This window comes from Microcebus murinus, chromosome 14 (genome assembly GCF_040939455.1).
Source record: "Microcebus murinus isolate Inina chromosome 14, M.murinus_Inina_mat1.0, whole genome shotgun sequence".
NCBI classification, from domain to species: Eukaryota; Metazoa; Chordata; class Mammalia; order Primates; family Cheirogaleidae; genus Microcebus; species Microcebus murinus.
In genome coordinates this window covers 63,262,409-63,334,497 of record NC_134117.1, presented here as the reverse complement: position 1 = coordinate 63,334,497, position 72,089 = coordinate 63,262,409, and the positions used below count along the sequence as shown (strand labels likewise).

At 37.6% G+C, this 72,089-nt stretch overlaps 1 protein-coding gene across 1 annotated transcript; it reads left to right on the top strand.

Annotated features, from left to right (window-relative positions):
• The first annotated feature begins 36,142 nt into the window (after positions 1-36,142).
• On the top strand, positions 36,143-37,027 carry LOC105871418 (small ribosomal subunit protein eS4, X isoform-like). The gene has a single exon (XM_012764717.2). The coding sequence runs from the start codon at positions 36,162-36,164 to the stop codon at positions 36,951-36,953; it is 792 nt and encodes a 263-aa protein (XP_012620171.1). The 5' UTR covers positions 36,143-36,161; the 3' UTR covers positions 36,954-37,027.
• Positions 37,028-72,089: the final 35,062 nt, after the last annotated feature.

Here is a 72,089-nt window from a genome sequence, read left to right as displayed (position 1 = left end):
GTAATATGACTAAAAGGGGTTAAGTTACTCAATCATAAATCACAGACCCATAGCTCTACTGAAGCAGCAAGTCTCAATTCATTTAAAACATATTCTTATATAAAACTTTTTAAAAAGTATTTTGTACACCAGATTCCCAAGAATGGAAAATATTGTTCTACTTGCCACACTGTTATAAACAGCAGATATTTCCTGCCTTCCTTCCTTCCTTCCTTCCTTCCTTCCTTCCTTCCTTCCTTCCTTCCTTCCTTCCTTCCTTCCTTTTTCTGTTTTTTTTAACAAATACAATAAAATAAAAAATTTTACTTCTTTTAAAAATTCAGATTTCTTTGCTAATTTTAACCTAATAATCTTTCTATGTATGTTTGCTAATTTTATTTCTTCTTTTGTCAATTAATTATAACTATCCTATTTATATTTCTTTCCATTTTCCATATTAATAATGACAAAGCATTATAAATTTGTATCCTAATTTCAAATGCACTTAGAATTTTTTCTTTCAAAAATCACTTAGAATTTTAGTAAATAGTCACTTCTAATAAATATTTAGAAATGTTTCCTTAAATAGATATTAGGCAACCAAACAGACCCTTGGTTCTCTGCCCAGGTCCCCTCCAAACCCTTTCGTCCCTTTCTGTGTGCCCCTCCTCTGCCTTCCCTGTGCTTTTGCTCTCAGTGCATTGTCACTCTTCCTTGGGGGACTACCCCGGTCAGTCAGAGCCTTCTTGATTGAACATGCAGAACACCTGAAATATCGGGGAGTTTACATTCCTACCAGAGGTGTCCTTAACCTTGACTGACCGGAGTGCAAGTATGAAAGCTCAGCTCCCCTTGTGCAGGGTTGGGGCAAACTCTAGGTCTGACTTACAATCCCACTTTCCCTATACAATTTGGCTGAAACCTTTTTATCTTGGGACATTTTACCCCAGATTACACGCTTGGTAGGGTCTTCCCTTTTCTGTTCTAGCTTCCCTCAGTCCCTAAATGGTTGTCCCTGGGTGTACACTTAAATCTTCTGGGCCATCTTGCCTGTCACTGTGAAGAAAAGAAGAAAAGAATGCTTTGGAAAATTGTGGAAAATGGAAAGAATTTAAGCTGCAAAGAACCTTTCCATTTTTCAGATATGAAAGCTAATGTAGTCCCAGAGAGCATATTGGGCTTTTCTCCAAGATTGCACAACTTGGACCAGTACTAATATTTTAATTTTTCCCTTGTAGGAGATCAAGGTAGCACATGATTCTGGAGCCATCCAGCTTGGAGTGAAGACCCCAGCCCAATTACTTCCAGCTTCATGACTGATGGCATTTATAGAAACTTCTCTGCTTCAACCACCTGGACTGTAAGATGGAGATAATTATGGTTTCTACTTTATGTGATTAATGCCAATATTAAATGAAATAATACATACTAAGGGATAAGAAGAGTTACTGACATGTTGTAATCATTACTGGAAAACAACTACTTAATTTAATATTCTTTATATCATGGGAACTTGAGCTAATTAGTTGATACTGTTATTGCTACTATATGTCATAAGCAATCCCATTCACTGGTTATCACAATTTACATTTCACAAAGTCTTTAAACATGCTTTCTTTTTTTCTCACAAAACCTTTATATTTCAGAAAAAGAAGTTAAGGCTTCAAATAGAATCATCTGAACACATTGCAACCTGGTGTAGTCATCTTTTCCCTGTATCTCAGCTATGAACGGTTAGAAGACACAAAGAACGTTAAGGACCAAGGTACAGAAGCACGTGACACCTCTCATGACAGATCCTACGACAGAATTATTGATGCAGCTTGGAACATCGATAATGCTAAGTACAGGTCACTAGGCCACCAAAGCCTAAGGGGTCGACAACTGTGGTTGTGCTCAGAGAATGTATTACAAGGTCTATGAGCTTCTATTGGAAAAGGGAAGAAAAGCTGGAATACTCTGACATCCAGTCAATTCTTTGTATGAGGGATAAAGAACACCATGTGCATTCCTGCATTTGTGAAGATGTCTATGAAGCCAAGCTTACTCAATTTTTAATGAGAATCAATGGATGCATCCCATATGCAAATTGAATATATGGTGGTACAACATCCATTACAGAAAAAAAGCATTGTCATAGGAACTAGGGAGTGGAAATAAGTACATTTCCCTCAGATACCCTGTCAAGCCAAATTGAGGTTGCTTTAACATTCAAAATCTGATTAAACTCCCAATAATAAGCCTGTTAAGACTACCTGATTGCCAGATCCCCATTGTGTGAAACTGCAGCAACTAAATGCTAAGAATAAATTTTAACTCAGCCAGAAACAATAACAAAAATGCCATTTTAAATGCTCAGGAAAACCTATTTCAAACAAATTCCCAAATAACAAGTTTGCTTGGAATCACAAGCTGTGTTGCATCATATAATTTTTCCTCCCCTTCTCTCTATTGTTTTGTTTTGTTTTCATGTTAAAAGACTTGGCTCATAAAGAATACTTAAAGATGGAACAAAATTTTACCAGAAGGCTTTACTACCAAATAATGACATGCCATTGAAAACTTTCATGTTAGCTGAGGAGATCTCCCTCACACACAGAGACACGCATAAAACCATACACACGCATACACATGCAATTACAGGGCTGCCACATTCTAAGGGAAAGATGATTTCCTGACTTCCTATTACTAAAAATTCACATGATGTAGGAATAATTCAGACCAAGATGGTAGTTGTATCTTTTTAGCAATTAAAATGCCCCTGCCATGTTGCAATTGGATAAATACAGCTTACAGTTCACTCAGTTTTTCAGGTTTGTAATTATGCAATTCTCAATGAATTTTTAATTATATTAGATTGATATTACCTCACGTTTTACGCATAAATTAAGATTTTATTACTGTTTTATATAGTATTGTTTCAAATGTGCATAAAATGCACTCATGCTTTTGTAGGTAAACATGGTCAGCAGCGTTAAACCACAGAAGGCAACACTTAGGAGGGACTCAAGGTTTTCTCTCTTGTCCTTGCTCTCTCTTCTCCTGTCACAAAAGAGAAGGAGATTTTTATAATTCAAAGATAATAAACTATATCCATGAATATATATAGATTAAAATAAAAAGGATAATAAGCTAGAGGTCAAGGATAAGGGGAAGAAAAGCATTAGCAATGACTACGACATTTCTAATTTGGCTAACTGAATGTATGGTGGGGCCATCCCCAAGCAAAAGGACACTGTAAGAGGACCACATTTGCAGAGAGATTCATGAATTTGGTTTGGGGCATATTGAGTTGAAAAGTCCTATGAAGCAAGGTAGTAGGTTGTTGGATATACAAGTTTGCAGCTCATGGCAAAGTAAAAGCATATATAAACCAAAATGTGCCAAATTAATGTTTTATTTGTGTTTGTTTATGTTCAGTATTATTGTTCTATTCCAAAATGTGTCTATTGAAAAAGGAATGAAAACACTGAAATGGGTATTCTACCTCTACAGATATCCAAAATCCATGTGAATATTTCTCTCAATATAAATCAAATATGACTTGACATGATAGGAAACAAATAGACTTCAAGGGGAAACAATACACCTTAAATTCTTCAGGTTTTGGAGGTTTCATGAGACAGACTATCTCCTGGGTGAAGATTATGTACAATACCTACAATTCATCCAAAGGCATTGCATTCATGTTACACTACAGAAAAAAGTCTGAGGCATAAAACAAGTTCTTATCAAATATACGCCGAGCCATATGGAAAACAAAAATAAAACCAAAGATTTTCCTCTGATCAAAAATGTTATTTTTATAGTTTAGATTCTGCCTATAGAAAATTTGAGAGATCTGAAGACTGCATTATACTTTGTAGTCATATGTTTTAGATAACTGAAATTATAGTTTAAATTATTTTATTTCTAAGCATTACTTTGCCAAAAGAGAAAGTTTCACTGTGTCAAAAATGTTCAACTTTTGCATAACAGTCAGTAGTGTTTTCCTAAAAGACATCTATTTAAATCAGTTACGTTCCATCTTAATCCTCTCTCTCCGTTTTGTTTACAACCCATATTAAAATCAAACCACTTCGTTTCTCATTGATGTGTGATGGCAACTCAGCCCTTCCTACCTGTGGTTCTTGTTCTAACATCAACTCTGTTCTCTGCCAAGTGATTTAGAAGCATAAGCCTAGAAATCCAGACTTAGATTATGACCATTTGCAAGCCTTAGTAACTCTGATACTGGGACCCAGTGCACTAAATCAAAGCACAGAAGTGCAAGTATTTGCCTGACTGGACAGGGAGTTTATAAATGCTACATAATCACAGTGCCAAAAGAGGAAGATAAATGATTCAGTGTAAGCCAAATGTTATGTTTTGGTTTGTCTTGAATATAAATGCGTGTTTGGGAGAGTCAGAGAGGTCTGTTGGAAATAACTCCCAACAAAGGAGTGAGCTTGAATCCCAGCTCTGTGTCACATTAAGTGTGAAGTTGTGGACAAAGAGATTGTGTGTCTGTGAACTTAAGATCCTCATTTGTAAAAGAGGATAATAATGCTTTTTCCACATTAAAGTTGGGAAGATCAAATATCATACCTCCCGTAGATAACTTATGCGCCCTTTGGAATGTTATATGAAGATAAAATGCCATGAAAACAATGGTTCCAAGAAAGAAAATGTCTGTGACATTTATATATTATAGGTAAGTCATCGTGGGGGTTTGGGGGAGAAATACGGTCACAACAACCAGTACAAAGTGAGCCCTCATTCACTCTTCTAGAACTGTAGCTTATAACCCTTTTAAATTCTTCCAGAGAGAGATGTCACATGCATTTAAACATGTGCCAAATTAAATGGACCTTCAGACCCAGGCACTATAGTGCTGCTGCCTTCCTTTGGATGAAGGTGCAGAGGATATCAACGTGGCTCCCTCTTTAGGGCAACCCAGTTGTATAGAAATTCTTGTCCTTCATTCGTAGAGTATTTGCATGGAAATTGCTCAGGGTCTTATACCATTAAGTTCTTAGTCTGACCCCTTCCCTTCAAAATTGGTTTATTTTCTTTGGATGAAATACAAGTATGTTGACTCTCTCATCCTTCCACTTCATTGAAAGGCACTCAGTCCATTTTCGAAATGGACAGCAGCCAGCTTTTGCTTCAATACTGGAGACCTGAAGTGAACAATGCTTAGTTCTCAAGCTTTGACACATACATAAGGAATTCATACCCATGCTGAAAATGGCAAATTATGACATCGCTTTTTTTTTTTTTTTTTTGAGACAGAGTCTCGCTTTGTTGCCCAGGCTAGAGTGAGTGCTGTGGCGTCATCCTAGCTCACAGCAACCTCAAACTCCTGGCTCAAGCAATCCTGCTTCCTCAGCCTCCCAAGTAGCTGGGACTACAGGTACGTGCCACCATGCCCAGCTAATTTTTTTTTCTGTATGTATTAGTTGGCCAATTAATTTCTTTCTATTTATAGTAGAGACGGGGTCTCACTCTTGCTCAGGCTGGTTTCGAACTCCTGACCTCAAGCGATCCGCCCTCCTCTGCCTCCCAGAGTGCTAGGATTACAGGCGTGAGCCACTGCACCCGGCCTGGAGGCTTTGTTCTTTTTTTTTCATCTTTGTAATCTAATGTGAATGTTTTCAGTGAACTGAATGAAATAAATCATGGCTAATTTTATGTTAAATTGGATTGGTTGAAAAAAGTGTGTTGAAGCTACACAGGGGAGTTCTGGTATCTGCCTTAGATTTTCAGCATTGCTAGACCATTGGCCTCTGGTTTTATTGTGGCATCAGCCATCACCACTTTCTGCAGATGGTTCATATTGGCTGTGCCTGAACTGGTACAACCTGGCCACTGAGGCCAGATTGAAAGTATTCCTTCATTCAGAAGCAGTAATTGGACATCCACTGCGTGGCAGGTGTTTAACTAGATGCTGGGATAAAACCAGTCAAAATCATAATGGAAATAATGCCAAATATTTAATGTGCATCTGTCAAAAACTCTTAATTACATTAAAATAAACTCAACAACACTCCTCCCTTTTCTCTCCTTCACAACTTCCTCTCACCCAAGGCTACTTGAGAGCCAATCTCTCATCCCCACCCCAAAGCTCTGCCCCATCCTTACTGTCCCACCATCGCTGCAGCCTACCTCTCTCCCCCAGCTCTCTCCCAACCCTCCCAGCTCCGTACCAGGCAGATCAACTTAGTCTCCTTCTTCTTTTTGCCCTTTCTCAAGCCCTGCCCTCCTGTGCTTATATGTTTGGCTATATCTCAAAGTTCTAAAATCCATTTTTGCAGGAAGCCACACACTTTAGAGGGTGGGGAAGGTGAAATGAAGCTGGCAAAAAAGAACATTGTCTTGAGGGGTGGGGAGGAGCATGAAGGGCCAGAGCCTTACAATTCCTTCCCTTCCTCCACCCTCTCTCCCTTCTTTCCTTTCTGCTATATATGATTTTCCATATTATAATATTCTCCTAGTCATTCTTTGTGTGCTGTCTCTGTCTCTGTCTCTGCCTCTCTCTCTCTCTCTCTCTCTCACACACACACACACACACACACACACACACACACATACTCCAAAATATAATGTGGCTCCTAAAAGTTACAATTACTTCTATTACTTCTATGACAGCATACCTCCTTACAGGAATGTAAACATACCTCCTTACAGGAGTGTAAATATTCTTAGGTGCCTTTGAAGATACCACCAAGTATAGCCTGTTTATGACCTTCTACACCTTCTAAATATCTTTTCTCAAAACTTGAAATTGGTAGATGGATGAGTTCCTGGAGAAGAAACATAACAGTATCAGCACCCTCACTGAGAATCTCTGTGTATTAACTTGCTGAAGGGTAGGTGCTTAGCAGATGACAACCCTCCCAGTTTCTGGCTGCCACTAGATGTCCCTCCTAGCCAATACTGAAATATGACCACACATTCCATCCTTCTGCGCCTGCCCGGCCCCACCACAGTGCTAGCAAATTAGAGGGGCTCTTTTCAACCTGGTAATGATTCCGCCTCTGGGTATATCTGTCTGGCTGTGACGAGGATTAAGGAAGCTGTTTATTCACACTAAATCAGACATGGCTTCTTGGTGGTGCTTCTTTGACAGACCTGTCCTAGCTGCCTTATCCCAGCTGTCCCCTGTCCTCATAGTGCCTCAGGTCTGAACTTCATTACTATTCCCTACTTTCTAGTCACCATATCTTCTTTTGTCTTGTTCCTGGCTTGATGTCATCAAAGGGGGACACTGTGGGGTTTTCCAGAGTAATCACACCGTCCCTTAGAGTTTATTGAATGCTGTGACAGACACACCCTGATGGGTCACACCCTGGTATAATCCTCTCCCCTTGTGTGCTGTGGGAACTGCGCCTTACCTCTAACCAATACCACAAGGCAAGGCTGATGGGATGTCACCTTCATGGCTGTGTTATAGTATGTGGCAAAGAGGAAATGATTTTTCAAATGTAATTAAAGCTCCTAATCTGTTGACTTTGAATGATTTATGGGAGATTATCCTGGGTGGGCCTGACCTAATCAGATGAGCCCTTTTAAAGAGGGTCCAGGCCTCCCATGAAGTTAGAGGCTCCAAGTAACAGAAACTCTCACTCTTTATTTCTCTCTCTTTCTCTCTCTCTCTCTGTCCCTCTCTTCTCTTTCTCTGTGTCTCTCTGTGTCTTTTTCTGTTTCCCCATTTCTCTCTCTCTTTTGCTCTCTCTCTGGCCTTAAAGAATCAAGTCACCATGAATTCTTCAGTTATAAGAACCTGAAATCTGACAACAATCTGGGTGAGTTTAGAAATAGATCTTTCCCTATTCAAAGCTCCCAGTGAGAATACAGTCTGGCCCACACCTTGACCTGAACCTAGTCAGATTCTGAGCTCAGGAACCCAGTTAACTTGTGCCCAAACTCCTTATCCACAGAAATCGTGATATAAGAAATATGGGCTGCTTTAAGCTACTACATTTGTGGTAATTTGTTATGTAGAAAATAACATAACTACTGATATTAAATGTACCCAAATATATTCAATTTAGCTGCTTATGAGTAACCAGGAGTCTTTATTCTGCACCCCATCCAGGTGTTGTGCTCCTACCATTTTCCTGTCTAAGAACATGCTTATCTTGATTGCTGTCACAAAGCTATTTTTTGTCATGAAGAGCCCACCACTATCATGCATCCATTTCAGTATTCTTCAAATAAATAGTGCTTATATGGTCCCTGGAATGGTTTCTATGTAATCAATTCCATCCCTTTATATCTGATCCTCTTTACGACCATCCCATGGATTACAGTCCCAGCGGCCCCTAACCTTTTTGGCACCGGGCACCAGTTTCATGGAAGGCAGTGTTTCCACGGACTGGGGCAGGGGGAGTGGTGTCCAAGGGGGCTGGCGAGTGATGAGGAGCAGCAGTAAATACCTCCTGCCGAGTGACCCAGGTCATAACAGGCTGCAGCTTAGTACCAGGGTTAGGGACTATAGGATTAGACAGCTTTTTGCAGTTTTTGGCAGTGTTTTATTTACCCCTACAATAAAACTGTTGGTTTTCTTCATAACTTTCAAGGTTGTCTATCCCAGTCATGTTCCAGGTTGTGGATAGCGCTTGGGTTTTCTTGTTCTGGGACCACCCATCTGGTTGTGTTCATCCCAAGATAGACAGCATGAGCTCAGGAGGGCAAGAGGACATGTGGTGTCTCTAAACATCTCCACTCAGAGCTGGCACAGGGTCACTTTTCCCCACATTCCATTTCTCAGAGCAAGTAATGGCCACACTGAAAGTAACCAGACACGGAAGTATATTCCATCCCACGCGTGTGGGGGCAGGGAAGAATATATGTGTTAATGAACCAATTCATTATACTCTGTGTCTGTGGCATCACAGTCGTGGTTCAGCTCTTGACCTACTATGTATCCTTGATGTCTTGACTTTAAGTTTACAAGTAACCTGTACAATCATCAGAGTCTGTTTAACTGATAGACTTCCTGATTTTAACCATGGAAGCAAAAACTAGTCTTACACAAATCAAGTGGGTGAGACCTTATCTTCTTCTTCTTCTTCTTTTTTTTTTTTTTGAAACAGAGTCTCACTTTGTTGCTCAGGCTAGAGTGAGTGCCATGGCATCAGCCTAGCTCACAGCAACCTCAAACTCCTGGGCTCAAGCAATCCTGCTGCCTCAGCCTCCCCGGTAGCTGGGACTACAGGCATGCGCCACCATGCCCGGCTAATTTTTTTATATATATATAGATTAGTTTGCCAATTAATTTCTTTCTATTTATAGTAGAGATGGGGTCTCGCTCTTGCTCAGGCTGGTTTCGAACTCCTGACCTCGAGCAATCCCGCCCCCCCCTCGCCTCCCAGAGTGCTAGGATTACAGGCGTGAGCCACTGCGCCCGGCCGACCTTATCTTCTTGATATCACCTTTTCTGTGTGACATCAGTAAGTATCTGTGGAAGTTAGGGGAAAAATAAAATAAATCACAAGTTCCAATTTCATATTTCATGTTTGGTAGGTATGGAGTTTTGCTTAAGTTAGAGACTATACATAGTTTCATGTTCCCTGTGAAAAAATTAATAATTGAATAGAGTCTTCTTCCAAACTACAAAGATCTTACTAGGATATATCATCTTCTCAAGAACTCTTCGACATTCTTATGTAATTCCTGATTTGATGGCCCCTTCCTCATTGGTTCCATTGTTGCAACAGCTTGGAAGGCAGGATGAAAATACACTTTTGACTCACATTTCTAGTGACGACTTTCCTCCTGACTGAATATAGGTGGGTGCTGGAGCTGAAATCCAAAATCCTGGATGGTAGCCCTCCAACATATTACCCCAGGAAACCAAAAAGATGATTCAGCCTCAGAATGATGTTATTTTGAAGAAACACAGTTTGTCATCCAGAAGTATTTAAAGAAACATCTAATTATTTACTTTGCTTCTTGAAGAACATCAGAGGGGTTTCCTATATTAACTTTGGTCACAGAAACTTTTATGAAACCATTTTCCCACTTACCTTCTTAACAATCCTCTTATGGTCTTGATCAATTCACTTTAACCTGCAGTATATATGCTCGCTCATCCTGCACTCTCATGTCCTGCCACCTCTTCTCTTACGTAGATTGGATTGTCTTCTGCCCTTGAGGAGGGGCAGAAATGGGGAGCAAATAGGGCTTCAGGTACATAATTCTTTTAGTTGATTTTGGAGTGGGGAAATCTGTGAACACACTCATGCTCACCAGTCTTAACTGGGCATTTCTCAAAATCTCAGAAAGCAATTTCTGGAAAAGAATGTAAAGTCATCCATTCAGATCTTCACCTTATATCTAAATGTGCTCTGCCACATATCAGATAAGAAAATTGATGTTTAAATACCACTAATGACATGGGACCATCTGTAGAGACATCTGGAATCAGACTGTTACATTATCTGGTCTTCTTTAAAGAAACTCTCAGCATAGGTTCAGAGCTGATATCATCTTAATGTAACTTCTACCCAACAGTCCTAAAAGTACCCCTAAAGAATATATTCCTAATTTCTCTTCTGTCTGATGGGCCAATAAATTTTGGAAGATGACTTATTTATATTATCAAACTGTATAAAGTACCATTTCAAATATTGTTACATAACATGAACTCAAATGTCCTCCTTATCCTGGCTGTCCAACACCAAGACAATATTTATTTGTAATTCCCATTGTTTACCCTAGACTCCAGTGGTTTGATAAGCAAAGTATAGAATATGACCCATTAAAGCTCCTTCCCTGTACACTATAGTCACATTAATTCAGTTTAAACTAACAGTATTTTGGGAGGGCAAATAGCATTGTGTTATAAGAACTCCAATTTGGAGTTAAACTATATGCATTCATAACCAGACTCAGCCACTTGCTAGCTATGTGCCTGGTTTCCTCATCAACAAATCTAGATGATGTTGACTTTATGAGGTTTTTGCAAGATTCCAATGAGATAATACATACAAAGAACATCTATAATGTCTGGCCATAATATAAGGGCTCAGATAATATTAATTGCTATCATTGTTACTCTGAAAACTCCCAGTTTTAGAACTCATAGTCAATTACATTTTCCAAGATCAAAAATTGCACTTAACATTTAAAAATACTGTTATGTCCTCTTTATCATTTCACTCATGGTTAATTCTACCTATTCAACTAACCCCATTACCAAAATAAATCAGACTATTCCTCTGCATGGTCCCTTGATAGCATAGGAATCTAATGAGACCTGGAAATTATCTTTGAATAATAGATGCTAAAACTTAATAAAATATCATAAAAAAGAGTAACAGCAATAGCAACACAATTTATTGCCTGTTTCCTATGTGCCAGCCATTGAGTTAAAACTTACGCAAACACATAAACATACCTCAAACACACCACATACACACATACACACACACTCACCTTATCTTGTTCCTGGTTTTCCCATCAGTAATTTAAGAATTATGATCATGACAGTGATAGTAATAGCAGCAGCTGCTACACTTCCTTAGTCACAGAGACATTAGTGGGATAAAGAGACAATGTCTGAATGTGTCCTTTCCAGGCTACCCCACACTTGCCAGCAGGATTTGCATTCATGATTGGGACTGTTTCATAGGCAATTTCTTTTCCATTGAAAAACCTTCCCACGAGAACATTCCAAATATCAGCACAGCTTCCCTTTGGCAAATACATCACAATTCTTAACGTTTTGATAGAATTTTAATACTAAAAAAAAAGTGCTTTCATAAACATTATCTCATTTAAGCCTCACAAAAACCCTACAGCAAAGAACTTTTAAAGAGCTTAGCAACACTTGTAGGAAAGCATGCAAAGTCACTCGTCGGGTGATGAAATTAAGGTCTTATGGATAAGAACTGAATTCATACCTGCATGATCTCTAGTGTCTTTCATCCCCACCCCACCCCCACCCCTCAAGGATGCCTTCTGAGAGACTTGGCCTGAGAGCGAAGGGGCCTAAATAGGAATCCTGGTTCCACCTCTCACTCTGTGTGGCCTTGGAAAAGCTGCTTGGCCCCTCTGAGTATCTGCGTCCTGTCTGGAAATGGTCAAAATAATCCCTCTCTAATAGCGTCGACGTTATACTAGTCACTGTGGATAAAAGCACTCTGCAGACTTGCAAGTGTTTAACAAAGGTTCATCACACAAACATGGCTTGCCAGTGTTATGTTTTACGGAAATTTCCAACTGACTTCCATACTATCAGAATGATAGCTTTTGGATGATCATTGATTTCCATAGTTTGAGTCGCCATTTCAAAGTGGGTGTCTGCTAAATAAAAACATACACTTTGTAGCCATCGGTAAATATTTAAGTATGAGAACTGACTTTATTTTTCAGTTTGGAAAGTATTTTCCAGCATCTCTTTACTCATCTTCATTTCTTCTTTATACTCTTGCAGCTGTAGAAAAGCCAATAGAATAATAGCATTGATTTTTATTTTCTTAGAAATAAATCTTTAATAAATATGTAAAGGTGCGTAATTGGGGTAGATGATTAGTGCTATTCTGTATTTTCTTGATGTTCTGTTCAAGCTTAATAAGGCATTTTATCCATTTAAGCTTCATTTTCATTTTGTAGACATGGGTATAAAAAATGTTAACATACAATAAGTGTAAAATATTTAAAAGTTATACACTGTTACAAGATATTTTATATTACAATTATTATTCTTATTTGACAGATTGCTTCCTGGTTTAATAGCTCTTGCTTGGGAACTTCAGACTTAAAACAGAAGTTGGCATGTATCTTCTATAAAATTCTTTGATTCATTTTTTCAAAGAGCTTTATACACCTGAAAAAGAAAATCTGAGCATCACCCGAGTGGCTCAGTAAACTTTGATTAAGTAGTTCACCTGGAGTATAGGATTTATAATGAATAAAGTAAAAACATTTTTAAAAATGCTTTATAATTTCAAAATGCTTTTATGACACATATACACAGACACAGAATATATATATATATATATACATATATTAGGAAAAAATGATAAAACATCATAGTGTGAGAATTGGTGGGTTATATGACTTAGATGGCAGTGTAATTTGTAAAGTGCCTAGGACTTAACCGTCGTGCATCTTTCTTCCTACATCACAATAAATGAGGCAAAACTTTCAATAACACTTACTGATCCACTAATCCCATTAAAGTTTTTAAGGCAGGATTTCAAGATCTATTGCAATAACAAGCATCAGTTATTAGCTAACCAGATATTGCTGAGTTAAAAAAATGTGTTTGCTATTCACCTCTCCAGGTCTTTTTCTTTAACAAATCAACTTATCTTCTTCCAGTATAATCCATTTCATGGAATTAGGCTGAATTAGTTTCAAGCAGATTACACTGTCAGTAGGAGAGTTAGCAGAAAGAAAGTTAGCATGCACACCAACATGTGCTTAAAACTGATTTCTTTAATAACCGATGCTGAAAACGTAATGGATTATCCAGCATAATAAGGTATGAAAACAATAGTTTTAAATAAATTCGAGTGAAAAAAAATGTCTTAAAAAGAGCTGTCTTTCGTTCTGTTGAAGTGCTGAACGCTCCTCTGATTTCATAACTATTTTCCCTGCAATTCTCGTATCATTTGGAGCTACCATCATGGCCATCTAATTTTTATTTAACCCTGAGCCTTCTGAATGGATAAGACTTCTTTCTGGCTGTTTCTGCATGCTCGGAATTCCATCCTTCTCCAACTCCTTTGCAATCTAGCTTCCACTCTTTTTCTCTCATTAAAATCAGCTAGCTCTTTACTTGGCCACAAAAGGCCCCTTTAAACCGGAAGACTATGATCTCTTTTCTATTCTCTTTCTCTTTGATCTATGCAGAATTCTAACTTATTTTCCATGTCTTCTTCCTTAGAATTGTCACTCAGCATCCTCAGCGCTGCACTCTCCTTAGACTCCTACTATCTTTTGATGTGCTCCTTCTAGGCTTCTGGGCTGGCCCCTGCTCCTCAAATATACACTGCCACTAACAGTCAATGTTTAATTTTCTGTTTATAAAAGTCTACATAGCCTTCCTTCAAGATTTCAGTCATCTATTAATTTTTTACCCCACTGAGCAGTCATTTATTACATTTCTAAATGATTCAAGAAATGTGTTATAGGCTATGGAATACAAAGATGAAAGTTGCCACAAAAGAGCTTCATTATCAAATTACCACCTGTCTAATTATATAGTTTTCAAATCTCAACATATTATCCTCACTTCTTGCCTGAGCACCAAAGTACTCATTAAATGTGCACCCCTGGGCACCACTGCTATAAATTCCCTCTCAAAATATGCCTAAAATTGAACTCATCCTCTTTCTTCCAATTTGGCTAAACTTTTGAACTTTCTATTGTCTCTACAATATAACACCATCCCTGTCACTCCAGTCCAATACATTGGGGTCATCTTTGACTGTTTCTTTTTACATTGCCAACAAACATGGTTAGCATGTCCCATTAGTTATTTCTGAATCACAACTGTGGGCATCTATTTCTTCCTTTCCGATATTAGCGCCACTCTTCTATTCAGATGACTTCACGTTAAGTGAGGGAAATATTACAGTATCCAGTTGCTATGCTCAAACTCTGCTCACGCCCCTCCCTGCCAACCTGTTTTATTATTTATTGCTAGAATCATCTAGATAAATAATAATTAGAATCATCTTCTTCAAATCCCAAATGATTCTCTACTGCTTAACTAATCATGTATTTTGGGGGCCCTCTGCAAGTTAGCCCCCATCTTCTTTCCGAGGCCCATCTCCAAAGTTTCCTTTACATAAACTTGAAACTCTTACTGGAAGCATTCTAGGTCCTACCAGTAAATTTCAAGTCTCAGGTCCTTTTCACATGCTAAGTACCGTATTTGGAATGTCACTTTCTCCTCTCTGCTTTATTTATCACACTATTCTTTCAAGATATTAGCTACTTGCCTTTTACCAACTAGTATATCATTTTTGCTAACTTGTATATCACTTGTTCCATTGCGTTCCAGCCCCTCTTTCCTTTAGTCGAAGTCATGCATTAATTATTAACCTCACCATTTATTTGACACTGCATTCATAGATCCTCAAACAGTTCTTCTATTTCAATCATTAAATGTGGGATGTAGAAAATCTGGAATATGTGATATTGTGATATATGGAATATGTGATATACTCTTCAATAGAGGGAATATAAAGTAATAGCCCAGCTGCCCAGAAATAAATACATCAACATTTTTAGGCATCGTCTTCAATTTTTCTATTCTGTTTAATTCCACTACTCTTTCAAACAATGTAAATATGAATCTATCTCTAATTGGGTTGTAAGACTCTCAAATGCTGGTCTGAGTTTTATTGCCTTTGTTCCCTTAGTGTCTGTTATGTAGAAGGACTTAATAACTGTTCATTAATATTGAGCATTGGAGGATAATTACATACATAGCCAAAATTAAAATTATATATTTATTTGTATATTGATCTATATTATGAAAGTTGGTAACAATAGTCCATATGTGTAGTAATGGCAGGAGTATTTCAGTTTCTTTCAATACTGCCCACCTAACACCTACCACAGTACCTGAAACAGTAGAAATGTGTTGAATAAATGAATAGATTAAAATCATGCTCCAGGGGGCATGACTATAGGGGACTTATATGGAAAACTCTTGTTTTTCTTCCATATATATAGAATTATATAGTTTTAAATAGATGCTTTCAGTTGATATACTATATAGTCAATATAATTTTTATGATAGTAAATAGTGTAACAGCCAACATTTTGGTTATGAGAAAAAGAGTAAAAAAGAAGCAGAATTTCTATTTTGGTACCTTAAACTTATAAAATATAACTCATCAAAGGAAGAAATGTATTTTTTTTTTTTTTTTTGAGACAGAGTCTCACTTTGTTGCCCAGGCTAGAGTGAGTGCCATGGCATCAGCCTAGCTCACAGAAACCTCAAACTCCTGGGCTCAAGCAATCCTCCTGCCTCAGCCTCCTGAGTAGCTGGGACTGCAGGCATGTGCCACAATGCCCAGCTAATTTTTTCTATGTATATATTACTTGGCCAATTAATTTCTTTCTATTTATAGTAGAGACGGGGTCTCGCTCTTGCTCAGGCTGGTTTCGAACTCCTGACCTCGAGCAATCTGCCTGCCTTGGCCTCCCAGAGTCCTAGGATTACAGGCATGAGCCACCACTGCCGGTTGGAAGAAATGTATTAATTAGGCATGGGGGGATATAACTGATTGCATATAATTCTTCAATAGATATATATCAATGGTATACAAATAAACTATAATTAAAAATGAATATTTATATGCCATTTAGTTCAAAACAGTAGGAATAATTATGAAATAGAAGAAATTAATATTTAGCAAATGCATAACCCAGCCCTTGTTTTAATAAGCCCTCCTGTGGTCCTTATTGTCTTGAGCTATGAAACTGTAATATCACCCAGATCTTCATCCAGATTATTCATCTCTTCCAAGAGAATGATCACAGCCCAGAACAAGGGCGATCACTGAGCTGCAGTCGAAGGTAAAACATTAAATGGGAAGACCAAGGGGTTAATGCTCTGTCTGCAGGTTTTATTTTCTCATGGTCATTTAATTCATGATTCATTGTGGTCAGCATCCCTTGGAATGTGTGTTTTTGGATTCTTTTGTTCCTCTTCACTGCTGGTGGAAGGGCACTGTACAAAGTGCTTAGCCTTTATTTTAAGCCTTAAGGCTTCCCACACTGGATAAAATGACACCTCTAGGTGCGCAGGAAGGTAACCTACAGTGTTAGAGTAAATTCTGGAGCTAAGGGCCAGCAGTTCCTCCCATTATCCCATTGGCCTGACACTGTCCACTCCACATGTGTGCCCTTCCAGTTATTCTGTGTCTTTGTACCCATCTATGGCCATGGTAGTGGGGCTGGGCTGTTTGAGGATTAATTCAGGTGTTCAAATTCCTGAGAACTCAACATTTCTCACTCTCCGCTAGAGAGAAGAATATCATGAGGCGCTGGTGGGATGCGAGCAGCGTGTGTAGGAAAACAGATGTCTGACTTCATCAGGCTTATTCGTGTGGGTGTCTGGGTGCATGTAATTGCACCTGTCAAAGAGGCTTGAAAACTGCTTATTATTTGATGCACACACCTCAGAACAGTGACGATCGGCAGAGAATATTTGCTTTCCCAGAATGATAGCAGCAGCAGCAGCAATAGCAGCAGCAATAACAGAAAACCAACCTTCCACAGCACCCAACTGTTGTTAAGCTGCTCCTAAATCCGTGCATCTCAAACACTGTGATTACGTGTTTGCATAAAAGTAATGTGAATTTTCGTCATGGCCACAATTTCTAGAACAATTATACATCCTGGATGCCCATAGGCAGAACAGGGCTGAGCCTTACCTTAATGCAACCCCTTCATTTTGCAGGAGGGAAAAAGCCAGATGTTTAAATTGGGAAAGAGATCAGACCAAACTTTCATAAGTAGTCAGTGAAATAACCAATGTTACATGCTATTTGTTCTTTCTGTAAGTTCAGTGATCTATCTCCTGTTAGGGACCAGAAAACAGTGAGAGGTAATGGAATGACAGGGGTAGAAAAACAAGAAGGAGGAAGCAGTTATAGAAAAGCGGTTAGGAGGAAATGGTTACAGAAAAATAACCAGGGGAAACAGTTATTTCAGTCTTAAAGAATGGGGTGATTAGACCATGGAGCACTGGCCACCAGAGAATGAAAACCACCATAAACGGTGACTTTCCCCATCACACATATACGAGAAAGGAATGACTGGAACATAACCTTTAAGTTATATCCATACCTGGAAAAATTCAGTCCCCAAAAACCATGACGTATAGTCATAAGTAATTATAACTAACAGTTACATCAACATAAACTACTAACATATAAAAGGAAAAATTCTCGAGTTAATTAGGGTCTTCTCCACTTGTGGAGACAAACTGGTTTCCCTTTAGGAAATGTCTTTGCTTTCCTCTCCCATACTACCTTTTTTTTTTTTTTTGAGACAGAGTCTCGCTTTGTTGCCCAGGCTAGAGTGAGTGCCGTGGCGTCAGCCTAGCTCACAGCAACCTCAAACTCCTGGGCTCAAGCAATCCTCCTGCCTCAGCCTCCCGAGTAGCTGGGACTACAAGCATGCACCACCATGCCTGGCTCATTTCTTCTATACATATTAGTTGGCCAATTAATTTCTTTTCTATTTATAGTAGAGACGGGTCTCGCTCTTGCTCAGGCTGGTTTCGAACTCCTGACCTCAAGCAATCCGCCCACATCGAGCTCCCAGAGTGCTAGGATTACAGGCGTGAGCCACCACGCCCAGCCCATACATACTACCTTTTAACAAAAGCTGCCTAAGTAGATATACTCTTTTTCTCACTTGCAGTGGCCCAAGGCTGGCAATTCCTGACTCCTCCAAGCTAGGAGCAAGAGCTGGGTGGGTAGGAATCCACCGTGACACTCCTACACAAAAGGCTATTTTCTCCTCTCAAATTACTCTAAACACCAGTGATATTTCTCATTTAAATGACACAGGAATTTAGGGACACAACAAAAATATCATGTCTTTTAAATGTTAATGTGGGTGTCACTATGTGTATATGTATATAACTTAACTATTATTATCTTTAGTTAGTGTTCAATTTTATGTCCTAAATGTAAATCAGATTCAACCATTTTCTATTGTGGCACAGGAAACAAACAAGTAAATTACCTCAGAAACAAAGGTATTTTGGTTTTCAGTATTTAAAATAAATCATCTCTCTCTCTCTCTCTCTCTCTCTCTCTCTCTCTCACACACACACACACACACACACACACACACACCAGGTTGTTGGTTGAAATTAATCCTCATTTTAATTTTCCAGGTCATTGAATATTTGTCCATACCCTCCTGCTCCTACCTCTTGATTAAAAACTTCTTCCTCTGGTAAAATATTATTTCAGTTTTCAGCATACATATGATTTGGATTTAGCCGAAGTTCAAGTGCAGAGGTCTGGTGCAACTTGAATATTGTTGGAATGTATTTGTAAAATTTTCAGCAAATTCTGTGATAAGAGAAGGTAAGACAGCCACTCCCCTTTGCTTTGGCTGCAGTAGGAGATAATTTTTCCCCAAATTGCATTCCCAGGGAGAGTTGTAACTAATTGCCTGGCTTTTGTTTTGCTAAGAAATAGAAAGGGCTGGGTTCTTCTGTACTAACGAAGGGATTTGTATTAAGTGGGAGGCAAAAGATAGGAGAGAGAAGGAATGGTTTACTCATTTAAAGAACTTTATTTTTTTAATTTTTTAATTTTTTTATTTTGGCATATTTATGGGGGTACAAATTTTAAGGTTTCAATAAATGCCCTTTCCCACCCTCCCCCGACAAGTCTGAGTTTCCAGCATGACCATCCCCCAGATGGTGCACATCTCACTCATTATGTATGTATATACCCGCCCCCTCCCCCCTCCCACCTGCCCAATACCCTATTACTGTAGGACCTATGTGTCCACTTAGGTGCTGCTCAGTTAATACCAGTTTGCTGGTGAGTATATGTGGTGCTTGTTTTTCCATTCTTGGGATACTTCACTTAGTAGTATGGGTTGCTCTAAGAAACAACAGTGATATAGCACATCTTATATTTTCCTGGTTAGAGCTGGAACTCATTTAAAGAACTTTAAAAAGGAAAGAATGGATATGTCTAATAAGGCATTTGATTAAGTTTCTGCTATGTGCTATACTTTCTCTTACCCATCTCCCCATAAAATGAATCTTCAATACAATATCAATTTTTAAATGTGTTAAGAGGTTGGATCTGTTTTAGAGTTGTTCCAAGGGCTTCCTAGTTTCAAAGTAAGTGGGCAAGAATAGGGACAGCCCATGTCTCTCTGTCTTTCTGTGTGTGCTTGTGTGTGTGTATACGTGTGTGTCTGTCTGTATGTGTCATGACCTGTAAAGACCTAGAAAGATGGCTTTCTATTAATAGATGTTGCCTAACCTTAGAAGTCAGAGGACTTGTAACTTCTAGGTAGTTTCCCAAAGCCAGGATCCAACCTCAATATTTCAGAAAGTATAGGGCCCTGTGAACTAAAATAAAATTTTAAGGCTCCCCCAACCACAGGCTGACTGAATGGACTCCCCTCTTGGCCAAGGGGATATCCCCAAACTGAATTGTCTGCCACAAGGAGGGAGGTCAGACATGGCTCATCATGTCCTCCCCCTTCTTGGAGACATCCTTTGTAACCCACTAACAGGCCTAAGGGTATGCAAGACAAACCTGTAAGTCCTCAATTTGCACAACAAATATATGTCCAGTGGCTTGTCTCTGATCAACAGCTCCTTATCTTAAAATATTCCAAGCCTTTAGACAAAGCTGTCATGTCTTTAACCAATTACAAGTCAAAGAATCTTTAAACCCACCTGTAACCTTTAAGCCCCAGCTTTGAGATGGCCCACCTTTTTGGGCAAAACCAATATATGCCTCCCACATATTGATTTATGACTTTACCTGTAACCCCTGTCTCCCTGAAATGTATAAACCCAAACTGTAACTCAGCGACAGTGAGTCCACTTGCTCTAGGCTTCTTGGGCGTGGCTCTGGGTCATGGTCCTCAAATTTGGCTCAGAATAAATCTCTTTAAAATTATTTTACAGAATTTGGCTTCTTTGGAGCACATTCTTAATGTGGCTAGTGTAAACTAAAAATAAAGTCCTCAGCTGTCTTGCCAACCGAACAGACACTTTCTTAGCCAAGGTGACTTCAGAAAAACCTTAAAACTGAATTTCTGCCTATAAAGGGAAGGAAGGTTCCACCCACCTAGTGATAACCTCTCAGTTTTGAAGTTTACATACAACAATTGACCAGCATTAATATTAAAACAGAGATCATAAAACTGTCCAAACAAACTCTTTGTGACAATAGATATTTAATTATTAACAGGACCTAAGACCATGCAGGGCAAATGTTAAATCACACTTACAGGCCATCTTTGCCTAATAGATCATTTGAGTTGGTGTATTGTGGCTTGTCTCTGATTAACAGACTTCCTTAACTTAAAACATTCCAAGCCTTTAAACAAAGCTTTATTTCTCTAACCGATTACAAATCAAAGAATCTTTGAACCTACCTATAACCTAACCTGTAATCTCCCTCCCTTTGAAATATCCCACCTTTTTGGGCCAAACCAATATATAACTTCCATGTATTTGTGATTTTACCCGCAGTTCTTGTCTCCTTAAAACGTATACAAGCCAACTGCAAGCCAATCACCTGGAGACCACTTATTCAGGACTTCTTGGGTGTGGCTTCCCTGGTTGAGGTCACACACATTGGCTCGGAATAAAACTTTTTAAATCATTTTACAGAGTTTAGATTTTTTTTCTTTCTGTTAACACTAGGATAGAGGTGAAAATAGTAGCCATACTTTTAACCTTTTGATGCCATATTCCCACTCTTAACCCTATTGCACTCCCCGCCCTTTACTAGAACTTTGACACATTTGTTTTCTACATTCTGAGCACGACTTTCTAAAAAAATGTAATTGTTTTTAAATTAAAATATACAAATAAAATTGTATATATTTATGGTATGCAACGTAATTTGATATAAGTGTACTTGTAGAATGGCTAAATCAAACATGCATTACCTCACATACTCATCGTCTTTGTGAAGAGGGCATTTAACATCTACTTTCAGCAATTTTCAAGTGTACAATATATTATTATTAACTATAGACACCATGATGTATGGTAGATCTCTTGAACTTATTCCTGCTAACTGAAATTTTGTATCCTTTAGCGAGCGTCTCCCTAACACCTCCATCCCTTGTCCCTGGTAACGACCATTCTAATTTCTGCTTCTGTGAGTTCAACTCTTAGATTCTACATATAGGTGAGATCATGTCACAAAGGTACATGTCTTTCTGTACCTGGCTTATTTCATGTAACATTATTTACTCTAGGTTTATCAATGTTGTCACAACTGATAGGATTTTCTTCTTTTTAAAGGTGGAATATTATTCTATTGTGTGAATACACACACACACACACACACCCACACACACACCATGTTTTATTTATCCCTTCATCCATTGATGGACTTTTAGCTTGATTCCATATCTAGGCTATTGTGAAAAACATAGTGAACATGGAAGCACAGACACCACTTTAACATATTGATTTCATATCTTTGAACATATACCCAGCAGAAGGATTGCCCGGTCATATGGTAGCTCTATTTTTAATATTTTGAAGGAACTTCTGTGCTGTTTTTCATTATGGCTATACTAAATTACATTCTACCAACTGTGTACAAGGGTTCCTTTTTCTCCACGTCTTCAAAAACACTTGAAATCTTTCATCTTTTTGATAATAGCCATTCTAACAGGTGTGAGGTAATATTTCATTGTGATTTTAATTTGCATTTACCTGATGATTAGCAATGTTGAGTGCCTTTTCATATATATGTTGGCCACTTGTATGTCTTCTTTTGAAGAAAAATGTCTATTTGGGTCCTTTACGCATTTTTTAAATCAGGTTATTTGTTTTCTTTCTATTCAGTTGTTTGAGTTCCTTATATATCTTGGATATTAATCCTTTATCAGATATATAGTTTGAAAATATTTTCTCCCATTTTGTAGGTTGCCTTTTTGTTTTGTTAATTATTTCCTTTGCTGTGCAGAAGCATTTTTAGTTTGATGCAAATCTACTGGTCTATTTTTGCTTTTGTTGCCTGTGCTTTTGGCCTCATATCCAAAAAAAAAAAAAAAAAATCTGATCACAACTTTTGCGGAATACCAACTCCCTAAACATCACCAACACAAGTTGTTGATAAATCAAACTAAATTTATTACTTATTGCAGTAAAGGAGAACACCATCTAGAGAGAGCTTTATAGTTCTCTGAGAAGGATGGCAAGGTTGACGTCATTAAGAATAAGAAGTGTGGTTTAAGGTGTATCTTTCAATGAGGGGGCTTGATTATCAGCAAGTTTCTGCTTGCTGAGACTCTAGTGGTGGTTTATTTATTTCTTAAGCCTGAGTACATTTATTCATGTTCTTAAATTTTAAGAATCATGTTATCATGAGCAAAGTTCTACCTCAAAAGTGCAAATTCCAGATTGTGTGGAAGTCTGTTCATTAGGATCTGTTTCTAGAATTTACCCTGGAATACTGAGGGATCTACTTGAATCCTCTCTATATAAGGGAGAGCCAAGATTCCCTTTGGATCTATTAGGCATAATTTGATTTTTGTGGAAATAGAAGTTATTTTCTAAGGTCTCAGCAGACTCAATTTGACAACCCATTGCCATCAGTAGGTGAGAAGGTGTTCAGAAAGATTTCAAGATTTTTATCTTATCATTAGGTTGGAATTAGGGGCTGATAAGTTATTTTAATTGAAAGAAACCATAAGTAAAAGGAGTTAAAGCAAGATTTTTCACTCAGTAACAAAATTTATGCATGGTCCAAGCAAGAAAATTAAATGCTTAGAAAGGACAATGTTTTGGGGAGAAGTATATGTAATAAGAAGGACATACCAATTTTACAGGGTTCTACAAATCTATTTATTCCTTCATTTATTCAACTTTTAATAGCAGTGACATGGGGCTAACAGAACTATTGAATTCTGCCATGTTGTAGAAATAAAAAGAGGCCAGCTTGAGCTTGTGTTTGAAGAACGCAAGACCATGAAATTGCTTAGAGCTTTGCTGTTGTAAATTTAGTGTAAGAAAGTAGGCTGTATTCTTGGACATAGTCCACTTAGTTTATGATTAGGATGCTAAAAGTGCAAAGAATGAAAAATGGTGTTTGGGATCAGTAAAAATGTTTGGCACAATGGAAAGAGAGATCAAGTGATATTAAATATGTGCATTGTCTCTTAATGGGAGTAAGAGAGATTTAGGAATTATTTTGGGATTAGGAGATATCATCATTATAAAATTCTACTTGAGTAATTTGTTATTTATGAAGATGTGTCAGTAAGGTTGCATTAGCAGAAATTTTTTTTCTCCAAGGTATGGAAATGAGAGCCATAGTTAACAAAACTACCATAGTTTTGTGGTAGATAGTCTCCAAAGATGTCTGACATCAATTTCTTTCCCACATTTTTGTGCATGCTACTTCTGTATCAAGGGCTGGAATCTAATTCATCTCCCCATAAATCTAGGACATTTTAATGGTTGTTGGTTAATTCTAGTCAGTGAAAGTGATGTTATTGTGTTTCCAAGGTGAAGTCATATAAGGCTTAGTGGCTTCTTTCTGGGACTTTTACAATTCTTGCAATCCAGCCACCCTGTGGTGAGAAGTCCAAGCTGTGATAAGAGGCTGTAGGTGAGTCTTCTGATCGACAGTCCCATGTGAGCTCGCAGCCAACAGCCAGTGCCAACTTCCTGCCATATGAGTGAGCAGCATTAGTTCCAGTTACATACCAGGTAGTAGCCGACAGTGAAGGGGCTCGACTAGAAATAAGCTCCCACATGGCCAGGAGAGAGCATATACAAGCAGAAAGAGTATATACAAGAGAGAGGATTGTAGAAATGCTTTATAAATATTTCAGGATTGAGATGAGGGTATAGTCATTTTGTTAGAATTTACTTACTCTCTGCTACCAAATGATTGAATTGACAATGAGTTCACAGTATGTTTTACAGGGTTACCAAAAAAATAAAATAAAATAAAACAATAACAAATAAAACGATTATTTGATAGCTCTGATGTTATATGTTGTTATCTGGTGCACGTTTTATACCCTAGACTGGTAGTCTTGGCTAGACATGTAGTAAAATATGATTCGAGATAGGGAAAAAGTGAGAGTTCAGTAACTTCTTTATATAGGATGTAGTGTAGATGTGGCTAAATTTAATTCCAGAAATGTCCCGATATTTTGAGGTTTTCTAGGGACCTATTAAGGAATCTTCAGGAATCTTATTACCTATGACATTTTTCCAGATGGCCATTAAGAAGCAATTGCAAGGATTAAAATAAAACTGGGAAAGGCTTTCTTCTCCTGCTGATAACATATTGTTCTCTCTGGGGGAACAGCCTTCCTCCAACTGCCCCAGGACAAGGATTAAGAGAATACTTGGATGGGGATCACCTGCACACAACAACCTCTAGGGGGAACTCCAGGCTTTCTCTCTCCATCGAAGTGCACTGCTGCCCTCCACAACCTCCTCCAGTAGCTCCTCTGACTCCCAGTCCAGTGCGTCTTCCATTTATATCATGTTACATTGTTATCATTACTGTGTTCACGATTTTGTTCGCCATAAAGCATTTTTCTGTGCGGAAAATATGTTCATCACTTTCAAAGGAAGAAGAGCTATTTAATTATCCCTCATCATGCATTGTTGCTCTTATCAGAAATCCTTGTGTGTGTGTGTGTGTGTATATATGTATACTCTCTATATATCTGTATATATGTATACATGTATGTGTATGTATAAGTCCATATGTGTGTTTAAATATGTTCAATGTGTGTATGTCTGTATACACACATACACTGTCAATACAGACTAGTTTCTTTTCCATGATTCAGTAGTGATATAAAGCTATTGAATATTAAACAAAGATGAAGGCAGAAGGTTAGCTGAAAAGTCTCTTATTTTTAACTGAGATGCCTTTGAAACAATTAGAATCATTCCTGGTAGGTACTGAATAAATAACTTAAAGGAGGTTGCAGATAATTCATCCTCCCTCCTTGCAGTCACTGCATGATCTACACATAGTCTGAAAAATGATAGGGTCTGATGGATCTTTTCACCCTGACAAATAACAGAGTATTATGTTTCTATAATTACCCTCAAACATTTTAGTGATACAACCCAGAATCATGTCAAAGTAACTGAAATCAGGTTTACAACAGAATTCCAAAATAGCAATGATCTTCTAGAGGTATTTGACTGGCTATGTGTAGAAAAAACAAATACCTAAAGGCTCCTATTTTAGTAGCTGGGCCCAGGTCAACTTCAGAGAATTTTAAGAAAAAGTAGCATATGTCCTCTGTTTTATACATGACCGGATTCTTGACTAGCTAGCCCTCTGCAGGGCACAGGCAGCAAACCCTGCTGTTAGGAGTTTGAAATAAACATTTTACAAATCTGAATTCTTATTTTGTCAGTTATTTGTGTCTGTGATGTGGGAAAACCTCAAACTCAACATTTTCCATAGTTTCATCTATAAATTACATGCCATTAATATTTTGATTATATAGTTCATTATATTTTAGAAAAAACATGCAAACAGTATCTTATTAAATCTACAAACCCCTCAAGTAAAGCAGTAATTATTGTAATCAGCAAAAGAAAATGAAACTCAGGAAAGTTAGGGAAATTGTCTCAGACCACACAATCATAGAGTTAGCATTTGATCCTAGAGTTGCTTACTCCGAATACAATGTTTTTTTTTCATTACCACAAATTTTTTTCCTAACTAGTTGAGAATTTATGATGGAATATTGTGATACTTAAAGAAATGCATTATAAAAATAAAAATGATCATTTTATCTCTTTTTGTATAGGTTATGCCTTTTAGGGTCACGGTAATTAGACAAACCATCTCAGACAACATCTTTCTGACATTACTAGTAGTGATTTTTTTTTTGGTAGGAATAATAACAAACGAATAGGAACATATGTACCCTACACATTAAAAGAGAAATCTTTACACTAAATTATGAAAAGTCATCCTCTACATGTACTGGAATCTCGATTCCTTATTGGTGTTTGCAATGACATTTGACGTTGGATGTTTCTTATATTCCCAAAGCTTAAAATTGCCACTGAAATCTTATGTGATTGGGTTATCAAGAGTTTACATCAGTTTTCCAAGTTTTTTTTTTTTTTTTTTTTTTTTTTTGAGACAGAGTCTCACTTGTTGCCCAGGCTAGAGTGAGTGCCATGGCGTCAGCCTAGCTCACAGCAACCTCAATCTCCTGGGCTCAAGCGATCCTCCTGCCTCAGCCTCCTGAGTAGCTGGGACTACAGGCATGCGCCACCATGCCCGGCTAATTTTTTCTATATATATTAGTTGGCCAATTAATTTCTTTCTATTTATAGTAGAGACGAGGTCTCGCTCTTGCTCAGGCTGGTTTCGAACTCCTGACTCGGCCTCCCAGAGAGCTAGGATTACAGGCGTGAGCCACCGCGCCCGGCCTAAGTTTTCCAAGTTTTTGAAGAAAAGGTTTCAGCATTAGCTTAACCTTTAAAGACTTAGAGGATTTCTTCCTGCTCATGCAACAAATGCTATGCTGAAAGGACTTGAAAATGCTTTCACTGGAAACGTATAGAAATGCACAACAAAGTTAACAAACATTTAAAAAACATAGAGCCCAAATTGCCAGATTGAAAAGGAATTTCTCAGGTGCTAGGAGAGAAAATAAGAGTACTGGAAAACAGTTAATTGATTATAATCGGGTGAGATAATCAGGTGAGGAATTGCTGCAGGTGTGGGGGGAAGGGCTGAAAGGCAGGGGGACTGGGTAGTTGGCAGAGATAGAGGTTCTTAATAGGGATAATTTTGGCCTGCAGTGAGGGACATTTGGCCGTATCTGGAGACATTTTTTGTTTGCCGCAACTGTGGGGGTGGAATAGTACAAATGGTGTTAATGGCATCTAGTGGAAAGAAACTAGGAATTCTGCTAAACATCCTACAATGCACAAGAAAGCCACCCCAAACAAAGAATTATGTGACCCAAAGTGTCAATGGTACTCAAGTACCCTGGCCTGGACAGTGGGGGTGCGGGGAGGGGGGGGGTATGCCTATAGAGATAGTAAAAAAAGACTTTGATCCAGAGGGGTGGAAATTTAAAACTGAGACCTCCTCAGAGAGAAACTCCTAATCCTAGAAAGGTTTTACCTAAGGTGAAAAACCAAAAAAAAAAAAAAAAAAAAAAGAAAGAAAGAAAGAAAGAAAGAAAGAAAGAAAGAAAGAAAGAAAGAAAGAAAGAAAGAAAGAAAGAAAGAAAATCAAAGGATTTGTCAAGGAAATATTTCATTCTTTTCCTCTCTGCTTGCAATGTAAGAGAAATTCCTATGAGTCTAAGCAATCTTTCAGTTTGTGGTTCATATTTACCAAAAACATATCTGGGATTCTAAATATTTAGAAAATAAAATGAACAGCAATTCTGGGTAAGTGATGTCCCTACAGAAGTAAACACAAAATCTCTCTGGCAGGACAGTTTTATAATCTATGCTTACAATAAAAATTTTAAAAGTTAAACAATTCACCCAAAGTGGGAGTTAGCAGACTCAATTAACAGTAATATTAAGGCCTGAAACACTTGCAATAATAAAATAATCAAAAAGAGAACACATACTAATTAAGTTTAATACAACCAAAATATTTTAAAAGTAATTAAACTCCTATGAAAATGCAGGCACTATAAAAAACAATAAGCAGATCTGCAAAACGAAGCAAATCAAATTTCTAGAAATAAAAAATAAAGTCATTGGAATAAAAAATCCAATCAACAATTTAAACAGCAAATTAGATACAAATGAAGAGAGAATTGTAAACTGAAATAAACATATGAGCAATTAACCAGAATACAGAACAGATGGGAGAAAAAACTCAATAATGTTGGAAAATACGAGAGCTTGAGAAACATGGAGTTTAGATTTAAAAGAGTCAAAATTTATATAATAAGAATTTTTGAAAGAAAGACTAGAGAGTGGGGGAAATACAACATTCAAAAGTAAGAAGCTAAGAGTGTAAAAACCTTTTAACAGTATAAACTTCCATTTTCCCTCCTAGTTGTAGGCTATTGCTGCCATACATTTTATTTATATATATGTTATAAATCTCACAATATGCTGTTGTTACTTTTGTTTAAATAATAGTCTTTAAAAGAGATTTAGGTTACAAGAAAATAATCTTATATGTTATATGCAATCTTATATTTTAGGTGTAATCACAAACGTAATTTGGAAAACTTTGACCATTGTTTATTCAAATGCTTTTCTCCTCACCTCCCCATCTCTACTGGGACTCCATTTATACATATAATTAATTAGATGCTTGTAGTCCCACAGCTTGCTGATTTTTTCATTTCGTCTTCTGGATTCTTTTTTCTCTGTGTGTTTTAGCACATGTAGTTTTTATTGCCAGATCTTCAAGTTTACTAAATTTTTCTTTTGCTGCATCTAATTAACCATTGATCCTATCTAATGTCTTTTTTTAAAATTTATTATGAGCATTAGAATTTTCATCTCTAGCAGTTTCATGTATGTCTTAAGTCTTCTATTTCTCTATTTAGCTTTTTGAATGTATGGAATACGGTTATATTATCTATTTTAACATCTTTGTTGATCTTAACATTTTCAACAGTTTCAGTTAATTGATTATTTTCATTATTATGGATCAGATTTCCCAGCATTTTTTTTTTCCTGGTAATTTTTGATGAAAGGCCAGATATTGTCAATTTTATCTGTTTGAGTACTGAATATATTTTCATTTCTATAAATCTTCACTTTTGTTCTGGGATGCCACTAAGTTATTTTAAAGCAGATTTATCCTTTTGAGTCTTACTTTTATGATTTGTTAGACATGCCCAGAGCTGTACTCAATCTAGGGCTCATTATTCCCCACTGCTGAGCCAAGACCTAATGCTCCATTGGCTAGGAATTGTTCTAGTCTGGATAGTGAAAACAGTATGATTTCTGATGCTGTGTGCATGCTGGTCACTGTTCTCAAATCTTTTGCATGTCTTTCCCCCCTCCTGTCCTGTAGTCATTTCCTTACGTGCGTGTGCTGATCACTGCCCTCCTGAATACTCGAGGAAGACCCTCTGCACATCTGCTCTTTGGATCCTCTGTCCTACAAACTCTCTGCTATCGCTGGATGGTCGGCACTGTCTCCTTCACTCAGCAGGTATGGTGAGCTCCTTCTAGAGTCTCCTGCCCTGTCTGTGGCCCAAAAACCTCATCACTGAGCGAGAGCAGCTGTGGGGCTTACCTCACTTGTTTCTTGGAAAACAGTTTTTCATTGCCAGATGTCCAGTGTCTTATAAACTGTTGTTTCATATAATTTGTCATTTTAAAAATTGTTTTAGGTGGGAGGTTATATATATGCGCCCCTTTTCTTCATTTAAGGCAGAAACGGAATTATCATCCACTGCATTTTAATTGTCTTTTGGAGATGAACCTAAAGAGAAGCATGGGAAACACTGCAGGGAATGCCCCCTTGTGGGCCAGTTAAAGAATACTGTGGGGGTGGCAGTGACGATGTGTATTTCCCAAAGTCAGATCATTTGGCCTAAGACACATGCATGATTAATTTTACATTATATTACTAGATTGTCTTCCAGAGTGACTATACCAATTTGCCCTTCACGTACTAGTGCACAAGAGTTCTGGACTTCCCACATTCTTGCCAACAGTTGGCATCAACTAAATTTTCTCTTTTTAATTCATTCTTCTTGGTGTTTTGGGTGGTCCTTTAATCTAAGAATTCATATGTTTTTTTAATACTAGAAATTTTTTGACATTATCCTTTGAAGTATATTTTCTTAACATTTCCTATTATTCTTAGTTTCTATAAATCCTATTTGACTTATTTTGATGATTTTTTTCCATATTCCATGTTCTTACCTTTTCATTTACATTTTTCTGTTTAATTGCCTCTCAATTATACTCTCTCCATGACTTTTTCTCAAATGTATGCTTCAATTAACTATTTATCTTATCAACTGTGTGTGTTTATTGTTTAACCTGTCCATTGAGGGCTTTTCTTGGTCATATTTCAAATGATTATTGCTTTTATTTCTATTATTTTATTTGGTTCCTTCAAATATCCTCATGTTCTTTTTCATTTTGTCTTTCTTCTTGTATTTATATTTTCTCTTCTTTTATTATTGTCATTCACTGTGGAGGCTAAAGTAACTCCATCTTGGATGCTAATCCATCATCATGTTGACTTCTGATTAACCCCTGTTACAGGAATGCCTCTAAGATTTCTCCTTTATCTATTAAATCCTGCCCCTATGCAGATTCACATAGCATTCTTTTCTCTCCCTGAGGTGACCACTTCAATTGTCCTACACATTTCTTCCCTATGGTGTATAAGCTCTAGGTCTGGAGGGTTATGGTGCAGGAATTCACCATTTCATCTCCTCTCACTGCTGCCTGAGCCATGGCTTTGTAAGTCCCTATTAAATGTTTCTTTCTAAGGAACTGGATTTGTCATTCCCTTTCTTCAGCCTCTCAGCTTCCTCTATCTATGGGGGTGGGTTTGCACAGACCTGCTCACAATAGGACATATTTATGTTATTCTGAAATAGCAAGTTGATTTATTTTTTTCTAGTGCTTGGGGTTCACATTCCTATATTTGTTGTAATTTTTGGCTCTCTTATAGAGGTTTCTTTCTTTGTGTCATTTGTTTAGTTGATGGATAGGTTGTCACCATTAAGGCATGCTTTCTTTTGATATTTCAGTTCCTTCAGTTGTGGAGGGGTCCTTCTGGGAGAGAGAGGATTAGCTTTTGTCTCTGCTGAGATTCCATAGTTTTCATCATGGTGGGCATATGTTTATGTTAATTTCTTAGCTTAGATTCCCGTACCCGGTTAGTATTGTAAATTTGGACAGTACCTTCAGGCCTGGCATAGGCTAAGGTTTGACATTCCTGCTGGGTCGCTGTCCTCTCAGGACTCCAGGTGGATGGTAAACTTCTTTGCTCCTATCCATTTCTACTTTCCATGTCCGTATTCTGCTTTCCATTTCATAAAGAGAGTGATCTTTGGTGGTACCTAACTTTATATAAGAAACTCAGTTCCAATTTCCTCTTTCTATAGCCTAAGGCATTATGACTTGTCCTGGTAAGGGCAGTCAAAATCACATTCCAGCTCTCTCAATCCACTGTGTGGTTTAATATTGCTTGAGTCAGAACACTAACTATTCTGACTTTGAGTACTCTCCACAAAAGAATAACAAAACACTCAAGGATTTCTTTAGCCATGAAAGAGCCAAATCAAATTAAACTGATAATTGTTATGTTACATTAAAACTGAACTGATGGTGAGTGTGAGCCTTGAACACAGTTAGGTAGAGACTTACCATGACACAAGAGCTATAAATATGGACTCAATTTTAAAAGGTATCTAAAGAAGCACTTATGAAAATAAAAAACCTTGGTCACAACTGAGTTCTTTGCAAATATATTTTAAATAATTCTTAAAGCTTCTCAAAATATTTTGCAAAACTATTATCTTTACTCCACAAGTGAAAAAATTGAGTTTAAGTTATTTAAAGAATGTTGTCAAAAGTCAGATGAGGCCGGGCGCGGTGGCTCACGCCTGTAATCCTAGCTCTTGGGAGGCTGAGGCGGGCGGATTGCTCAAGGTCAGGAGTTCAAAACCAGCCTGAGCAAGAGTGAGACCCCGTCTCTACTATAAATAGAAAGAAATTAATTGGCCAAATGATATATATATAAAAAAAAATATTAGCCGGGCATGGTGGCTCATGCATGTAGTCCCAGCTACTCGGGAGGCTGAGGCAGAAGGATCGCTCGAGCCCAGGAGTTTGAGGTTGCTGTGAGCTAAGCTGACGCCACGGCACTCACTCTAGCCTGGACAACAAAGTGAGACTCTGTCTCAAAAAAAAAAAAAAAAAAGTCAGATGACTGGATAATTTTTAGATCATGAAGCCCATGAAATTAATCATTATACATGTGGGTCATAAACTTCAGTGTGCATAAAAATTACCTTGCTCCCTGTTCAAAATGCATATCTTCAGGACCCAACAACAGAGATTTTGAGTCTGAATGTCCCCAAGAGGGCCTGAATTATGCATTATTAAAAATATGTCTAATAACCTTGACAAGTGTATAAAATTCAGAAATGACACACTACTTAGAGATTAAACATTTCTTAGTTATCAAAACCAAAGGTAAGGATATTATACAAACTATATATTAATTAGAGACTAAGCATCACTCAGATATCAAAACCATGCAAAGGTAAGGATATTAGACAAACCATATATTACTCTCACAAAAGAAAATAGTTGTCAAAATAGTAGTCCTCCTTTATCTGCAGGAGATATGTTCCGAGACCCCTAGTGGTTACTTGAGACTTGGGACAGTAACAAACCCTGTATTTACTATATTTTTCCTAGACATACATACCTATGATGAAGTTTAATTTATGCATTAGGCACAGTAAGAGATGAAGAATAATGGCTAAAAATAAAATAGGATAATTACATCAATATACTGCAATAAAAGTTATGTGAACGTGGTCTCTCTTTTCCTCTCTCTAAAATTATCTATTGTACCGTACTCACCCTTCTTCTTGTGATGTGAGATGGTAAAATGCCTAAATCATAAGATGAAGTGAGGTGAATGTTCTAGGCATTGTGATGTAGCGTTAGGCTATTATTGACCTTCTGACAATACTTCAGAATGAGGATCATCTGCTCCTGGTGATGCTGGATCATCAAGCCATGACGATGTCAATGGGTGGCTGGATGTCAGGAGCAGACGTTGTTGATGAGTAATGCGTGGGTGGCATATGCAGCCTGGATGAACTGGACAAAGGGATGAATCACATCCCGGGTGGAAGTGGAGTGGGGTGGTGTTAGATTTCATCACATTATTTAGAACAGTGCAAATTTCAAACTTATGAATTGTTTACTCCTGGAATTTTTCTTTTCATATTTTCAGACCACAGTTGACCATGGGTAACTGAAATTTTGGTGCACAAAACTTCGAATAAGGGAGGACTACTGTACCTAATACATCTATTATGGTCAAGTAGAGTCAATTCCAAAAATGCAGTATTTAAAAGGAATCAGTCTCTTTATTTCTAGCTTCTGTCCCTTTAACAATAATTTTGGAGGGGTGAGACTGGTAGGTTCATCTGTGTGGATGTTCCCTGGTCCTCCAGTTCCCAGTGTCAAGAATGAGTACTGGTACCAAGTTGAGCCAATGACAACGGAGCGATCATAAATACAGGGCAACTTAACACAGTTTATCACATAAAAGGTATAATGAAAGTAAGGAAAGCTACACAAAGGGAAAATACATTCCAGAAAGAATGGAATGGGTCGTTCTCCAGGAGTGGAGAAAAATGCTAAAGGCTGAGCACATGTTGCCTTTTATAAACCCACCCATTTGTCCCGTCTTTCCCCTGGCAGGATTGGTTGCTATTTTGCACCTTTGGGAGTGATTGGCAGGTTGGTGTTATATAATAGATCACATGATAGGTTACATAACAGGATAGGTTATATAACATGGTCTCTTCCTGCACATGTGTTTTTTTCTAGAATTCTCCATGGAGCTCCACCTATGTTATACTGATTAGATGGTAATAAGCTCTAAGTCAATTAAAGGTTACTAGGAACTTTTTACTGTGTATGTTCCCACCAGGGAACGGTTCTTAGCCGCAATTTGGTTCCTAGCTACAATTCTGTTCCTGCTCTCTGCCCTTAGCCACCTCCTTGCCACCTGTGTACCCTCTACTAGACCTAACAAGATAACACAGTATTGGAAATCTTGTTGGCCACATGATGTCATTTTTGCCATGGGAGTAAAGAAAAGAGACAAGTCCAAGACTTTCTCAAAAACATACACTTTCCCATAAGGTTTTTAATTACAGAATTAGAATAACTTTCTCAGTTACCCACCAAAATATGTTTTTCTCCCATAAACATGGGATAAGAATGTATACTTTTATTCTATTTCATCCAGAGGCCTTGTTTTATTCTACTTTGGCTTTATGTCTTGAAAAACATAATACATAGTTCCATATATAATCTACTTTGTTCCTCTACTTCTTTTTTCCATTTATTTTCATGAACTGTTTTTACTTTCATAACATTGAACACATTTATCACAGATTTTTTTTTTTATAACCACCTCTTATTCTGATTCTACTGTTTTTTTTGTTTTGTTTTGTTTTTTGGGGGGGATATTTCTAAGACCTAAAATAGTGAATGGTTCACAGGAAAAGGACACTAGATATTTTTGAATGAATGAACAGGAGGATGAATTCTGGCCACCCAAAGGCAATAGGTATATCTCCTGGCTTTATAAATCCAAAGTGTTCTAGACATCTGAGCAGAGATTCAGTGAAGGGCAGCATATCTGAGAATTTCAATGTGAGTTCATTTTGAATTCCATTTTATTTTAATAATATGTGAATGCAATAATACAATATCAATAAAATGAATGTTTAAATGGCTTTGAAACGTTATCACTTATTGGTGAAACACCTGAGGAATTTCCATTAAAATCAAGAACAAGAAAATTGTACCCACCGTTACCTATATCACTTATTTTTCTTGAAGTTATGCCTAAAAAATATGATACGGAAAATAACTACAAAGTTTAACTCCTTAAAGGGAGACAAGATTTGTTGCTTTAGTCATCTACCTAGAAAATTATTACAAAAAAATAACATTTTACTTCAAGTCATAGGCATTGGATGTTGTGGTGGGCTAAAGAATGATCCCCTGAAATATCCAGGTCCTAATCCCTGGAACCTGTGAATGTTACCTTATATGGCAAGAGGGGTTTTGCATATGAGATTAAACTAAGGCTATTGGGATGAGGAAATTATCCAGGATTATCTGAGTGGGCCCTAAATGTAATCCTAAAGGGCCTTGTAAGAGGGAGGCAGAGGGAGAATTTACTAGAGTGGGTAATGTGAGGATGGGAGCAGAAAGACAGAGACAGATTTGCAGATGCTGGCCTGCTGATTCTGGAGACAAAAGAAGTGTCCTGAGACATGCAAGGAATGCAGCTCAAGAACCTGGAAATGGGAGGAAAGGGACTCTCTCCTAGAGCCTCCTGGGGAGCATGGCCCTTTACACCAATGAAACCCATTTTGGACTTCTGAACTCCAGAACCATAAGAGGATAAATTTGTGTTGTTTTAAGTCACTGTATTTCTGGGAATTACAACAGCACCAGGAAATTAATACAGGGGAAAAGAGGCTCCTTTCATAAAATCTACAAAGAACGTCAGATGTTATCGCATGAATTTAGCTTTTATAAACTTATCTGGGAATATAAAATGAGATGTACTCAGAATCTAACGGTACAATTTTTTGTTCAGTCCATTTAAAGCATTTATTTCATCTACTCAATATTTTATATATTTTGAAATTTTAAAACATAATCCATATTTCATATGGAAGAATAAATCTGAAGGGAGAGCAGGATAAGCAAAAGTTAAAAAAAAGAAGAATAGCCTCTTTCCGTGCTTAGCGCAGCCATGGCCCGTGGTCCCAAGAAGCATCTGGAGAGTGTAGCAGCTCCAAAGCATTGGATGCTGGATAAGCTGACCGGTGTGTTTGCTCCTCGTCCATCCACCGGTCCCCACAAGCTGAGAGAGTGTCTCCCACTCATCATTTTCCTAAGAAACAGGCTTAAGTATGCCCTGACAGGAGATGAAGTGAAGAAGATCTGCATGCAGCGCTTCATTAAAATCGATGGCAAGGTCCGAACTGATATAACCTACCCTGCTGGATTTATGGATGTCATCAGCATTGACAAGACTGGAGAGAATTTCCGTCCGATTTATGACACCAAGGGTCACTTTGCTGTTCATCGTATCACACCTGAGGAGGCCAAGTACAAGTTGTGCAAAGTGAGAAAAATCTTTGTGGGCACAAAAGGAATCCCTCATCTGGTGACTCATGATGCTCGTACCATCCGCTATCCTGATCCACTCATCAAAGTGAATGACACCATTCAGATTGATTTGGAGACTGGCAAGATTACTGATTTCATCAAGTTTGACACTGGTAACCTGTGTATGGTGACTGGAGGCGCTAACCTGGGGAGAATTGGTGTGATCACCAACAGAGACAGACATCCCGGGTCTTTTGATGTGGTTCACGTGAAAGATGCCAATGGCAACAGCTTTGTCACTCACCTCTCCAACATTTTCGTTATTGGCAAAGGCAACAAACCATGGATTTCTCTTCCTCGAGGAAAAGGTATCCGCCTCATCATTGCTGAAGAGAGGGGTAAGAGACTGGCAGCCAAACAGAGCAGTGGGTGAAATGGTCTCCATGTAACATAATAACATGTTAAAAAGTTATTTGTACTTAATTAAAGATATTACAGTGTGAAAAAAAAAAAGAAGAAGAAATGGGGGACAAGAGGGAGAAGGGGAAGTATGATTTACATTGTGAAATGTGAAAATGTCTTGTTACGCTAAAATAATCTTTCTTTTAAAAAACCTCTGAATTTTTACAGTGCTGTGTTGAGGCAAGAATATTTTTTTCAGTGGAATCAGACTTTGACAGGTCAGCAACAACCTCATGGGTATATATAAACATTCTAGCATCTGATAAATGTGACATTTCAAATAAAGGAGAAAGTATGAATTATTCAATAAATCATGCTGGGACAATTAGTTATCTCTGTGCAGAAATTATATACCCTATGACCAAATAAATTCCAGAAAGATACGAAATGAAATCTAAAAATGAAACAATAAATAAACGAGAAAACCTTTCATATATGAATTTAAAGGCAGAAACCGTATTAAAAAATTGATACATTTGCCTACCAACAGTTAAATATATTTGTATCTCACAAAGAAGGCAAAAGTAAATAATAGTAAATGGAATAAAGTAAGCTTGAAAGAGATTTGAAAATTTGATAGAAAATAGTAATTATTAATTTTATATAAGAATTTTCATATGTTAATAATTAACAGATTGAGTATATCAATAAAAATAAGGAAAGGATAGAAGTAGATCATTTAGTAAAAACATACAGATGGCTATTAAACTTTAGGAAAAAAAATCTGTCTCACTTATAATAAAAACACAAATGTAAACCATGAGGTTCTATTTTGCTATCCCATGTGGTAAAATGGGGGTATAATACATAGTGTAGTAATTACTATTTTTAATATAATGAAGATATATTAGTGTTGTAATAAGAACACAGTGCAAAAACCAATACTAAAAAAAAAAAAATCAAGAAATCTTTGCTCTCCTTATTTGGCTGGGTTATTCTGTTCATTTGTTTATTTGGTTAACACACCCAGGTGATGTTCTAGGATTCACAATCAAGGATCATAAATTATTTTATAAATATGTGTGGTTGGAGGGTGGAGGGTGAGGAGAACCTTCACAAACAAAACGGAGCTCACCAGTTAAGACAAGGGTAGGGGAAGGGCTTTGTAGGGGAGGGGGATCACAGGGAGGTGGCAGGAATATGGCCTAAGGAGAAGGGAGCTATAAGAGTTCCATAGGGCTGAAGTACAGACTGCCAGGTAGGGTGTCTGTGTGCTGATAATGGTGAGTTTGGCTGAGGTTCTCATGGAATCCTTGTTTGCCAGATTTAGCAGATGAGGTTTTGTTCTGCAACTCTTGAAATCTCTCTGAGAGTTTTCAGCAGAATGGTGGTAAGATCTTGGAATACAGAGAAGAGCAGAAACTGGGTCAATGCTGGGTTGATTCTATCTATAAGGAAGAGCTAAAACCATTCAGAAACTTGCCAAGGTTTCTTTGCAGATGTGTATCTTTCCATGTGTTTTGTCTTCGGCTCAAATAAATGACTGAGGCAAAAATCTCAATCAGTGGAGGTTGATTAAGGCAAAGGTGAAGACATGCCAGGAAGAAAGCAAACCTGCAGACAAGCTGTGGCAGTTTTTCTGCAGGGGAAGTTGAAACGTTCAGCATTTAAAGGCATGTAGAGAGAAAGGAAAAGGGGAAGGCAGCTGATAAAGCAAAATTGTTACACTTTTGTGAGGCCCAGGAAATCTACACTTTACATAAAATAAGGGAATGTTAGAGGAGAAAAGGGGAGGGCGGGAAGCCTCAATTATGTAGATATCCCTGGGGAGGTAGGTAGAAGAATGATTCTGTCTTGTCTCCCTTCGGTTAACCTGCAAGGTAAACTTGTAATTCATTATTAGTGAGGAATGGAACAGGCTCTGGCTTCAGGCGTTAGGTAACAGTTACAATTTGCAGATCCTTGTTTATGGCAGGTCAGCAAGGAATTTACTTAATGAATGACCCCTAGGGCCAGTTCTGCATGGGTGCCTGAGGCCTTTACCTTCTTTTTTTGCATAAGGACCTGGGGGGTGGGTGGGTATCCTGAGACTTTGATGACCTTTTTGCAGTTTATTTATTAAATTAGAGTTGCTGAGTGCTCACTGAGCCCATTGGCCCCTGAGTAGGAAATCTGGGTGCAACACAGTCGCTGTCTGGGTGGACTTAGGTCTAGGCAGGGAGGCAGGTAAGTGAACAAGCGGATTCCAGCAGAGCTGACATGCCATACAGCAGAGGCACCCATATGAGGAGGTGTCGGGCAGGCTTCTTGGAGGTTGGCGGCACAGTTATTACAGTGACCCATCCAAGACTGGAGTCCATGCAGGAACAAGAGCCACACTCACCTGACACAGGACCTCATCACGGCTGTGGATCCCGAACTCCTTTGAGAATGGCAGGACCGATGGGGACCTTTTGTCCAGCTTCAGGTGCCCTGATGTCTTTGGGCCTCACCAGCACAAGCCCAAGTAAGACTTGCCGTAACTTTTTGAATTTTATTGACAAATTCAATTGTTTTGTTCTGTTTCTTCCAATATCTCACTGGAAATAACTCTAGCTTTGAATCCCATCCAAGGTGCATTTTAAATAATAACTGTAATTCTCCTCGCCTCTTCAAATAAACAGACTGAAAAAAGAGAGAAGAAAGTGTGGATGGAAAGAGAGGGAGGGGAAGAGGGAGAAAGAAAGAGGTGAGAGAAGGGAAGGAGGGAGAGAGAGCCCGGAGTTTCCTTTTTACGTCCAGTTTTCTCTCCAGGTGAGTGTGGAATTACTATTACTGCTGACTGGGGCCCAGCCCTGGAACTCAACAGCGCCCAGAAATCAAAATAAAAGGAATTACCGGTGGCCCACATAGCTCTCTGGCGTGGTGTAATTCCTCCCGACCATTGTGCCCACTCCTTTTAAAGATCATTTCGATTCCTCTTAGTGGGAGCAAAATGTCTTTGTCTTTAAAAGGAAAAAAGGGTTCCCCTAGGTGTGCTGTTCATGAGAGGGAGAGAGGCAGGGCCCAGGAGAAGCGAGGGGAAGGAGACGATGGGAGGGAAAGGGGCAGATCAGCGTCTCTGTCCCGGCTCACTGGGGTGGCCTCTGCACGCTGCTGCTGCAGCCCAGCTCACTGTCCGTGCCCCTCGCCCTGTGGGCACCGCTGGCCCCATGGCATTTCCACAGGAGCTTTGGGATCCGGCTCACATAGAGATGCTGACATTTCACAGGTTCATCAGAAAGGCAAACTCTGTAACCCTGGAGTGAGTTGTTCTTTCCAGGAGAAATATTCAGATGTTTTTTTCTGAATGCCCCAAATCAGAAGGAGGGAGGATAGGAGGGAGGGAGGGAGGGAGAGAGAGAGAGAGAGAGAGAGAGAGAGAGAGAGAGAGAGAGAGAGAGAGAGAGAGAATATTTCTTATTAGAAAGGTGAAGAATTAACCTCTTTCTTGACTGCCTCTCATCCGTGAAGCTTACTCTCATCTGCTAGCTGGAAAACATGTCTTACTCTACTCAGCCTGAGCGGTTCTCTAACCCATGTGCCATTTATCACTTTTCCTTTCCAATTTTGTACTACAAGTGTACCGATTAGGTGTTGCCAGAAAACAGAAAGCACGTTTACCTGGGATGTTGAAGACAATTTGATGAAGGGACTATTGCAGAAGTATGGACAAGGTTAAGGAAACCGACAGGTGCTAGTGAGTTACCCAGGGACCAGCCAGAGCAAGAAGCCATTACCACCCTGTACCTGAAGGGCGAGGACAGGAGACGCAGTTACCAGGTTCACATGATAGCTGGGGTTGTGGAAAGGAGGCTGTCTATTCTAGTTGTAGTCAGAGCGCCATAACCATTGCCAGAGTCACGGTGCCTAGACAAGGATGAAGTGTGTGGGGAGGTGGGGAAGGACGAGTACCCTGAAATCTCTCTCCTTATGAGCTTTGATCACTTGCCAGCACCTTTTATTGCCTTCTACTAATTAACACCAATTAGAAGGCAAAGGATGGGCTAGGCGTGGTGGCTCACACCTGTAATCCTAGCACTCTGGGAGGCCAAGGTGGGTGGATCGTTTGAGCTCAGGAGTTCGAGGCCAGCCTGAGCAAGAGCGAGACCTCTCTCTACTAAACAAATAGAAAGAAATTAGCTGGGCAACCAAAAAAAAAAATATATATATATATGAAATTAGCCAGGCATGGTGGCGCATGCCTGTAGTCCCAGCTACTTAGGAGGCTGAGGCAGGAGGATTGCTTGAGCCCAGGAGTTTGAGGTTGCTGTGAGCTAAGGTTGCACCACTATACTCTAGCCTGGGTGACAGAGCAAGATCATGTCTTCATTAAAAAAAGGCAAGCAATGGTAGCCCAGAGATGTCAAGGTTAGCCCAGGTGAACACAGAGTAGATCAAACATGGGTAGAGAACGGGTCAGGCATGAGGGCTAACAGACAAAATTACCAATCATCAGGCCTATTCCCTTAGTGCATGGAGCTGGTTAAGAAATCTATGAGCAAATTTTCTTTCCTGTTAACCACTCAAGCACATTTGCACAGTCTACAGGGAAAGTATCTGGGATAATGAGAAAGGGGGATACAGCCTTTTGTGTAGCTATTGAGCACTATGATTGTATTATTATAATTATATAAGTACAGTCATTATCCCCACTATTAAACTGCAAGTTAATTAAGAGATCCTTACTTGGTGTATTTCTTCATCTGCTCCCTGCATCCGTCTCCCACCAGTGCCCAGGGTGAATTCTTTCAAATATTTTTCAAAGAAAAAAAAAATCACAGAGAGAAAGCAACCTAATTTAACATCAATAAAGTCATCTGTTAACCAGTACATCCTCTTGGAAGTATTTCTCTAGTTCATTGTCACATGCCAATAACATTTTGTAGGAAAATTTTGATGGTATGACCATGTCTGCTAAAAAGGCCACTGAAGGGCACTTGAATCCTTGTACATGTGAAGGTATGTTCCAGCAGAGTAAAACATAATGCATGTGAAATTAGAAAAAAAAAAGAAGAAAGCTGACTGTTGAAACTATTGAAATAGACATACAATAAATATAGGTTTGACTATTTTATTACAGAGAACTAATGCCATATTTGTATCAGAGAAACAATTCTACTAATACTGGATTATAAGCAGTTTCAAAACACTTTCATGGAGAATAACTTATTTAGAAAAGTTAATCCAGACATCTATCAATAAACTTGCCTGATAGCTTTGGGAGAAGTTGGGTTAGGGTTAGGGTTAGGGTTACGTTGATTGTTGTGAAGAGAAAAAGAACTCATTAAACAATTTCAACCAAGGCGAGGACAATGGGAGACAGAAAGGAGAAGCTAGTAATAGATTTGAATCTTGCCACACTCATAAGCACTGGTAAAGATATTTCATAAATATAAGATTGTGCATTAATCAGTGGATGATAGGAACAAGGGAGCACCTTGACCTGAACCCCAATAAACAATTAGTATAATGATGCTTCATTGACAAATAAGTTGAGAGAAACTGCCGTGGTTGGAAGCAGAGGTTTATCTGGGTAAATGCATCTATGGCCACCAGGATAATGGTATGTTCATATGAAAATGATTAGTTAGAAAGTTAATACTGTGGATTACTATTGGAATATTCTAGTGTCAGAATGTGGTCTCAGAGCAGGCCTCCAGCATGAGCACAGTTGTCACAGGTAGTGATGTCTTATAGGACGCCATTGTTGACACGGGGCCACATGCATGTGTGAAATGAGCAGAGGTGGCTGCACGGGTGGCATGTTGTGAAGCTGTATCTAGTGACTGCAGGCCTCTGTGGCTGGAATGTACAATTGATACTTCAGTGTGAAGCAACCTTCCCAGTGTCCCTGGATCTTTGGAGGTTTCACTTAAAGAAAGCCTCTGTTTATTTTCTACTTTGATCCATCTTCATCAGCATCAGTCAAAGATAAAAGGCCACGAAATGGAAGATCCATTAGAGCAGATGAAACTGCCCCCCCCCCATGGATGTATTCAATTTCCTCAGAAAGAGTTTCCATCCAGCACTTTTGCTGCTTGGCATATGTGACAAAGAAAAATTGAACTACCTAAAAGGTCTAGTCACTTCTGAGTCTGCCTGAAATATCTGAGGATGCTCGAGTCTCCTTTTTGCTGCAGAGTCCTGAAAATGACGTTGGCAAAGAACATCCATGCAAGAAACTGACTACTGCGATTGGCTTTAGAGAGAAATGAGTGTAGAATCAATGTTTAAAAATACAGTTTTTATTTTGAGATGATTGTAGACGTATACAGTGGTATGAAATAATGCAGAGAGTCCATGTACCCCTTACCCAGTTTCCCCAAAGGAAACATGTTGCAAAACTGTATCCCAAGCACAATATTGACATGATACAATACACCAACCATATGCACACTTCCCTAGTTTTACTTGTACTTATTTGTGTGTGTGAGTGTGTGTGCATTTAGTTCTATCCATTCCACCACATGCAGAGGTTTGTTGTATTCTCTCCCTTAGTTAAGATGCAGAACAGTTTCATCACCACAAGGACCCCTTGTGTAGACCTTTCACAACGGTACCTACTCTTCTCTCGCCCTCTCCATTCCCATCCCGAATTCTTTTTTTTTTTTTTTGAGACAGAGTCTCGCTTTGTTGTCCAGGCTAGAGTGAGTGCCGTGGCGTCAGCCTAGCTCACAGCAACCTCAAACTCCTGGGCTTGAGCGATCCTCCTGCCTCAGCCTCCCGAGTAGCTGGGACTACAGGCATGCGCCACCATGCCCGGCTAATTTTTTTTTTTTTTTTTTCACACAAGAGGAGGTTTATTTTCTGGCTAGCCAGGGTCCAAGCCCCAGAGCACCAACGTAGTTTTTTTTCTATATATATCAGTTGGCCAATTAATTTCTTTCTATTTATAGTAGGGACGAGGTCTCACTCTTGCTCAGGCTGGTTTTGAACTCCTGACCTTGAACAATCCGCCCGCCTTGGCCTCCCAGAGAGCTAGGATTACAGGCGTGAGCCACCTCGCCCGGCCCATCCCTAATCTTGACAGCCACTAATCTTTTCTCTATTTCTAAAATGTTATCATTTCAAAATTTTTATATAAACAGACTCATACAACATACAACTTTGGAATTTTGGTTTCCACTCAGCATAATTCTCTGAAAATTCATGCCAGTTATGTGAAATCTGTAGCGTGTTTTCCTTTGTTGTTGATTAGTTATTCATACTATGGACGTACTACAATTTGCTTAACCATTCACCCATTGAAGGATATCTGTGTGGTTTCCAGTTTTTGACTATTATAAATAAAGCTGTCATAAATATTCATGTACAAACTTTTATGTAAACGTAGGTTTCCATTTCCTGGGATAAATGATCAAGAGGTCAATTGCTGGAGGTCACATAGTAATTGCTTGTTTCCTTTTTTAAAAAACTGCTAATTTTTTTTCCAGAGTGGCATAACTGTTTTATATTTCTACTAGCAAGTCATGAACATATGTCTTTACATCCTAGGAGTACAATTGCTGGGTTGTAGGTAGTTATATGTTTAGTATTGCAAGATATACGATACAACAAATTGTTTTCCATTCTAATCAGCAATGTATGAGTGATCCAGTTTCTTTGCACCCTCGCCAGCATTTGATGGTGCCATTATTTTTTATTTTAACCATTTTGATAGGTCTACACTGATACTTTATTATGGTTTTACTGTGCATTTCTCCTATGTTTAATTATCTTGAATATCTTTCCATTTGATTATTTATCATCTCCGTATCCTCTTTGTTGAAATATCTGCACAAGTCTTTTGCCCATTTTCTAATTGGGTTAGTTTTCTATTGTTGACTTTTGAGGATTTTTAATATATTCTGGAAACTGGTTGCTTGTCAGATATGTAGCTTGCAAATATTTTCTCCAATCTGTTGCTTATCCTTCATTCCTTTTAATAGGGTCTTTAGCATAATAAATGTTTTCAATTTTAATGAGGTAAAATTTATTAACTTTTTCTTTTAATGATTGAAAATTGTGTTAAAACCAAGAACTCTTTGCTATGCCATATATCCTGAATATTTTCCTGTATTTTTTTCCCAAAAGATTTATAGTTTTACATTTTTTAACTTTTACATGTAAGTTAATAATCCATTTTGAACTATTTTTTGGATAAGGCGTGAGGTATTTTGGTTTTTGTTTTTTGCTTATAGATGCCCAATGAGTCCAGCATCACTTGTTTAGAAGGCCATCCTTCCTCCATTGAATTTTTATATTTTTATAAAAATCATTCGGTAATATTGATGTGGGTCTATTTCTTAGTTTTCTATTCTGCTCCCTTGGCTTATATGTCTGCTCATCTACCAATGGCACACTGTCTTGTTTACTGAAGTCTAATTAGCAGGTAAATTAGAACTGGGCAGAGTGTCTTTTCTTCCACTTCATTCATTTTCGAAATTGTTTTAGCAATTGTAAGTCCCTTGATATATGTGCATGTTTGTGTGTGTATATAAATACTTTGTAATTTTAAAGACTTTATTTTTAGAGCAGTTTTAGGTTCACAGAAAAATTAAAGCTAAAAATAAGAGAAAGCTACAGAGATTTCTTATATATCCTCTTCCCTGACTCATGCACAACTTTACTGATTATCAATATCCCCCACTAAGGTTTTACATCTGTCACAAATGATGAGCCTATATTGACACATCATAATCAGCCAGAATCCATAGTTTACATTGGGGTTCACTCTTGGTATTGTACTTTCTATAAGTTTGGACAAATATATGATGACATGTATTACACAGAATATTTTCACTGCCCTAAAAATCATCTGTTTTCTAGCTGTTCATCCTTCCCTCTACCTAACCTCTGGCAACCACTGATCTTTTTGCTGTCTCTATAGTTTTACCTTGTCCAGAATATCATAGAGTTGGTATTACAGAGTAGGTAGCCTTTTCAAATTTGATTCTTTCACTTAGTAATATGCATTTAAGTTTCCTACTTGTCTTTTCATGGCTTGATAGCTCATTTTTATAAGCACTGTATAATATTCTGTTGTCTGAGTGTACCACAGTTTATGTATCCATTCATCTACTAAAAGACATCTTGGTTGCCTCCAAGTTTTAGGAATTACAAATAAAGTTGCTATAAACACCCATGTACAAGATTTTATGGGAACATAAATTTTCAACTCCTTTGAGTAAACACCAAAGCACACAATTGCTAGATTTTATGGTAAGAGTATTTTTAGTTTTGTAAAAAAAAAAAGAGAAAGCCAAATTGTCTTCCAAAGTGACTGTACCATTTTGCATTCCCAGCAGCATTGAACTAGAGTGCCTGTTGTTCTATATCCTTGCCAGCATTTGATGTTGTCAGTGTTGCAGAATTTGGCCATTCTAGTAGGTGTATAGTGACATCTCATTGTTGTTTTAGTTTGCATTTGCCTGATGACATGTGACATGAAGCATATTTTCATATGCCTATTTGCCATTTGTCTATCCTCTTTGATGAGGTGTCTGTTATGAGGTGTCTGTTAAAGCCTTTTGCTTATTTTTTAATTAAGCTATTTGTTTTCTTATTCTTGAGTTTTTAAGATTTCTTTGTATATTTTGGATGATAGTCCTTTATCAGATGTATCTTCTGGAAATATTTTCTCGAATATTGTACATATTTTGTTAGATTTATATCTAAATATTTCATTTTTGAGGGTGTTAATATAAATGGTATTATGTTTATAATTTCAAATTTCACTGGTTCTTTGCCAGTATATAGGAGAGCAATTGAATTTTGCATATGAACTTTCTATCCTAAAATCTTGCTGTAATTCAAGAGTTTTTGGTTGATCATTTCAGACTTTCTGCATAGATGATCATGCCATCTACTATCAAAGACAGCTTTATTTTTTCCTTCCCAATTGGCATACCTTTTATTTATTTGTTCTTATTTCATTGAATAAGCCAGGACTTCCAATAGGATGTTGAAAAGGAGTAGTGAGAGACAGCATGCTTCCCCTGCTTCAAGTTTCTTACCATCAAAAACTGTGTTAGCTGTAGAGTGTTTGTATATGCTTATGATCAAGTTAAGAAAAGTCTTATATATTCCTAGTTTACTCACAGTCTTTTTTACCCATCAGTTATTGGATTTTGTCAAATGCTTTTTCTGCATCTATTGATGTGATTATGTATGATTTTTCTTTTTTAGTTCATTAATGTGGTGGAATACATTAATTGATTTTGAAATGTTGAACCAGCCTTGCATACCTGGGATAAATCCCTGTTGATCATGAGGTATAATTGTTTTTATACTTTGTTAAATTCTATTTGCTATTATTTTGTTGAGGATTTTTATGTCTATGCTCATAAGGGATATTTGTCTGTAGATATCTTGTAATGTCTTTGATTTTAGTATTAGAGTAATCCTGACCACATAGAATGAGCTAGGAATTGTTCCCTCTGCTTCTGTCCTCTGAAAGAGATTGTAGAAAGTTGGTATAATTTTTTTTTTTTTTATTAAAAGTTTGGTAGAATTCACCAATTAACCACTTTGGGTCTGGTGCTTTCTGTTTTGAAAAGTTATTAATTATTGATTCCATTTCTTTAAGAGACATGGGCTTATTTGGATTGTCTATTTAGTCTTTTGTGAGTTTTGAAAAATTATATCCCTTCTGTGAATTGGTCCATTGCATCAAGGTTTTCAAATTTGTGGGCATACAGTTATTCAGAGAATCCTTTTATTATTTGTTAATGTCCATAGTGTCCACTCTTTCATTTCTGGTATTAATAATGTATATCCTCTCTCTCTTTTTCTCTCTCTTTCTCTCTCTCTTTTAGTTAGCCTGGCTAGAGGCTTATAAATTTTATTTATGTATTCAAAGAATCAGCTTTTGGTTTATTGATTTTCTCTATTTCATTTTGATTCCATTTATTTTTTTCTCTAATTCCCATTATTTCTTTTCTTATTCTTATTTTGGATTTGCTCTCTTTGTTTTTATTTAGTTTTGTAAGGTGGAAACTTGCATTATTGATTTTAGATCTTTCTTCTTTTCTAATATATGCATTCAATGCTATGGATTTCCCTAGAAGCATTACTCACTGCATCCTACAAATTTTGATAAGTTGTGTTTTATGTCCATTTGTGATTTTTTTTGAGCCATGTGTTATTTAGAAATATGTTGTTTAATTTCCACATATTTTGGAATTTTCTAGTCATCTTCCTATTATTGATTTCTAGTTTAATTACATTGTAGTGTGAGAATGAACATTGTATTGTTTCTATTTTTTTCAAATTTGTCAAGATGTATCTTATGGCCCAGAATGTGCTGTTATCTTGGTGAGTCTTCCATGTAAACCTGAGAAGAGTGTGTTTTCTACTGTTGTTTGATAAAGTAATTTATAGAAGTTGATTACATCCAGTTGATTGATGATGTTGACTTCAGGCATGTTCTTACTGACCTTTTGCCTGCTGGATTTGCCTACTGGATTTGTCCATTTCTGGTAGAAAGATGTTGAAGTCTCTCACTATGATAGAGATTCATCATATTTCTACTTGCAGTTTTTTAAATGTTTTTCTCATATACTTTAATGCTCTGTTGTTAGGTGCATACATGTTAAGAATTACTATGTCTTCTTGAAGAATTGACTCATTTATCATTATGTAATGCCCTCTTTATCCCTGATAATTTTTCTTGCTTTGAAGTCCACTCTGTCTGAAATGTAGATATTCCTGCTTTCTTTTGATTAGTGTTAGCATGATATACTTTTATCCATCCATTTACTCTTATTCTATATTCCATCCATTACTCTTATTCTATATGTATCTTTAAAGTGGATTTCTTGTAGACAATGTATAATTGAATCTTGTTCTTTGATCCACTCTGAAAATTTGTCTTTAAATTAAAGTGCATTTAGGCCATTGACATTCAAAGTGATTATTTAATACTTGGATTAATATCTATCATATCTGTTACTTATTTAAAAAAAAAGATTATTGCCCTTGTTCTTTGTTTCTATCTTTGTCTTCTACTCTCTTCCTGCCTTTTGTGGTTCTAATTAGCATTGTATGTGATTCCATTTTCTCTTCTTAGCATATCAGTTATATTATTTTTTGTAGGTTTTTAAGGGTTGCCCTACAGTTTGCAATATACATTTATAACTAATTCCACTCTACTTTCAAATCATAACCTACCATTTGACAGTTAGTTCAAGTACCTTATAATAACAGTAATAAAAACTAATTCTTGTCTCCCATCTTTTGTATCATTGTTCTCATTCATTTCCCTTTATGTAAGTATATCGTGCATATATCTATCTGTGTTGTATATGTGTCTGTGCCATACATAATAAGCATACATAATCAAATACATTGTTGCTGTAATTTTGAACAAACTGTTATCTGTTAGATTAATTATTAAAAGAATAGAAAAAATGAAATGTTTTTCTTTTACCTTCACTATTCCTTCTTTAATGCTCTTCTTTTATTTATGTAGATCTGAGTTGTTAACCTATATCATTTTCCTTTTCTTTAAAAAACTTCTTTTAACATTTCATGAAAAGCAGGTCTACTGGCAGCAAAGTCCCTCAATTTTTGTTTGTTGAGAAAGTCTTCATTGCATCTTTATTTTTGAAGGATATTTTGTACAGTATAGAATTCTAAATTTCTAATATTTCTTCTGTTCCTTTCTCTTTTTCTTCTTCTTCTAGTATTCCCGTGACATGTAAGTTACACCTTTATTTATTTATTTATTTACTCAGAATATTATGGGGGTACAAACATTTTGGTTACATGTAATGCTGTTTGCCCCTCCCAAGCCAGGGCTACAAGCATGTCCCTCCCCCATACAGTGCATTCCACTTCCAATAGTTGTAAATTTATGACCCTCCACCGACCCTGACTGGCACCCAGTGCGTATTACTACCAGGTGAACAATTTAGTGTTGGTCAGTTAGTATCCACTTGATGGAGAGTACATGTGGTGCATGTTTTTCCATCCTGTGATACCTCACTTCAAAGGATGGGCTCAGTCACTATCAAGGATAATATAAGAGGTGCTAGATCACCATTTTTTTTTGTAGTTGAGTAGTATTCCATGGTATACATATGCCACGTTTTATTAATCCACTCACGTATTGATGGGCATTTGGGTTGTTTCCACATTTTTGCAATTGTGAATTGTGCTGCTATAAACATTTCAGTACAGATGTCTTTATTATAGAATGTCTTTTTTTCCTTTGGATAGATGCCTAGTAGTGGGATTGCTGGATCAAATGGTATTTCTATTTTTAGCTCTTTGAAGTATCTCCAAATTACTTTCCACAGGGGTTATACTAATTTGAAGTCCCACCAGCAGTGTAAAAGTGTTCCCACCTCTCCACATCCATGGCAACATTTGTTGTTTTGGACTTTTGTATAAGGACCATTCTCACTGAAGTTATGTGATATCTCATTAGATTTAATTTGCATTTACCTAATGACTAGAGATGTTGAATACTTTCTTATATGTTTGCTGGCCATTTGTCTTCTTTTGAAAAGTTTCTGTTCATGTCCTTTGTCCATTTATTGGTGGGGTTGTTTGATTTTTTTCTTCTTGATTTTCTTAAGTTCTATATAGAGTCTTATTATCAGCCCTTTATTGGATGTGTAGAAAGCAAATATTTTCTCCTGTTCTGTAGGTTGTCTATTCACTCTAATGATAGTTGTCTTGGCTGTGCAGAAGTTTTTAAATTTGATCAGGTCCCATTTATTTATTTTTGTTGCTGCTGTGATTGCTTTGAGGGTCTTATTCATAAATTCTTTGCCTAGGCCAATGTCTGAAAGAGTCTTCCCAATGTTTTCTTCCAGAATTCTTAAGGTTTCATGCCTTAGGTTTAAGTCTGTTATCCATCGTGAGTTGATTTTTGTGAGAGGTGAGAGGTGGGGATCTAGTTTCAATCTTCTGCATGTGGATATCCAATTTTCCCAGCACCTCTTATTGAATAGAGATTCTTTTCCATAGTATATATTTTTGTGTCTGCTTTGTTGAAGCAGACAATATGACAAAGATTTATATATGGGATCTCCATCCTATTCCAAAGGTCCGTATTTCTTTTCTTGTGCCAGTACCATGATGTTTTGGTTACTATAGCCTTGTAGTAAAGTTTGAGGTCTGGTGGACTGATGCCTCCCAATTTGTTCTTTTTGCTTAAGATTGCTTTCGCTATGTGGGGTCTTCTTAGGTTGATACAAAGTGTAGAATTATTTTTTCTAAATCTGTAAAGAATTATGGTGGTATTTTCATAGGAATTGCATTTATTCTGTAGATCATTTTAAGTAGTATGGACATTTTAACAATATTGCTTCTACCAATTCATGAGTATGGTAGTTATTTCCATCTGTTTAGATCTTCTACTATTTCTTTTCTTAGTATTTCATAGTTCTCCCTATAGATGTCTCTCACCTCCTTTGTTAAATATATTCCTAAATATTTAATTTTCTTTGATGCTATTGTGAAAAGTGTTGTGTCCTTGATTTGATTTTCAGCTTGACTGTTATTGGTGTATATGAATGCCACTAATTTATGTGCATTAATTTTATATCCTGAGACTTTAATGAATTCATTTATCAATTCCAGGAGTCTCTTGGTTGAATCCTTGGGATTTTCTAGATATAATACCATATTGTCAGCAAAAAGTGAGAGTTTGACCTCCTCTGCCTCCATTTGGACACCCTTAATTCCCTTCTCTTGTCTGATTGCTCTAGCAAGGACTTCCAGCACCATGTTGAGTAGAAGTGGAGATAGTGGGCAAACTTGTCTGGTTCCTGTTACAAGCAGGAATGCTTTCAGTTTTTCCCCATTCAGTATGATATTAGTTGTCAGTTTATCATATATGGTCTTAATAATTTTAAGGACTGTCCAATCTGTGCCTATTTTGTTAAGAGTTTTTATCATAAAAATGTGCTGGATTGTCAAATGCTTTTTCTTTGTCTATTGAGAGAATCATATGGTCTTTGTTCTTGCTTTTATTTATGTAGTGAATTGCATTTATGGATTTGTGTATGTTGAATCAGCCTTGCATCTCTGGGATAAAACCCACCTGGTTATGATGAATTATTTTTTTGATGTACTGTTGGATTTGATTTGCTAAGATTTTGTTGAGGATTTTTGCGTCTATGTTCATGAGAGATATTGGTCTGTAGTTTTCTTTTTTTGTTTTGTATTTTCCTGGTTTGGGTATCAAGTTGATATTGGCTTTGTAAAATGAGTTGGGGAGGATACCATCCTTTTCAATGTTTTGGAATCATTTCTGCAATATAGGTATGAGTTCTTCTTTGTAGGTTTGGTAGAATTCAGGTGTGAACCCATCCAGTCCAGGGCTTGGTTTCTTTGGAAGATTTTTTTATTGCTGCTCCAATTACTGTGCTCAATATTGGTCTGTTCAGGAATTCTATTTCCTCCTGATTGAACTTAGGGTGGTTGTGTGTTTCCAAGAATTTGTCCATTTCCTCCACATTTTATAGTCTTGGAGCATATAGATTTTTATAGTATTCAAGGATAATGTTTATATTTCCATGATGTCTGTAGTGACATCTCCCTTTTCATTTCTGATTCAGATTATTAAAATACTTTCCTTTCTAGTTCTTGTCAATCTAGAAAGATGGCTATCAATGTTATTTTTTTCAAAAACCAACTTTTGGTTTTATTGATCTTCTGTATAGTTCTTTTGTTCTTAATTTCATTTAATTCTGCTCTCATCTTAGTTATTTACTTTCTTCTGCTAGGTTCAGAATTAATTTGCTCTTCCTTTTCCCGTTCCTTTAGATGGTTTATTAGTTTGTTGATTTGTAGGCTTTCTGTCTTTTGGATGTGAGCATTTAATGCTATTAATTTTTTTCTCAGGAATGCTTTTGCTATATCCCACAGATTTTGATAACTTGTGTCCCTGTTATCATTTAGTTCAAAGAAACTTTTGGTTTCCATCTGGATCTCTTCTTTGACCCAGTAGTCATTCAGCAATAGATTGTTTAATTTCCATGACTTTGTGAAGTGGTGAATGTTTCTGTTGGAATTGACCTCTAGTTTTATAACACTATGGTCGGAGATGACACATGGTACAATTTCTATTTTTTAAAATTTGTTGAGGTCTGATTTGTGGCTTAGGATGTGTCAATTTTGGAGAAAGTTCCATGGGATGATGAGAAGAATATATATTTGGCTTTATTTGGGTGGAATGTTCTGTAGATATCTGTTAGACTCATTTGTTCTAGAGCTCTGTTTAATTCCATTATTTCTTTACTTACTTTTGGTTTACAGGATCTGTCGAATTCAGTCAGTGGGGTGTTGAAATCCCAAGCTACTATGGCATTACTGTTTATCATGCTGTTTAGATTAAATAGGGTTTGCTTTATGTATCTGTGTGCTCCTGTTTTGGGTGCATAAATGTTAAGAATTGTTAAATCTTCTTGTTGGATTTTTAATTTCACCATTATATAATCATCATCTTTGTCTTTCTTTACTTTTGCTATTTTAAAATTTATGTTGTCTGAGAGCAGAATCACTATCCCCACTCTCTTTTGGCTTCTATTTGCCTGGAAGTTTGTTTTCCAACCATTGAGCTTGAGTCTGAAAGCATCTTTTTGGGTTAGATGTGTTTCCTGGAGACAGCAGATCCTTGGCTTATTATTTTTTATCCACTCAGCCAATCTATGTCTCTTCAGAGGACATCAAGACATTAACATTTATTGAGGAGATTGATATTTGGGGTAGATTTCTGGTCAATTTTGGATAGGTTCTTATTGTTTTGTTTTACCTCTGGAGCCATTATAGAATCCAGGTTCTGTTCTTTTCCTCCTGAGTGATTTTATTTTGGTGAGTGTCTATTATGCTGATCAGTGTATAATGCAGGTCTAAGTCTGATCTTCACAATTTCTATCAATGATTGTTTAGGAAAGTCTTTATTGCTCCCTCATAGGTGAAGCTTAGTTTTGCCAGGTAAAGAATTCTAAGTTGGCCATTATTCTATTTTAGAGGATACTTACAATCCTCTTTTTGAAGATTGTTCTCCAGTCCCTTCTGTCTCGTAGGGTTTCGGCTGAGAAGTCTGCAGTTAGCCTGATAGATTTTCCTTTTTAGGTTTTCTGTTGTTTTCATCTTGCTGCTTGAAGGATTGCCTCTTTCATGTTTTCTTTAGCCAATATGATGATTATGTGATGTGGTGAGTCACAACGTGAACTCCTGTTCATGTTGAGTCTCACAGGAGTTCTATGTGCTTCTTCTATCTGGATATCTAGGTTTCTGGCCAGGTCAGGCATATTTTCTCCAATATTCCACGAAATAGATTACCCAGACCTTATGTGTTTTCTTCTTATCTCTCTGGGATGCCTCTAATTCTTACATTTGGTTTCTTTACATAATCCCACATTTTTTTTATGTTTTGTTTTTGTCTCTTGCTTCTGTGTTCTTTTTCTTCATCTGATTTGTATAGCACATAGACATTATCTTCAAGCTCTGGGATTCTCTCCTCTGCATAATCCATTCTATTTTTAAGGCTTTCCACTATGTTTTGAAGTTCCTTGCATGCCTCTTTCATTTCCAGGATTTCTGTTTGGTTCTTTTGTAATATTTCAATTTCTTTAGAGAATTATTCATTCATTTCCTGTATTTTGTTTGTGGCTTCTTTGTGTTGGGTTTCTATTTTCTCCTCACATCCATTAAGTTTCCTTACAATCCATATTTGGAATTCTTCCTCCATCATTTTAAACATTTCATTTAAATTAGTATCCTATTTTCAGGGTCTCATAGTTTATTGTGGGGGTGACTTATCTCTCTGATCTTGCATATTTTCTGCATTCACTGGGTATTTCTCATCAGGGTAATTTATTGAGAACTGGGAGTGCTCGGACTGGTTTGTGCCCCTAACTTCAAGCTCCCAAGGGACATTCCTTGGCATTAGTGGGTGGAGGCATGCTGGTCTTGTATTGCCTTATAAGTATTTTAGCAAGCTGGGTTACCTCTGACCTATTGTCTTTTCCTCTTGCCAGTGGAGATCAGTGAGTTTGGTCTCCCAGCTTAAGCTCCTAGGTGGTGGATTGCACTTGTGTGTATGACTCCACTGCCCTCTAAAAGCTTGAGATGGAGAGCACTGTATTAATTTATGGGGTTGCCCTCTCTGTTGTTGGTTGTAGATTGTGCAGCAGAGTGAGTTATCAAGGTTACTACCATAACTGATGCCTCTGTGTTAGTATCTGATCTGCCAGATGAGGAATATGAATGCCCTAATCTTTAGAAAGGGTTTTGCCTCTCCCAAGGGTTACTTTGACTATATTGCCCCTTAAAGTGGAGGTAAGGGCAAGGCATATCTCAGCTGACGCCTGCAGGCCTATGAGTGTGTGCTTCTATGGGTGCTTGACTTTCAACCAGGGGGAGCCACTAATATGTTATTCAGGGCTCTCTCACCATGCTTAGGAGGCTGCTCTTGCTAGGAGGGGTCAATTGGTGGAGTTGCTAAGTCTCTGACTAGGATTTTCCTTCCTGTTACAGACTCCACTGTTGGCAGCCACCAGATGCGGAGAGCAAGCCCTAGAGTTACATTCTTATTAGTTGACCTAAGCTGGTCCAGCAGGTCAAGTCAATGGGCTGTCAATTATTGTACAGTGCCTTGTCCCGCAGCTTTAAGCCAGTTGCACAAGGAAAGTGGCTATTCTTGCTTTCCCCTCCTCCAAGGACAGAGTCCACTGTGCCTGGTGCAAAAGTCACTGGGCTAGACGAGGGGTGTTGCCTGACCCTGGAGCACCCAAGCTTATGGGGGATCCCACTGATGGGGGTGTCCCATTTCTGGGGAACTGGCATTGGGGTGAAGCGTTCAAGTTCACCCACTGACACTTGATGGCTAGCCAAGACAACAGGTCGCTGACATCCTGTGGATTCACACCAGCCACACAGAGCAAGTGGCTTTTTTCGCTTCTCCCCACTTCCAAGGGAGGAACTCATGGCGCACTGTGTGAAAGTTGCTGGGCCATGGGAGGAGTGTTGCCTGACCACCCAACACATCAGCCCCTGGGGACCCCTCTGATAGGATCTCCCACCACTGGGGAACTAGCATGGGGAGGAGTACTCAAGTTCACCTACCACCACAGGCCCGGCTAGCCCAAACAACAGGTCACAGACCTCCTGCAGACTCACACCAGCCGCACAGAGCAAGCTGCTTTTCTCGCTTCTCTTCACTTCTAAGGATAGAGCCCGCTGTGCTCTGCAAGAATGACCCTGAGGTTGGTAGAGGGTTACTGCCTGAAATCGGTAGTACACTGCACTGTCAGAGTTGTGGACTCCCAAAATGGCAGCCACCCACCTGTAGAGAGCTAGCACCGGGGGAGACTGCTCAGGAATTGGCAGATACAAGCTCAGTGGGCTGAATTAACAGGACACCGGCTGTCTCTTGTGTGTCACAGACCAGCAATCTCACACCTGTTGGGCGAAAAGTCTTGCTCTTTCTGCCCCCACCCCACCAGCAGCCTCAATCCTCAGTGGTTTCCAGGAGCAGAGCCCCTTTTTCAGTGTTCACCTCCTCTTTTCTGGCCCCATTCACCACCAGAGGTGGGGTGCCTGTCTCCACACTCTTTCCTGGGTGGAGGGAAGTGGTCAATCATACCAGTCTTTCCTCCACCTAGTGCAGTCCTAGTACAGAGCACCAAGGAGTTCAGGGTGTTTCCCACTATTGTCCCTCTCCACAGAACCCGCCATCTTGTGCTGCAACTCTGTACCGACGTTAGGCACATCCCTGTCTGAGTGGATGTGGAGGTCAGTAGGGGAGCAGGGTGTCCTCTGTGGGTCAGATCCCACTGCACTTGCTGGCCAGGCCAGAGCAGCCATTCTACGCTCTATTCTCTACTGTTTACCTCGCACTTCCTAGGCTTTGTGATTGTATCTCCTATTCACCTTGTATTTATTTATTTTCCTGCGTTGTGTGTCCCATGCCGTTTCTCTGCAGCTTCACAACACTGTTTTGGGGGAGAGTGATCCACTACTGTGTAGCTGTCTGAGTTCTTCACCTCTCTTTCTGGGAGCAGAGAGCTGGGAGGTGACCTCTACTGCACCATTTTCTTTCTCCTCCAAGTTATACCTTTTGTAGTTGTCTTATAGTTCTTGAATATTCTGTTGCTTTTTTCTGTCTTTGTTCTCTTTGCTTTTCAATATTTGAAGTTTTTGTTGATATAGCCTGAAGATCAGAGGTTCTTTCCTCAGCCGTGTCCAATCTACTAATGAGCCCATCGAAGGCATTCTTCATTACTGTTACAGTGTTTTTGACCTATTTCTTTTTGGTTATTTCTTAGGATGTCCATCTCTCTGCTCACATTTTACATCTGTCCTTGCATGCTGTCTACTTTATTCTTTGGAGCCTTAGCATGCTAATCATAGTTGTTTTCAATTCCTGGTCTGATAATTCCAATGTCCTTGCCATGTCTAGATCTGATGCTTGCTCTGTTACTTTCAATTGTGTTTTTTGCCTTTTGGTATGACTTGTAATTTGTTTTGATAGCTGGAAAAATGGGTAAAAGGAATTGCCCTAAGTAGGCCATTGTTAATGTGGATAGGAGAAACAGTCTATAGTCTTATTATTAAGTGTGTTTTAGTAAGCCTAGACCTCTGGACTGTGAACTTCACAACTGTTTCTCAAGGTTTTTTTTGCTCCTCCCTTTTTTGGGACAGGTTGACTATAATGGCCTGGAGTTGGATAGTTCCCCTCTCTCCCATGGAAGACTAGAGCTTACTGGAGTTGAGTATTTTCATTTTAGGCTACTATGTGCAGTGGGAATTCCAAAAGGAGAGAGAGAGAAAAAAAATAAGAAATATTTGAAACTTAGAACTCTGTACCCTGCAAAATAAGGGTTAGGTATTATCATGTTAGGCTGTAGTTAACTTGTTTTACCTGAGGGTAGGCCTTGTTAACAAAAACAGAGTGCTTTGGCATAATTCAGAAGGGTTCCTTTTCCTCTCCCACTACTAGAAACACAAAGGGATTTTTACCTGATGGTAAGTCTCACAATATGGGGGGGCTCCCATGCCTGGGTCACTCTGGAGTTTTTAGCTCTCAGATTTGTCTGCACTGAGATTCATCAATTGTGATTCAGGTTTTCCTACCTGCATCAGTTTCCATTTGTAAGTTTCTGCTCTGGTAAGCCGTGACTTCATGATTGACCTGTTTGTCTCTCCAGGTTTGGGGTGATCATTTGCCCTGTGTCCTCACGTGTTTTACAGATTCAAGATGAGATTTTGAATTTTTAGTCTGTTTGTTCTTTTATTTGTTATTGAAATACAGTTGCAATTTCTAAGCTCCTTACCTGTGGAACCAGATCTAAGAGAGGCTTAGATATGTATTTTTAAGAACTAGAGCTCTCCTGTGGTGAGTTGGCTTCCTCTGGCTGTGCTATATCATGACTCACATTGTGAGGATGTTAACCTGAGTTTGGATAAGTCTAGCTTGGTGGAGAGATCACAAAATGTTTGTCCCCGCTGTTACTTTGGTCTCTAAGAGGCTGATACAGAATTCAGTTTTATTATTAGAACCATGAAGGCATAAAAGTGGTGACTAAACCACTGATAATAACTTGAAAATTACTAGTTGACTTTGTCCAGGATTTTCCTGCTCTAAAACCTGAGCCATGTGAACAATTTGACTAACAAAAGGAGGGTTCAGAAACTCCACTTTAGACTCTCAAGCACAAACCTTACTTCAGGATGGGTTGGGGGACTGTCACACTGAGAGAGGGTGCCCCAATGTATTCATCCAGATTGTCCAGGAAGTCACCAGGAAATGTCTCACGAGGTCACACAACAGCTGGGGCATTGCACATGCTAGATTGGCTCTCCACATTCCCTCATTTCAGATCTAGTAGCGAGACTAACTTATACTTGTCATTTCTCCTACCTTTCTGATGACGGAAAGAGTTGTAGTCCCCCTAATGGTCTACTTTTATAAGTATATGGTCCTGACAGAGTTGTCAGAGGAGATTAGGATGCAAAGAAGGTTTCTTTACACTCTATATGTATGAAATGCTCAACTGACTTCAGAGGGAAAGTGAAATTCTGAAAGCAACTTTGCCTTAAGTAGGTTTGATGTGTTAGTAAAAACTTTTAGCCTTGGCTTGGATGTAGGCGAGACATCCTTTGCATGGAGCAGTTGGACTAAGTATTTGGGCTTGCTGGGGTAGTGACACAAGCACAGCCTTCATATCTGAAGCACATTCCCATAAATAATGTCTGTGTAGAATCCCTGGCTTCATGATAACCTGAAGGATGGGATCTGACAAATGATCTAGGCAGCAATAGTAGCAGAAGTTAGAAGTGAGCAGGAAAGCCAAAGTTCTTTAGGAGATGGCATGGCCAATGGCTTTGAACCAGATGAAGCTAAGAATCAATGGACAACAGCTTTATCTCCACATTTTCACCTATGCACAGCTTAATAATAATGCTTTCAGAGTTATGGGTATCACAGCAGCCACAGACTGTTATTAGTGTTCACTTGCATTATAATAGCTTTGAGTTACATGGAAAACTAGGTCAACTTGCCCAAGTCCTGTTTAATAAAGTAGTGGATTGACTTTATTCTATCAATTTCTTCACTCCACCATCCAAAGTTCAACAATAATACAGAGCAGCATCATTTCAGTAAATAAATCCTTGGGTAAACCAGGATGAGGAGGCCAGCAAGAATCCAGATGAGTCTGGCTGGATTTGAACTTCTATGCTGCAAGCGGAGCTGCCCATTTAAGAAGCATTCAAGGCATCAAGAGATTATGAAGTCTATCACAAAGTGTCTTCTTGGTCCCTTTCTATAACTGCAGAGTTAAATAATTAAAGTTTTGCTTTCAGGTAGGAAAAGAAGAGTGCATGTAACCTTAACATTTGTGTCCCCATAATTTTTGAAATAAAAAAAAAAAAAGAAGACTGCAGAGAAATCTTTTTGCATAGCCTTTAGACAGCATTAAAAACATACTCTTGCTGAGAAGATCAACATATATGTAGGTAGGAGGTCTAGAAAGACTATAATAAGGAGAAACTCCTACTCACTTATCTGACTACTCCATCAATAAAACCATTAAGGGCTATTTGTACTAAGATCTCTGTAAATATGGAGTCCTTTGAATCTTAGAAGACCTGAAGAATACAGCAAGACAGATTATCAGTGGGGTCCTTAATTTTCCTTGGAGATAGAAGCAGCAGAAGCAGCAGCAGGGATGACATTGGTGTCACTGGGGTTTATTGAACTCTGATTGAATTTCTGTCAGGTTTATTTAGATTTCCAGCTGCTTTGAGGTTCTCGCTAGGGAATGGTGAACAACAAGGAGCTAAGATTCTACAGGTCTGCAGCTGGGAGTCCACCTCGTTTGCTTTAGTTTATAAGTGTCCAGCTAGAAGTTCTTACTGATGACCTAGAAGATCTATGTCCTTACTGTTATTGCCCCAAAGTCTGAACATTCTCCAAATAGAGTCTCATCAAATAATTTTTTGTATTTGTCATGACACTTATTTATAAGTTGTTGAACCTAAATCAAGTTAGGTTAGAAAACAAAAGGGATACATTGGCCCACATAATTTGGGAAGCAATTGGAATTGCTAAAAGAATTAAAGACAAAAAAGCAGGATCTGGGATCTCAAGAGACAGAATAAAAAAATCCTTTTCTCTCTATTCATCTTCCATCTCTGCCTATCTTTTCATGTTGAACTTACTTTCCATATGTGGCTGGATGAGTGTCTCGTGTCAGACTTAACTTTATACATGGAAATGCTTAATGAGTTTAAAAAGTATTTCTTGATAGTTTCAGAAAAAAGTACTGGAAAGGATTATGATTGGTTGGACTTAGTACCTGAGACTTCCCTCAAACTATGCCTATGGAGAGAAGAATAGAGTATTTGAAACAGGATGGGGCGATGTGACTGAAATGATCACGATTGACATTACACAACACATTGAAGTATATGTGGGAGCTCAATTTTGAAACCTCAGGGGTCCTCTTTACTTTTCAAAAAATGTCTTAGAAAATAATTTCCCTATTTTAGTATATGATTATTTATTTGACTAAAATATATCTCAAGTAATCTTACTATTTCTTTTTATTTTTGCATTTTTAAATTTTATTTTACATTTTTATTTGTACAAAATTATGGGGTACATGAGACATTTTGTTACATGTAAATAATGAATGGTGATCAAGTCCGAGTAGTCAGGGTGTTCATGACCACAGTACAATACATTTTTGGTAAGTGTAGTCATCCCATTCTGCCATCAGACATTGAATTTATTCCTTCTATCTTACTGTATGTTTGTACCCTTAAACATCCTTCTCTTTATGTTTCCCCCTCCTTGCTACACACCCTTCTCAGACTTTGTTATCCATTATGTTTTTTTTCCACACTCCACCTTCATGTGTTCAAAGATTTTAGCTTTCGCATAGAAGTGAGAACTTGCAAATTTGTCTTTCTGTGTCTGATTTATTTCACTTAAGATAGTGACATCCACTTCTATCTATGTTGCTGCAAATGACATGATTTCATTCTTTTTTCTGGCCAAATGGTATTCTATTTTGTATCATAACCACATTTTCTTCCTCTATTCATCCATTGATGGGCACTTAGGTTGATTGCATATCTTTGTTGTTATGAATAGCACTGCAATAAACATGCAAATAAAGGTGTCCATTTGATATATTTCTTTTCCTTTGGGTAGATACCAAGTAATAGGATTGCTGAATTGAATGGCAGTTCCATTTTTAGTTTTTTGAGAAATCTCCATGATGTTTTCCATCGTGGCTGTACTAGTATACATTCCAACCAATAGGATATTAGAATTCCCTTTTATTAATATCTGCATCCTCACCAACATCTGTTATTTTTATTTTTTAATTTTTTTAGTAATAATCATTCTGAACGGGCTAAGATGATATTCCACTGTGGTTGTAATTTGCATTTCTCTGATGATTAGTGATGTTGAACATTTTTTTCATATATTTGTTGACTATTTGTATGTCTTCTTTTGAGAAATGTCTATTCATTTCTTTTGCCTACTTTTTAATGGTGTTATTTGGGGTTTTTGTTTTCGTTGAGTTGCTTGAGTGTCTTGTATATCCTGGATATTAGTTTTCTGTCAGATGAATAATTTGCAACAGATTTTCTCTTGTTTTCTCTCATTCAACACATTTTCAGTCTGTTGATTATTTCTTTTGCTGTACAGAAGCTTTTCAGATTGAGTAAGTCCCATTTGTCCATTTTTCATTTTGTTCCCTGTGCTTTTAAGATCTTAGTCATAAATTTTTTGCCTAGACCAATGTCCAGGACAGTTTTCCCTACATTTTCTTCTAGCATTTTTATAGTTTCAGATCATACATTTAAGTCTTTAATCAATATTCAGTTGACTTTTTTTACACGGTGAGAGATAGGGGTCCAGTTTCATTCTTCTGCATGTGGCTAGCCAATCTTTGCAGCATTGTTTATTGAAGATGGTGTCCTTTCCCCAGTGCATGTTCTTGGCAGCTCTGTCAAAGATCAGTTGGCTATAAATATGTGGCTTTACTTTTGGGTTCTTTATTTTGGTCCTTTGGTCTATGTGTTTATCTATATATTAACATCATGCTGTTTTCGTTACTACAGCCTTTTGGTATATTTTGAAGTCAAGTAATGTGGTGTCCTAGCATTGTTCTTTTGGCCCACGATTTCTTCGGGTATTCAGGCTCTTTTTTGATTCCATATGGATTTTAGTATCATTTTTTCTAATTTTGTGAAGAATGATGTTGGTGTTTTGATAGGGATTGCATTGAATCTATAGATTGCTTGGGGCAATAAGGTCATTTTAATGTTTTTCCATTTGTTTGTGCTGTCTTCAATTTCTTTGATTTCTTTTATCAGTGTTTTGTAGTTCCCTTTGTAGAAATATTTCACCTCTTTGCGTAGGGGTGTTTTTTTTTTTTTTTTTTTTTTGTAGCTATTGTAAATGGGATTGACTTCTTGATTTCTCTTTTGGCTATATAATTACTGTTGTGTAGAAACACTACTGATTTTTTATGTTGATTTTGTATCTTGTAACTTTACTGAATTTGTTTTATCAGTTCTAAGAGCTTTTTGGTAGTCTTTTGTTTTTCCTAGGTATACGATCATGTCATCTGCAAAGAGGTACAATTTGACTTCTTCTTTTTCAATTTGGATGCCTTTTATTTCTTTCTCTTGCCTGATTTACCTGGATAGGATTTCCAGTACTATGTTGAATAAGAGTGGTGAAAGTGGACATCCTTGTCTTGTTTCAGTTCTTACAGGAAAAGGTTTCAACTTTTCCCTATTCAGTATGATGTTAGTTGAGGTTATGTCATACATAGTCTTATTATTTTAGGTATATTCTTTCTGTGCCTAGTTTGTTGAGAACTTTTATCATGAAGAGATGCTGAATTTTATCTAATGTTTTGCTATGTCTATTGAGATGATCATATGTATTTTTTGTCCTTCATTCAGCTGATGTGATGTATCATACTCATTGATTTGCATATATTGAATAATCCTTGCATCTCTGATCTAAATCCCACCTGATTGTGGCGTATTATATTTTCGATATGCCGTTAAATTCAATTTTATAGTATTTTGTTGAGGATCTTTGCATTTGTGTTCATCAGGGATATTGGTGTGTAGTTTTATTTTGTTGTTGTAGCCTTGTCTGGTTTAGGTATCAGGCAATGCTAGCCTCAAAGAATGTGTTAGGAAGAATTTATTCCTCTTCATTATTAGAAATAGTTTGAGTAGGATTGGTATTAGTTTTTCTTTGTATATTTGTAAAAATTCAGTCATGAATTTATCTGATTATGAACTCTTTGTTGGAACACTTTTTATTACTGATTCAATCTTGCTACTCATTATTGGTCTTTTCAAGTTTACTATTTATTTCTGATTAAATCTAGGTAGGTTGTATATTTCCAGGAATTTATCCATTTCCATTAGGTTTTCCAGTTTATCAGTGTATAATTCTTCATAATGGTGTCATAAACTTTTGTATTTTTGTGATATCTGTTGGAATGTCTTCTGTTTCACTTCTGATTTTGTTTATTTGGGTCTTCTTTTTTTTTTACTTGATTAGTCTAAAGTTTATCAATTGTTTATTTTTTTAAGAACCAACTTCTCATTTCATTGATTTCATTTGTATTTTTTTTTTTTTTTTTTTTTTTTTTTTTTGAGACAGAGTCTCGCTTTGTTGTCCAGGCTAGAGTGAGTGCCATGGCGTCAGCCTAGCTCACAGCAACCTCAAACTCCTGGGCTCGAGCGATCCTTCTGCCTCAGCCTCCCGAGTAGCTGGGACTACAGGCATGCGCCACCATGCCCGGCTAGTTTTTTTATATATATATCAGTTGGCCAATTAATTTCTTTCTATTTATAGTAGAGACGGGGTCTCGCTCTTGCTCAGGCTGGTTTTGAACTCCTGACCTTGAGCAATCCGCCCGCCTCGGCCTCCCAAGAGCTAGGATTACAGGCGTGAGCCACCGCGCCCGGCCTCATTTGTATTTTTTTACATTTGTATTTCATTTAGTTATGCTCTGATTTTTATTATTTTTTTTTCTTCTGCTAATCTTGGATTTGGTTTGTTCTTGCTTTTCTAGTTCCTTGAGGTGCATCTTTCTACTCTTTTGATGAAGGCATTTGTTTCTATAAACCTCTCTGTTAGCACTGTTTTCCTATATCCCACAGGTTTTGGAATGTTTTCTTTTTCATTTGCTTTGAGATATTTTTTTATTTCCATCTTAATTTATTTGTGGACCCAATGGTGTTTTAGGAGCATGTTGTTTAATTTCCATGAATGTGTATAGTTTCCCAAGTTCCTTCTGCTATTGATTTGTAGTTTTCTTCCATTGTAGTCTGAGAAAGTACTTCATATGATTTTGATTTTTAAAGCTAAGTTGAGACCTGTTTTGTGGACTCATATATGATCAATCTTGGAGAATGTTCCATGTGCTGATAAAAAAATGGATATTCTCCAGTTGTTCAATAGAATATTTTATAAATGGCTGTTAGGTCCATTTGGTCTAAAGTCTAGTTTAAATCCAATGTTTCTTCATTTATCATTCACCTGGATGATCTTTCTAATGCTTATAGTTGGGTGTTGAAGTCCCCTACAAGTATTATATTGGAGTCTATCTCTTTCTTTAGATTTACTAATATTTATGAGCATGGGTGCTAAAGTGTTGGGTGCATGTATATTTAGAATTGTTTTATACTCTTGCTGGATTGATCCCTTTATCATTATGTAATGACCTTCTTTGTCTTTTTTTTTTTTTTTACTGTTTTGGACTTAAATTCTGTTTTATCTGATATAAATATAGTTATTCCTTCTTGCTTTATGCTTCTGTTTGTGTGGAATATCTTTTTCCAAACTTTTACTTTCATTCCATATATGTCTTTACTAGTAATGTGAATTTCTTATAAGAGTACATAGTTAGATCATATTTTTATATCTATTCTGCCAGTCTATATCTTTTAAGAGGATAATTTAATTCATTTATTTTCAAGGTCATTATTGATATGTGAAGCTTTGTTCCTGTCACATTGTTTATTATTTTCTGGTTGTTTTCTATATTTTTATATATATTCTTTATTCTTTTTAATTTTTTCTTATAGTTTGTTGTTTTCTTTTGGTGGGTTTCTGTAGTGGTATGGTTTGAGCCCTTTCTTTTCCTCCTTTGTATGATTGCTTTACCAGCGAGTTTTATACTTTTATGGGTTTTAATGATAGTAAATGTTGTTCTTTTACTTCTAGGTTTATCACGCTCTTCATCATTTCTCATAGGGCCACTTTAGTGGTAAAGAATTCCTGTAGCATTTGTTTGTCTAGAAATGAGTTTATTTCTCTTTCATTTATAAAGGATAATTTTTCTGGATATAGTATTTTAGGGTGGCACTTTTTTTTTCTTTTAGCACTCTGAACATATCATCACATTATCTTCTGGTCTGTAAAGTTTCTGCTGAGAATTTTGCTGTCTGATGGAGATTGCTTTATAGGTGACTAGATGTTTTTCTCTTTCTGTTTTTAGGACTTGCTCTCAAACTTTGGCTTTAGGTAGTTTGATTATGATGCTCCATAAGGAAAACCTTTTTGGATTGTATCTGTCTGAAGATCATATAGCCTCCTGTATCTGAATATCTAAATCTTTTGCTGGACTTGGGAAATTTTCCTCTATCTTTTAATCAGATAGGGTTTTTAATCTTTTCTGTGTTTCTTTGCCCTTAGAGATACTGATAATTCATAAAATTGGTCACTTTATGTTCTTCCAAATGTCCAAATGTTCTTTGCTCATTCTTTGTCATTCTTTTTTCTTTATTTTTACCTGACTAGATTATTTCAAAAGACCTGTCTTCAAGTTCTGAGATCTTATGCCTGATCTAGTCTATTGTTAAAACTTTCAAATGTATTTTGTATTTCCTTCAATGAATTATTTAGTCCCAGAATTTCCATTTTATTCTTTTGAAAATATCTGTCTCTCTGGTAAATTTCTCACTCATATCCTGAATTGTTTTCTTATTTCCCCATACTGTTTTTCAAAATTTTTTGTAGCTCACTGAGCTTCTTTAAAATCAATATTTTAAATTCTTTATCTGAGCTTTTCAAAATTTCTTTTTGATTAAGATCTATTGTTGAAGAATTATTTTATTCCTTTGGAGGTATCATATTTCCTTGCTCTCTCCTGTTTCTCCAGGTCTTTATGTTGATATCTGCATATCTGGTGTAGTAGTCACTTTTTCCTATTTTTGAATTTACTTTTGTAAGGAAGAACTTTTTTCTAAAGATGTATCTATGGGTACATCTGTTGGGTAGGGTAATTTGACTTTGATTCTGTGTGCATGCAATAGTGTATTCTCTGTATGATACCATTGGCTGTAAACAGCATTGATGGAATCTGTGATTTCCTTAGTGGGTTAGGGTATGGTTATTATTGGAGACTGTGTTTAAGTTGTACTGGGGGGTAGGATACCAGGTGGGCCATCTTCAAGTTCAAATGGTGGCAATATTGGACTGAACATGCCTATCTTTATGCTTTAAGCCTGTGCGTGCTGGCACCTCTGTTGGTGGTTACTGGTGGATTGATTCTTGGACCTCCAGGTAGCTTGCTCTGATACCAGTGGTGGCAGCAGTAGATCTGTTGAGCAGGCAGGTTCTCAGGTCCCTTGGGTGCCAGCCTGTTGTGGACAATGGGAATAGCAACTGTGGGATGATTCTCTGGGTCCCGAGTGGTGTGTGTTAATGTTAGAAGTAGTTGCAATGGATTGGGCCAGTATGTTCCAGCTGAGGTAGTAGCAGCTGGGACTTTAAGACCAAGCAACCTCAAGCTCTTGGGAAGAGTGTTTTGGTGCCCAAGATGAAGAATTGGGTTGGGAAATCCCAAGGACCCAAGGACTGGCTATGTCCTTTGTTTTGGAGTGGGAATGAATCTGAGCTTGTTGGGCTTGTACCCAATCCCCCAAATGGTGAGAGTCAGCACCAACCAAGGTGGGTGGGGGTGCAGTGATCCTCAAACCTCATGCAGAGTGCTAGATTAAAAGGTAGTAGCAGCTGCACTTAGATCCCAACACTGGAGATGGTGGGGATACCCTTGGTACCCATAGCCTGGGATGATGGATGGGGAACACATATCCCTTTCATGTCCCAGTCCCAGTGAGGCTTGTCCTCCTGCCCTGGCTCCAGGAGTCCTGCTCAGTTTGCAACCAGTTCCAGAACAACTTGTGCTCTGCTCATATCCTTGTCTCACATCACAGCAATGCTCATTTTTACACACCAGCCATTGCCATCCAGACCTCACTCACTTCCTAGCTCTGGCTGCTGGAATGCTCCTGACTTGCTCCACTGTCCAAGCAGCACAGCCCAAGTTTCCATAATGCCTAGTCCCAGTTCTTCTGGGTCTCAGGACAGTGTGCAATTTGCCAGAGGCTAGGTTTGAAAATGATGTCTCGTTGTGTCTGCTTAGGTCCAGAAAACCTGTGAGACCCAGTATGGGCTCCCTTCCTGGAGAGGTTCTGTCCCAGTCTCTGAGTGGCTTTATATGTTAGTTTCAAGGCTTGGGAAGGTCAAAGGGGTTTTCCCATGGCCAGAATTACATGATTCCACAGTAGGAATATGGGCTGCTGGAAGTCTCTCACTCATCCCTTCTCCATATTGGGAAGTCACTCCCCACTTTTGCTATTTCTGGTTTTGTGTCTTGTGACATTCTACTTTGGTAATATAGTCCACTAAGAAAGGTGTTTGTTCATATCACTGCTCCACCCCCTTTAATGGAAAGTAAACAGCCTACACTTTGGTATTAAATAAAAGTTGCAGGCAAGACCTTTAGATGATACTTTCTCACTGTGTTGACACAGGGAAAAGTCCAGAGGGTCTGTTTGGCAGATGTACCAGCTAAAAGTGACAGCTCCTGTCATAGTAACCTTTAGAACTTCCTTCTAGCTGTGTGTCTGGATAGATCAAATTCAACCCTCCCCAAAGCCAGACTTTGGCCTTCTCACCTCCATTGTATTTAATATATGGAATGGCCTACAAAATGCATGCCCCACACACCTTTTGCTTCTTCTCCACCAAAGCCCACTTTACTCTTCTCCTTTATAATCACTCTGTTAATGCTGCACAATTCTCCTTCTGAATTCTGGATTCACTTTATTCTCTTTCATTGTCTTTCATTGTCGTCATTTGTACCTATGTCTCATTGTCGTCATTTGTACCTATGTCTCACACAAACCCTTACATGCACACAGCACACATGCACACACCTTTTTTTGAGTTTTTTTCTTATGTTTTATCTTCTCTCCAACTCCCAGTATGACAGGTGTTTGAGGAGGAATATATACACTATTTTCTCTCATTTCTTTTGGGATTCTTTGTCTACTTCCACTGGGAGGTCCAACTTACATTTTGACCCTAAGAATGAAGACAGCTCAATACTGCTCCTTTAGCCTTCATATGGCCTGAGTGCTAAGGACATTTTGCATTCTCTCTATTCTACCTTGTACATTGTTCCACTTCTGAGGCTGCCAATCACTATCTCCAAGTTGAAGTTACTAGTGCAGAAATGAGTCACCAAGGCACTAGAATCAGCATTGAAGACCAGTGGATTAACGTCATGGGCTAGCTCTCCTCCCAGGCTGTGAAACATTAATACACTCAGCCCCAGGGGTGAAGAATCTTTAATCACTTACCAATACTCCACCACTAGTTAAGGTGCTTGGAAGTCTGGGTGTAATTGGGATAGTCTAAGTTTAACCATGTTTCTCATTTTACTCTTAAAATTGTCCCAGTTTAAATAGCAGATTACATGATCGCCCCCACCAGACATTAGGGCAGTATGAGGAGAACATTCATAAAAGCACGTCAGTGCCAGTTGGTCCTGAAATGTATGGGATGGCATAGCTGGACCTTGGTTCTGGCCTCTTCCATGGCTAATGGCATACCTTTCCATCAAGGCTACAGTGATTCTTCAAGGTACAAAAATGGAGGCTCCCCTTACTCACCATATAATACTCAGCCAACTATGATTCAGCCAAGACAATGTGGATATTTAAAAATCTCGACCAAGCTTACCTGAGGTTTATACTGATTTATTTCAGGCCTCGATTCTGGATAAACTCAAGCCCTAAGATGTGTAATGGGCCTCCCATTTTTATGTAGTTTACATTAACAACTTCAGGAGAAAATCTTGATCCATTGAAGGAAAAAGTGTAAGAACTACTCACCTCCATATGGTCCTTTCAGAGATAAAAGTTCAATTTTAACAAGACTCAAAACCTAACACATATTTCAGAGAATTTCAACCAATCAAAATGTAGTACTTGGTTCCTTTCTCACGGTAATGGTTGATTCCATTCCTGCCTTTGGTATCAGGGTGATGCTGGCTTCATAGAATGAGTTAGAGAAGATTTCCTTCTACTCAGTGTTATGGAACTGTTTCAGTAGAATGAATGCCAATTCTTCTTTGTAGGTCTGGTAGAATTTGGCTGTAAATCAGTCTGGTTTGGGACTTTTTTAGTTGGGAGAATTTTTATTACTGTTTCAGTCTCATTACTCATTATTGATCTGTTCAAGATTTCTATTTCTTTGTAATTGTAGCTTGGGAGGTCATGTTTTTCCAAACATTTATCCATTTCCTTTAGATTTTCTAATTGTGTAGAAATTTTCATAGTAATCATAGATGATGTTCTGTATTTCTACAATATCAGTTGTAATGTTTGCTTTTTCATTCCTAATTGAGCTTGTTTGATTCCTTTCTCTTCTATTTTTGGTTAATCTAGCTAGAGGTCTATCAATTTTGTTTATCTTTTCAAAGAACTAATGATTTATTTCATTGACCCTTTGTACATTTTTTTGGTTTTCATTTCATTTAGTTCTGCTCTGAGCTTTGTTATTTCTTTTCATATGTTAGTTTTGGGTATGGTTGTTCTTCTTTTTCAAGTTCCTTGAACTGTGACATTAGGTTGTTAATTTGTGATCTTTCTGCCTTTTGATATTAACATTTAAGGTTGTGAATTTACCTGTTAACAGTGATTTTCCTGTATCCCCTAAATTTTGGATGTTTGTGTCATGATTGTTTTTCAGTTCAAAATCTTTTGAATTCCATCTTAAATTTATCATCAACCCAAGGATCATTCTGCAGCAGGCTGTTTAATTTTCATGACTTTATGTTGATTTTAGAATTCCTTTTGGAGTTGATTTTTAGTTTTATTCTACTGTGATCTGAGGAGGAAACTTAAATAATTTTGATTTCTGAATTTTCTGAAACTTGTTTTGTGGGCCATCAACTGTTCTATCTTGGAGAATGTTCAATATGCTGACGAGAATAATGTATATTTTGCAGTTTTGCAGTAGAATGCTCTGTAGATGTCTGTTAGGTCCATTTTTTCTATAGTCCTAAGTCCAATATTCATATTTCAATAATTCATGAGATGAATTCTAATTCATGGTACCCATCTATCCAGCTTCTTTACCTTTCCAGTTTGTTTCAAATGGTACAATATTATTGGACTAGTAATATCAAACCTTGCTACTAATCCATGCAAGGTTGAGATGGATTGTCTTCCACTATAGCTTTCAGCTCATCATTATCCACCTTGGTCTCAGGTTGCCCATGTGGCTCATTTTCAAGATTAAAATCATTAGAATGGAACTTCTCAAACCATTGACACACTGTGTGTTCATTAGCTATATCCTTCCCAAACACTTCATTGATTTTAAGCTATCTTTACTGCATTGGTTCCATGATGGAACTCATGTTTAAAAATAACATGATTTTTTGACTTATCTATGGTTTTATAAAAATTGCTCTAAAAGTTTTGTGAAAGATAATCACAAGCTAAAACATGTGTTTGAAAGGCTAAGGATGTACCTTTACAATGAAAATAAAACAAGAATCACAGTGAAATGTCAGGGATATCAACTATCTAACTTAGTACTTAAGAAAATCATACATTTCATACTTAATCTTAAGATAGTGACCAGCTATTGTTTTTTTAATCGCTGTTGATTTAAAGTGTATTTTATCTGATATGAGAATAGCTACTCCTGCTTGCTTTTGGTTTTCATGTCCATGGAATATTTTTTTCATCCCTATCCCTTGAGCCTATGAGTATTGTTATGAATTAGATGGGTTTCTTGGAGAGAGTAGATAATTGGGGTGTATCTTTTTATCCATTTAGCCAGTTTATATTTTTTAAATGGAAGATTAAGAACATTTATGTTCAATGTTAGTACTGATATGTGAGAGACTGTTCTGTTTGTCATGTTGAGTTTTTTTGTTTTCTCGTTTGTGTTACTTTTTTATAAAAATTGTGAGCTTTAATTTTGGGATGTGTTTACATTGATGGGTTTTGATTGTTCTTTTCCATGTATAAAGCACCTTTAAATAATTCCTGTAGGACAGGTCTAGTGGAGACAAATTTCCTTAGTGTTTGCTTGTGTGGAAAAGATTTTATTTCTCCTTCATTTATACAACTTAGTTTTGCAGGTTACAAAATCCTTGCCTGGCAGTTATTCTATTTCAGAGGACTAAAAATGGGATCTCTATCCCTTCTGGCTTTAATGATCTCTGCTAAGAGGTCTGCTGTTAGTCTTATGGGTTTTCCTTTATAAGTATCTAGTTGCTTTTGTCTTGCAGCTTGTTGAATTTTTTCCTTTACTTTGACTTTGGGTAGGCTGATGACTATATGT

Coding starts and splice junctions, on each gene's coding strand:
- LOC105871418 (XM_012764717.2), top strand. CDS start 36,162: ATGGCCCGTGGTCCCAAGAAGCATCTGGAGAGTGTAGCAGCTCCAAAG.